The 70,499-nt window shown below is 48.8% G+C and overlaps 3 protein-coding genes across 4 annotated transcripts; all 3 read right to left on the bottom strand.

Annotated features, from left to right (window-relative positions):
• Positions 1-10,506: 10,506 nt before the first annotated feature.
• Positions 10,507-17,207, bottom strand: LGALS4 (galectin 4; the record flags this gene model as incomplete). The annotated part of the gene is made up of 10 exons (XM_080703584.1): positions 10,507-10,653; positions 10,747-10,912; positions 11,031-11,119; positions 11,399-11,428; positions 11,605-11,643; positions 11,767-11,793; positions 13,953-14,087; positions 16,175-16,379; positions 16,809-16,897; positions 17,163-17,207. 10 exons carry the CDS (start codon positions 17,205-17,207, stop codon positions 10,507-10,509), a joined length of 972 nt encoding a protein of 323 aa, XP_080559710.1.
• Positions 17,208-20,462: 3,255 nt separating this feature from the next.
• Positions 20,463-33,213, bottom strand: ECH1 (enoyl-CoA hydratase 1; the record flags this gene model as incomplete). Its single annotated transcript, XM_080702622.1, has 10 exons — positions 20,463-20,567; positions 20,691-20,841; positions 21,092-21,163; positions 21,285-21,355; positions 21,780-21,844; positions 22,009-22,057; positions 22,141-22,265; positions 31,249-31,337; positions 31,483-31,690; positions 33,165-33,213. 10 exons carry the CDS (start codon positions 33,211-33,213, stop codon positions 20,463-20,465), a joined length of 984 nt encoding a protein of 327 aa, XP_080558748.1.
• Positions 33,214-39,476: 6,263 nt separating this feature from the next.
• Positions 39,477-57,498, bottom strand: HNRNPL (heterogeneous nuclear ribonucleoprotein L; the record flags this gene model as incomplete). Of its 2 annotated transcripts, XM_080702201.1 has the most annotated exons (13): positions 39,477-39,535; positions 40,117-40,212; positions 40,303-40,360; positions 43,170-43,371; positions 43,783-43,904; positions 46,168-46,448; positions 46,560-46,631; positions 49,948-50,020; positions 50,103-50,204; positions 53,039-53,119; positions 53,231-53,468; positions 53,955-54,073; positions 57,244-57,498. In XM_080702201.1, the coding sequence occupies 13 exons, from the start codon at positions 57,496-57,498 to the stop codon at positions 39,477-39,479; spliced, it is 1,758 nt and encodes a 585-aa protein (XP_080558327.1). The 2 variants fall into 2 exon arrangements, with proteins under 2 accessions (XP_080558327.1, XP_080558326.1); XM_080702200.1 differs by having other exon boundaries at positions 46,168-46,631.
• Positions 57,499-70,499: the final 13,001 nt, after the last annotated feature.

Raw genomic sequence — 70,499 nt, 5'->3', positions numbered from 1 at the left:
GTGCCTATGTATAGAGCTGAGCAGGTAACAAAGTCTAAAGTAATAAAAGAAGCTGGCGCAGTCTTGCACGCCTGTCATCCCCGTGCTTGGTAGGCGGAGACAGGAGGATCGCAGGATCGAGGCCAGCCTCAGCCATCTTTTGAGACTCTCGGGAAGTTAGTGAGGTCCTGTCCTGTTTCAAAATAAAAAATAAAAGCCACGCACGGTGGTGCACACTTGTAATCCCTGTACTTGGGAGGCGGAGACAGAAGGATCCCAAGTTCAAGAGCAGCCTCAACAACTTAGTGAGACTGTTTCCAAATAAAAAAGGGCTGGGGGTATAGCTCAGAGGTAGAATGCCCCTGGGTCCAATCCTAGCACACATACAAAATAAATTAATTAAATTAAAAAGGGCTGGGGGTGTATCTTGGAGGTAGAATGTCCCTAGGTTTAATCCCCAGCACCACAACAAATGAATAAAGAAATAATGTAAAGTAATAAAGGAGGCAGGTACAAAACAAAGACAGAGATGCCATCTTCATGCTGCCGGGAGTTCCTCACTGGGCCCCTGTCAGCATCTTAACAGAAGCCGCCTCTCTAAGTGCCTGTGAGACGAGGTCCCACTCCGTCTCATTCTCTGGGCGGTGCCAGGGACTAGGACCCCCACGCCCCATCTCACTCCATCTGCACATTCAGTGAGAAGATGGCGCAGGTCTGGGAGGAGGAACAAGGAAGAGACCCGAAGGACAGAGACAGGACAGGCGTGGGTGGCAGACAGTGGTTGACATGGAGACAGAGTGAGGACAGAAGGATCTGGACAGCGATGTCTACTGATGCGGGAGCCAGAGACTCAACATGGTCACACAGCTGGGCGAATCGCTTCCTCCCTTTCTGGGGTGAGCTTGTCTCTCTTCTATAAAATGGGCTGAACCCCGCTCCCCCTCCATGTCTGCGGTGAACGTCCATGACCTCTTGTCCATCCCAGGGACTGTGTGTCCATTGTCTCTGAGCGCTGCCACGTGCGGGGCGCACTCTGGGACCCCGGCACGCAGCGCTGGGTGAGGCCGCAGGATCCTGCCCCCCTGTGACTGTGATTGTCGTGGATATCTAGCGTTTGTCTTCCCGTTGCAGAGCCCCGAGCTGGGGTCTCAGTGGCCGTCCTCAGCCCTGCAGGCCAGGGAGGAGGAGACTGAGGCGGAAGCCCGGGGGCCTCGGGGACCCTGCATGTCTGGTGGCACCCAGGGAGGCAGGAAGGCGGCTTACTGAACGTGGCCAGCCTTCCATGGGCGCATCCATGGGCGCTGCACCGGAAGATCTTGCCTCTTGGCTCCCATGACTGTTATGATGAACTAACCCTATTTTTACAGAGTCAGGTAAGAACCACCGTGGTGACAAAAGTGAAACCCCGGGTGTAGTGGCGCACGCCTGGAATCCCAGCACTAGGGAGGCTGACACAGGAGGATCACAGGTGCATGGCCAGCCTCAGCTACTGAGTAAGGCCCTCTGCAACTTAGGGAGACCCTGTTTCAAAATAAAATAGGGCTGGGAGCCAGGCGTGGTGATGCTCACTTGAAATCCCATCTTTCGGGAGGGTGAGACCCGAGGATCAGCTACTTAGTGAGGCCCTCCGTAACTTAGTGAGACCCTGTTTCAAAACAAAGATTAAAAACTAGGGCTGGGGCCGGGCGTGGTGGCGCACGCTTGTAATCCCTGCGCTTGGGAGGCGGAGACAGGAGGATCGCGCAGGTTTGAAGCCAGCAGCACTGGCTTAGGAAACCCTGTTTCCAAATAAAATAATAATAATAATAAACAGGTCTGGGAGTGTAGCTCGGAGGTAAAAGGGTTTCCAGGAACCCCAGTAACATAAAAAAAAAAAAATAGGGCTGGGGGTATATCTCGGAGTTAGAATGCCCCTGGATTTCATCCCTAGATCCCCCTCATAAAAAAATAATAATAAATAATAAAATAAAATAGTCTGGGGTATTGTTCAGAGGTAGAATGCCTCTGGGTCCAACCCCCAGGACCTCACACACACAACTCCCCAAACCTCAGTCATGACCAGTGAGAAATACCAGCCCCTTGGACTCTCTCACCCCCGCAACTCAAAACAGCTCTCTCCTTCCTTTGCTAAGTCAGCAGCTGGTCCCCTCTAGATCAGCTCTGTCTCCTTCCTCGAAGCCTGCCTAGCTGAGTGTGGTGGCGCATGCCTGTAATCCCAGTTCTTGGGAGGCCGAGACAGGAGGATTGCAGGTTTGAGGACAGACTCAGCAAGGAGTGAGACGCTCATCAATCTAGGAAGAAACCTGTTTCCAAATAAAAATAAAACAGGCCTGGGGTAGCTCAGAGGTCGAATGCCCCTGGGGCTCCATCCCCAGTACCACACATGAAAAAAAAAAAGAGAGCGAGCCTTGCCTGTGTGCTCACAGTGCGTGCTGTATTTGGTGCCTTTCCTTCCTGCACCGGAAGATCTTGCCTCTTGGCTCCCGTGACTACTAGCCTTGCCGGGCCGTGCAGCCCAGCATCCATGAGTACTGGGAGCGGGCCTGTCCCACTCTTGCCAGCCTTGCCCCAGGCCAGGGTGAGAGGCAGGTGCAGGCAGTGGGTGAAGGGGCAGGGCACTAGGTAGAAGGGACTGGGTCTGGCCAGGCCTCCCATTCAGAGGAGAAAGTGGGTATCAGCTGGGAACTGTGGCTTCTGGGCCGATAGGGTCCTTCCTTGTCCGTTTCTCTCCGGTCTCTCTGTCTCCTCTCCTTCCCCTCTGGGATCTGTCTCTTCTGCTCTGTGCCCATCTTGATCCCATCATCCCCCATCCGCACCCCACTGTCTCCCCCTCTGGCTCCCTGGCTCACTGTCCCCTTCATCTCAAACCTTGTAGAATCCCACTACTGGACCCCCGTGGGCACCGTGCTGAAGAGACCTAGATCCCAGCCCCCAGCGGGAAAGAACAGGGTCCCCAGGCCAGCTGGTCCTAGTCCTTGCAGCCCAGAGATCGTGGCCTTGGGAACATCTCAGCCCACCAGAGTCTTGGAGTCCTGGGGCCATCTCATCTTTGTGAAACTTGACACAGCCTCTGTTTCCTCCCTTGTCTGGGTGGATGGGGTCCTCGATTGTCCCTAAGAATCTCGGTTCAAGGGTAACCTCAGGGTGCCTGGAGTTCCTGCACACATGGGGGCCTTGCCAGGCATCTTAGGATTTTCCAGGTTTGGACTTCAAGTCATCTGGAGGTCGGGGTGCCCTGGAAAGAGTGGGGTATCTGGTATTGCAGAGAGTCTGCTGGGACCTGGGGGTTCCCTGGGAACCAGGAGCACTCTGGTCATCAGCATCTGGACTCCTTGGCAGCTCCTGATGCTTAGGAGGTAAACCTGGTCTAGGGGCCCATGTGCTCAGGCCCTCCCTCATCAACCTATGAACTCCTAGGGATCCGTAGTCCCTGGCCATTAGTCCACCCCTCCTTCTCATGTGTGAGGTTTTCAGGCCCCTGTACTTTGGGAGGTGCTCTGGACAAGGGCAGTCGTGTGCATGGGGTGGGGGAGAGGAGGGAGCCCCCTATGGGATCCATGTAACCTGCTGTGCAGCCAGGTGTCCTGTCTGGCTCTTAAGCTCATTGCATTTCAACCTGAGGCTGGACAAGTCCATGGTGAGTTTCATGGAGGGAGGAAGACCACTGGGGCCGAGAGGAGCAGACCCGGGGCCTCCCCTTCCAGTGCTGACAGCCCCTCACCATGCTAACAGCCGCCGAGGACGGCTTCACAGTGTGGCAAGGGCATGGCCCTGGACCCGGGTCCCTGAGCAGAATGTTGGAGCTCTGCTGTTGGGGCATGGTGGTAAGGACCAAGACCACGGCCTGAAGGAGCCATGGCCCGCATGGCAGGTGCATCCACAGATCCTCCCCATGGCCACACCCACCCTGGTCTCAGGTTGGCAGGCCAGGTGAGCAAGAACCTGGGGTTGTCCTAGTAGGTCCCGTGGACACCCGACACTTGGTCATTCCTGACTGAGGTCAGGGCTCTACAGAGGGTTTTGTTTGTTTTATGGACCTGAGGATTGAACCCAGAGGCATTCTACCTCTGCACTACACCCCCAGTTCTATTTTATTTTTTATTTGGAAACTAGTTGCTGAGAGCCTAAGTTGCTAAGGCTGATCTTGAACCTGCAATCCTCCTGTTTCAGCCTCCCAAGTATAGGGATTAAGGTTAATGCCACCACAACTCTGCGTGTGTGTGTGTGTGTGTGTGTGTGTGTGTGTGTGTGTGTGTGTGTGTATTGCTGGCGATGGAACCCAAGGGCATTCTACCACTGAGCTACACCCCCTGCCCTATTTTTTATTCTTTATTTTGAAAGGCTCTCACTGAGCCGGGCGTGGTGGCGCACGCTTGTAATCCTTGCGCTTGGGAGGCTGAGACAGGAGGATCGCGCAGGTTTGAAGCCAGCCTCAGCTACTTAGTGAGGCTCTCAGCAACTTAGTGAGACCCTGTTTCCAAATAAAGTATAAAAAATAGGTCTGGGAGTATAACTGGAGGTAGAAAGCCTCTGGGTTCCACCCCCAGTACCACCAAAAAAAAAAAAAAAAAAAAAAAGGCTCTCACTGAGTTGCAAAGGGCCTCACTACGTACCTGAGGCTGTTCCCGAACCACGATCCTCCTGTCTCATCCTCGCAAATGCTGAGATTACAAGTGTGTCCCACCACACCCAGCTTCCCCCAGCTCTATTTTATTTTTTATTTGGAAACAGGGTCTCACTAAGTTGTGAAGGTGCTTGCTATAAATTGCTGAGTCTGGCGGGAACCTGAGATCCTCTTGTCTCAGCCTTCCAAATACTAGGATTACAGACATTGCCACCACAACTGGAAAAAGGAAACTCCTTTGGTCCTCTGTTAGAATTAACATTTGGCCCATTTTTCTTTCCCAGTGGGGAAACTGAGACTGTGGAGTAAACAATTTCCCAGGGCCAGCATCTACGGAGATACCACTTGACCCTGCAGTGGGCCTCTGGAATCTAATCAGACCCTTGCTCCGCAGGTGGGTGTCCCAGGACTCCAGTGCCGACACTTGCAACCCTGGAAAGGTATACACACAGGCATGCTGTCAGTGAAGATCTGAGAGAGGCCGGGCATGGTGGTGCACACTTGTAATCCCTGCATTCGGGAGACTGAGACTGGAGGATCGCGGTTGGAGCACAGCCTCAGTTACTTAGCTACTTAGTGAACCCCCCCCCCCCGTAACTTATTGAGACCCTGTTTCAAAATAAAGAATAAAAGTCAGGCGTGGTGGCGCACGCTTGTCATCCCAGCATTCGGGAGGCTGAGACTGATGGATCGCAGTTCGAGGACACCCTCAGCTACTTAGTGAGGCCCCCTGCAACTCAGTGAGACCCAGTTTCAAAATAAAGAATAAAAAATAGGGCAGGGGGTGTAGCTTGGAGGTTGAATGCCCCTTGGTTCCATCCCCCGACCCGCAAAATAAATAAATAAATTAATTAATTAAATTAAGAATAAAAAATTGGGTAGGGTGTATAGCTCGTAGGTTGAATATCCCCCCCAAAAAAGATCTGAGGTTCAGAGAGGAGAAGATGGTGACTCTACATCGCGCAGAATCTGTGCCCTAAGCAGCAGGGGCGCCTGGAGAGTCCTGGAAGGGGCTGGGTGTGGAAGGGTGGGGCTGGGGCTGGTCTTGCTGCGCTGGGCAAAGCTCCCCTTCGGTCCTGGTTGGGACCGATCTGTTGGACTTAGGAACTTAGGGACGGGGAGGGGTTCAAGAAAACCCTTGGGATCTAATGGAGGTCACAGCCGGTCCAGGTGCAAAAAGAGGGGCGATGAGTTCCACCTTCCTGACTACTTGGACACCCTCAACCCACGTGGCCCTCGGTGATATCACGGTAGGGCGCGGCTGGAAACCCCAAAGGGCGTCCCGGGCTCGCTGCGCTGCTGTAGGGACAGGTCCCCACCCACGCATCCTCGGGGCAGACGCCAATGGCCTCCGCAGGTGCCCGCCCGGCGGATGGGGGCGCAAGGCCGGCTAGGGTCCCGGTGCTGGAGCGCCCCCGAACGCACGTCCCGCACCCCTAAGCCCACTGCCCGGTCCCGGCCCTCCCCCGAGGGGAGTGGCTTTCGTGTTCTGGGGGGCGCTGGGGCCCCTCCACGGCGGGCTGGGAGGGAGGCTGGGTCTCTGCGGTGGGTGGAGGAGCCCGCCAGGCTGCCCAGGAACTGCAAGTCCCGCGTCCGAAGGCCGCGTTCAGGAACACTAATCCCCATCTACGCCCTCGTGGGATGGGCTTCGGGCTTTGAGCCCAGATTTTCAGTAGCGTGTGGCTGAAACCCTCCCTCCACCCCCAGGCCGCCGGCGCGGGAAGCTTGGGCGGCTCCTGGCTTGGCCTGAATATGAATTGTGGCGTCCTTGGGGACCAGAGGGCCAGATCCCAGCGCTCCCGCCATTTCAGGACCCGCGTTTTCTGCCCTCGCAGGCCGGCCGGGTCGCCTTCTACAGTAGGAGGATGTAAAAGTCTGCGTCCAGCCGGGCATGTTGGCTCACCCCTGTAATCCCAGTGCTTGGGAGGCTGAGACAGGGCAGCCCCGGCAAGCAGTGAGACTCAGCAACCTAGTGAGATCCTGTTTCCAGTTAAAAATAAAATAGGGCTGGGGATGTTGCTCAGAAGCAGAATGTCCCTGAGTTAAATCTCTAGTACCATTAAAAAAAAAAAGTCTCTATTTTTTAAAATTGTTGTTATTATTTTTCTGTGGTACTACAGATTGAATCCAGAGGCATTCTACCTCTGACACACACACACACACACACACACACACACACACACACAACCACACACAACACACGGGCTTTTTGTTTTTTATTTTGAAACAAGATCTCACTAAGTCACGGAGGGCCTCCGGGAGGTTGCTGATGTTGTCCTTGTGTGTGGGGCGGGGGCGGGGGGGGGGGGGGCGAGTCCTCATCTCAGGAACTCAGGATCTGCAGGGTCCTTGGCTAATGTGCGGGAAAAGAATTTCAGCACAGCGCCAGAGACATGGACAGAGGTTTATTTGAGGAAAGGGAAGAAATACATATTCAAGAGAGAATGCTGACCCCTCAAGATGAGGAAGGCATTTTGGGGAGTTCAGGTTCACTTCTTACAGGGGTGGGCTAGAGGAGGTGTGTGAGGATGAGCTCAGTCTAGGGGTCCCCAAGGCAGTGCATGGGAGTCAGGTCAGCTTTAGGGGGGATGATCTCAGTCCAGTAGTCCCCGAGGCACTTCCTGGTGGTCTGGTGGTCTGGCCAATCTTAGGGTCCTCAGGCTGATTGGGGTCCTCATTAGCTGAATGACAGATAAGCTAGAATATCCTAAATTAGAGGCTTCTCAAAATATCCTATCTGTCTTGTTATCAATGCACAGGGCAATTATCGTTTCTTTTAGTTAACTTTAGGATCTACGGGTTTCCCAGGAATTTGAAGAGTCAGGCCTGAACTGGTTTGTGAGCCAGAGGCTGGAGCACTTTAACTCCAGGTCCTTATACTAAAGTTATACTTTACTTTTCCTTCCTGTCCATCACCTTTTTACCTACTTATTTCTTCAATCCTACATCACTTGGACTTGTGATCCTCCCTGTCTCAGCCTCCCAAGTCCTGAGATCGTAGGCCCCTGCCCGGGTCCCTCCCAAGTGGCCTTTTGCATGGAATAACTAACAAGCAATGTCACTTGAGCTGCTGGATGCATGGTGCTGTCCTATCATTCACAGATTCCAAGAATCTAGAGAACAGCATGCCGCTTTTTTATATATATAATTTTCATTCTGATTATAAGATATATGCCTAGCCGGGAGTGGTGGCGCACACTTGTAATCCCCGCACTTGGGAGGCTGAGACAGGAGGATCTCGCAGGTTCGAAGCCAGCCTCAGCTACTTAGGCTCTCAGCAACTTAGTGAGACCCTGTCTCAAAAAAATATATAAAAATAGGTCTCAGAGTATAGCCCAGAGGTAGAAAGCCTCTGGGTTCCACCCCCAGTACCACAAAATAAATAAAATAAATAAATAAATAAGATATATGCCTGCTTTTTGCAGAAGTTTGAAAAAATTAATATCATCCACAGTTTTACAGCTCAGATCACAATCATGGTTAGTACATTAATGTTTCTTTTCTGTGTGTGTATGTGTGTGTGTTACCATGGGCTGAACCCAGAGACATTCAACCTCTGAGCTATTTTTTAATTTTTTTGAAACAGAATCTTGCTAAGTTACTGAGCCTGCCTCCTGTCTCAGCCTCCCAAATATTGGGATTACAGACATGTACCAGCATGCCTGGCTTCTTTCTTGTCTTTTTTCTTTCATACTTTATGTATAGTATACATTGGGGGAAATTTTGGTTTCTAATATATCTCTCCATAACTCACATTTCCTGTGTCCCTTCTGTGTCAGCTTCTTTGAATCTCCAGAAGGATCCTCTGAGGTTGATACTCTTACTGTTCCTTTTTTCCAAATGAGGCACCTGATTCTTTTATTTATTTATTCATTTATTTATGTGGTACTGGGGATGGAACTCAGGGGCATTCTAGCTCCGAGCTACACCCCCCAGCCTCTTTTTTATCCTTTATTTTGAAACAGGGTCTCACTGAGTTGCAAAGAGCCTCACTAAGTAGCTGAGGCTGTCCTCGAGCCGCGATCCTCCGGTCTCAGCCTCCTTAGTGTTGGGATCACAAGCGTGCCCGGCTGAGGCATCTGATTCTTAAGAAGGTCAAGAAGCTTGTTCAAGATCCCACGTCACATAGTGTGGCAGGAACCAGAGCCGCATGAGTGGGATTGCACACGCTGGGTCTAGAGCACCAGGAAACTACATTTTAAAAAAATCAACTTGAAGTCAGGCTCAGTGACGGCATTCCTGTAATCCCAGTTCCTGGAAGGTTGAGACGGGAGGATCAAAGGTTTGAGGACAGCCTCAGCAATTTAGCAAGACCTCAGCAACCTAGTGAGATCCTGTTTCAAAATAAAAAGGCCTGGGGGTATAATTCAGAGGCAGAATGTCCCTAGGTTCGATCCCAGGTGCCAAATTAATAATAAAAATAAACATTATTATTGTTGTTGTTGTTGTCGAAATTATTATTGAAATAATATTACTGAATATTATTATCGAAATTTAACCAACAAAATGGACAGTCTCACCTACAATAGTCTAGGTCGGGGCCAGGTATTGATTGTTTTTTACAAAGATCCCTAGATAGCTGAGCACAGTTGCACATGCCTATATCTTCAATACCTGGGAGGCTGAGACAGGAGAGTAGAAGATTTGAGGCCACTGTATGGTAACTTAGAAAGACCCTGTCTCAAGGATCGAAGGTTCGGGGCCAGCCTCAGCTACCTTGTGAGGCCTTCCCCAATTTAGCGAGACCCTGTTTCAAAATAAATAATAAAATAGGTCTGGCTGGAGTGTAGCTTAGAGGTAGAATGCCCCTGGGTTCAACCCCACCCCCATACTGCAAAATAAATAAATAGGCAAACAAACAAACAAACAAATATAAAAAGGGCTCGAGGCATAGTTCAGAGGCAGAACCTCCTGGGTTCAATCTCCAGGACCACCACCAACAAAATGTTCCCACGGTGGCGCACGCTTGTAATCCCAGCATTCGGGAGGCTGAGACAGGAGGATCACAGTTCACGGACAGCCTCAGCTACTTAGTGAGGCCCTTTGCAACTCTGTGAGACCCTTTTTCAAAATAAAGAATAAAGCCCGGTGTGGTGGCTCACACTTGTAATCCCCGCGCTTGGGAGGCGGAGACAGGAGGATCGTGCAGGTTCGAAGCCAGCCTCACTGGTTTCAAAGACCCTGTTTCCAAATAAAATATAAAATTGGCCTGGGAGTGTAGCCCGGAGGCAGAAGGCCCCTGGGTTCCATCCCCAGTACCACCAAAAAAAAAAAAAAAAAAAGAATAAAGCCGGGCGTGTTGGCACATGCTTGTAATCCTAGTGCTTGGAAGGCTGAGACAGGAGGATCACACAGGTTCGAAGCCAGCCTCAGCTACTGAGTGAGGTTCTCGGCAACTTAGTGAGATCCTGTTTCCAAATAAAATATAAAATAGGTCTGGAAGTATAACCCGGAGGTAGAAAAGCCCCTGGGTTCCACCCCCAGTACCACAAAAAAAAAAAAAAAAAAAAAAAAAGAATAAAAAACAGGGCTGAGGTATAGCTCAGAGGTAGAATGCCCCGAGGTCTGTCTCCAGTACTAAAAAAAAAAAAAAGAAAGAAAGAAAAGAAAAATACAAAATAAATTCCCACATCCTCGGATTTGTGGTGAGGAGAGAACCCAGGAGGTAGCGCACACGGAGCTCCTAGTCAGTGCTGAGTCTTGCTAGATGTGTGGTGATGGAGGAGAGATGGCCAGAGGAGGGGACGGATGGGCGAAGAGCACGTGGGCAACCCCAGGGAGGAAGCACTGACGGGGGTGAATGGAGTCACAGACACAGGAGACGCCCTCAGACGTTTATTAGGGGCTTAGACGGGGGAGTCCTGGGGGGGCTTTCTGTTTTCAGGAGCCGCACCAGGAGCAGATCAGATCTGGACATAGGACAAAGTGACGTCGCCTTGGACTTCCAGTATGTCCACCTTCTGGAAGGCTGAGAGTCGATGGGAGAAGTCAAACAGGTGCTCGCCGTTGGCAAACACCTTGAAGCGATCCTTGCCGCAGCGAATGGACAGCTGCGGGAGAGAGGTGGGCATGAGGCGGGCATGAGGCGGGCGGCGGGCAGCCGCGGCTCTGCCAGGAAGGAGGGAGGGAGGCCCCATACTTACATCGAAGAACTGGCCAGGGTGGAATGGGTTGTGGCAGAGCTTCCTCTCCTCGGAGCCCCACGAGTTGTTCAGATAGCTGTTCCGAACCACTGCGCCCTCGCCCAGGCGGGGGTTAATGTGCAGGGCCAGGTCCCCCGAGGACGACACCTTGAAGTTGATGGTAAAGCTGGGGACAGAGTGGGAGTCAAAAGAGTGACCCTGGGACCCCCGGGGGGAGGAGCTGGAGCCAGGAGGGAGGCCTGAGGGAGGCGGCTGGAGACGCTGCCTCAACCTCCCTCTTTTACCTCGTGCCCGTTGGGGGGATGAAGCCTTTGATTATGATGGTTCTTCGGGCCATAAGCCCCCCTTCTAGTCTCCCCATAAATGGCACCGGCTGTGGGAAAAGAACCAGAATCCAGGTCCGGAGATACATTTTCAGGTCCAGGAACAAACTTTGTTCCTGGGAAATGTCCCTGACCAGGTTCCCTCCCCAGCCCTGACCACCAGCTCAACCCTCTCCCACCTCCCGCCTCAACCCCCTGGACCCACCATATTGCCAACCGGCTCTGGGGATGGGATCCCCATAGATCAGCATCCCTCCCTGCTTCCCACCTATCCCTGGTTCCCCTTGACTAGCCCACCACAGAGCCCTGAGCCCTGCGGGTCGCCGTACCGGGTTGAAGATTGGGGGCCCCGCCATGGTCTGTGAAGTGAGGAAGAAACGATGTCATTCTATTGGATTTGACAAATTTGGCAAACTTGCAGCAGGCAGGGGTTTCCCAGAGCTAGGTTATTATAGCCAGCCTTCCCACCCCTTCTCCCACCCCTCCACCTCCCACCACGCCCCCCCCAAGATGGCCACACAGCCCTCCCACTCACAGGCAGGCTGCTCATGTGTTGATGGTAGAACCCTGGATCCTACACAGATGTACAGAAGGCGGGAATGAGAAGGGGGCCCGGGGCCCTTCAAGCCACCCAAGGGCCTCCTTGGCCACTAACCCACCACCTCAGGGGAGACTCTCACCCCCAGGAGATACTTACAGGGTGAGGTGGGTACCCCATGGGCACCTATGGACAGAGAGAGAGAAGGAGGTGGTGAGCAGGACCCCAAATTTAGGTCTTGAAGTTGTGGAGTATGGAGGGCACCTGTCCTGGGGCAGCCAGCCACCACCATCAGGGGATCTCCAGAGTTCAAGGGTGGCCCCAGATGACTGGTCCAAGGAGAGGGGCCTGCCATACTCACAAATCCCAGCCCAATGAGTATTGCAAAGCTTTCAGGATGATGCCTGAAATGTCTGCTCTCTGTACCCTCCCCGGCTGCTGTCCCTGGGCCCTCACTTGCCCCTCCTGTCTGCTCAGCCCAGAGCCTCACGGAGACATGGGAGCAGCTGGGTGCAGTGACGCACACCTATAATCCAGTACTTGGCAGGCTGAGAAAGAAGGATCGGAGGTTCGAGGACATCCTCTGCAACTTAGCGAGACCCTTAGTAATTTAATGAGGTTCTGTTTCAAAATAAAAAAATAAAACAGGGGAGGCTGAGACAGAAGGATGACAGGTTGGCGGCCAGCCTCAACCACTTAGTGAGACCCTGTCCGCAACTTAGTGAGACCCAGCCTGGCCCTGTGCCTCCTCCTAGACAACACTACCTGAATCAAGGCTTACAGGGAATTTCCTTTCCTCGTGGATTTATGGAGCATCCTCTAAACCCCTGAGAATGGAGTGTGTTGTTGCTGCTGCTGCTGCTGCTTTTTTCTTTGCCTTCTTCTTCTGTGGTGCCAGGGGTTGAGCCCAGGGACATTCTACCTACCAGCTACATGTCCAGCCCTTTTTATTTTTTGTTTTGAAACAGGGTCTCACTAACTTTCTGAGACTGTCCTCAAACCTGTGATCCTCTTGTCTCGGCCTCCCAAGTACTGGGATTCCATGTGCTGCACCACCACGCATGACCACACTTGTGTTTTGACTCCATATTTGGACCACAGCCCCCTGGGGATGTGTGCACCTTTGGATGGTGAATGCGTTGTCTTTATTCATTCACCTGTTGAAGAACACGTGGGTGCTTTTGGCTCTGAGGCTGTGCTTGTTCAGGGTTTTTACTGACGAGCACCCCCATCCCGGCTTGTGTCAGGCTCTGCTGTGGTCATTGCAGGGGGTGTCAGGGCTACTGCGTACGGTGAGCCTGCGGGTGGAGTTTCTAGGCCACTGGGACGCGTGTTTGCCGGGCTTTGGTGCTGTCCAGCCACGCCCCAAGCAGATCTGGCCAGTCTCTACTCCCCAGGGCCTCAGGGAGGGCTGCTAGCCCAGCGCTCTGCCGACAATCGGCACCCGCGCTAGCTGCTGTGCGGATGCGCGGAGCTCGCCGCGGCTCCCGGGGCACTCGCAGGGTTAAGCAAGCCATTGTGGATTTGTTTGCTAGTCACTCTTACTCTTCTTATGGTCACTTCCTGACCTGGTGTAAACTTCCTCCAGGAAGTTATTCCTTCCTGATTCACGAAGGAAGCTCAAGCCTTCCCTTCAGACTCTCAGAACCATCAAAATCACCTGTGTAACCCTTCCTAGACCCTGCCTGTTGTCGCTGTCCTACCCTGACCTGCGCCCCCATCTCACACCAACCCTCTGTTTGCATCGCTCCGGCCATCACGATACTGAGGATTGGACCAAGGGGCATCCTACCTTTGAGCTACACCCCCAAGTCTATTTGTGTGTGTGTGTGCGTGCGTGTGTGTGCGTGTGTGTGTGTGTTGCTGCGGATTACACCCAGAGTCATTCTTCCTCTGAATGACACCCCTAGCCCATTTCATTTATTTATTTTTAATTTGGAAACAGGGTCTCACAAAGCTGCCGAGGCTGACTTCGAACCTGTGATCCTCCTGTCTCAGCCTCCCAGGTACTGGAATTACAAGCATGCGCCAACCATGCCTGCAGGTTCTATTTTATTTTTTGTTTTTGTTTTAAAACAGGGTCTCACTAAGTTGCAGTGAGCCTCGATAAGATGCTGAGGCCGGCCTCAAACCTGCAATCCACCTGTCTCAGCCTCTCATCATGGTCTTGACCTCTCAGGGCCATCACTGCCTGGTAATGAGTCTGTCTTCCTGGCGGACGTAGTCACCATGGGGTCCCCGGCATCACTCAGCTAAGAGACTGACACAGAGCGAGTGCTTGGGCAACAGTGACTGCAAGAATGGAGTAGGGAAGGGAGAAGCAAATGAGAGAGGAGACATCACACCTGGTTGGGGGCGGGCTGGCCTCCTAAGAAGTTGATTGAATGAAGCTCCAGGTCCCCATCCACTTGCAAGTGGGTGACCATCTGTGGGGGGAGCCGGTGTCCAAACTCATAGAAGGGGTCTCCATTCACCACCACCTGGAGGGCAGAGACAGGAGACAAGGGGTCAGCGCCATGACCTCGGGGAGGCAGAATCGGGGGTCTCTTGACTTGGGATCCTAAGTCTTGAGGAGAGGTGAGCTAGGTTAGCCTCAGAGCCAGGAATGTTGAAGTCCAGAGATCAGGCTGGGGTCAAAAGTCGGCTCACAGGTGGGAGAGACTAGAGACTTTCACCTGAAGATGGAGATCAGGAGAGAATCAAGTCTGACTTGTGGTTTTGATACCACATGAGTGGGGTCTGAGGTCTGGCTCTGATGTAGCCTGGCTATGAGACCCTCCACAAACTTTGTTTCCACATTTGTGAAATGGGATTGCTCAGCCGGGCGTGGTGGCGCAGGCTTGCAATCCCAGTATTTGAGAGGCTGAGACAGGACCACAGGTTCATGGACAGCCTCAGCTACTTAGAGTGAGGCCCTCTGCAACTTAATGGGAATTGAACCCAGGAGCATGCTACCTCCGAGCTATACCCTCAGCATGATTTTATTTTAAAAAAAAAGGGTCTCACTAAGCCAGACGTGGTGGCGCACGCTTGTAATCCCCGCACTTGGGAGGCTGAGAAAGGAGGATCGCACAGATTTGAAGCCAGCCTCTCTGGCTTAAGAGACCCTGTTTCCAAATAAACTATAAAATAGGTCTTTCAAAATAAAGAATAAAAAATAGGGCTGGGAGTATAGCTCAGAGGTAGAATGCTCCAAGGTTCAATTCCCAGTACTGCAAGAAAAATAAATAAATAAATAAATAAAATAATAAAAATAAAAAATAATAAAATAAAAATAAATGATAAAAATAAATAAATAAAATAAATAAATAAATAATAAAATAGGGCCGGAGGTGTAGCTCAGAGGTACAATGCCCCTGAGTTAAAACAAACAAAAACAAAAATCTCAGAATAGTAAAAAGTGAGTTAAGATGGGAAGAGGCCGGGCATGGTAGCACACTCCTGTAATCTCAGTACTTGGGAGGCTGAAACAGGAGGATTGACTGCAGGGTCCAGGCCAGCCTTGGCAATTTAGCAAGATCCTTAGCTACTTAGTGAGACCCCCCCCCTTTTTTTTTTTTTTTTTTGGTGGTACTGGGGATGGACCCTTCTACCTCCGGGCTACACTTCCAGGCCTATTTTACAAGACCTATTTTACATTTTATTTTGAAACAGGATCTCTTAAGCCAGAGAGGCTGGCTTTGAACCTGTGTGATCTTCCTGTCTCCGCCTCCCCAGTTCGGGGATCACAGCGTGCAGCACCACGCCTGGCTTAGTGAGGCGCTTTCTTAAAATAAAATCATAGCCGGGCGTGGTGGCGCACGCTTGTAATCCCAGCATTCGGGAGGCTGAAACTGGAAGATCGCGGTTCACGGACAGCCTCAGCTACTTAGTGAGGCCCTCTGCAACTCAGTGAGACCCGGTTTCAAAATAAAGAATAAAAAATAGGGCAGGGGGATGTGGCTTGGAGGTTGAATGCCCCTGGTTTCCACCCCCAGACCCCGCAAAAATAAAATTAAATAAATAAATAAATAAATAAAATCATACTGAGGGTATAGCTTGGAGGTAGCATACTCCTGGGTTCACTTCCCAGTTCCATAAGAGAAAAGAAAAGAAAAAAGGAAGGAAGGAAGGGGAAAGAGGAAGAAAGAAAGAAAGAAAAAAGAAAGAAGGAGCCGGTCATGGTGGTGCACACTTGTAATCCCAGTACTTGGGAGGCTGAGACAGGAGGATCAGATTCATTCGTGGACAGCCTCAGCTACTTAGTGAGGTTCTGCAACTTAGCGAGCCCCTGTTTCAAAATAAAGAATAAAAAGTAGGGCTAGGGGTGTAGTTTGGAGGTAGAATGCCCCTGGGTTCCAACCCCAGTACTGGACAGAAAAAGAAAGAAAGAAAGAAAGAAAGAAAGAAAGAAAGAAAGAAAGAAAGAAAGAAAGAAAGAAAGAAAGAAAGAAAGAAAGAAAGAAAGAAAGAGAGAGAGAGAGAGAGAAAGAAAGAAAGAAAGAAAGAAAGAAAGAAAGGGAGGAGGGAGGGAGGGAGGGAGGGAGAAAGAGGGTGGCGGGCAGGCAGGCAGCTGCCCCACTCAGACCTTGTAGTGCTCTGCCAGGACCATGAACACCAGCTCGAAGTGGGACCCCTTTTTGAAGGGCATGCTCTTCTTCCTCTCCTCGCTGCCCCACCGGCCGCCGTTCTTTGAGTTGAAGACCACTTTGTCCCAGCCATCAAAGCGGGGATTGAAATGGAAGGCGATATCGCCTTCTGGGTCCTGCCCCACCACGAAGTTCACAAAGAACCTGGTGAGACACAAAGGGCTGGTTCCAGGAAGCTCTGTCCTCGCCTGTCCCGGTGTCCCTAAGCGAGGGCTGGGGGGGTCGAGCCCAGCCCTCAGTTCAGAGGCAGATTCCCAGGGCCAGGCCTCCGCATTTGGCTTCTCCTTCTAGACCCCCTGCCCTGTTTCTCACATGCAAATGGCTGATACTCCTGCATTTTTTACCAAGGCTTAGGTGCCCGCCAGGCCCTGCCTTCCACACTTGAAGCCTGTCGGTTGGGGTCCCCTTGCTTCTTCCTGATCCCCCAGGTCATCCCCGCCCGCAGCCAGAAACCTTGTGAACACCCAGCTTAGAGCACAGCCGGCTGCCCTCGCACAGGCCTTTGCACTGGCGTCTCCTCCTCGGGAGATGCCTAGAGCCCTGCGTAGCCTAGCCTGGCAGGGAGGGTCTTACCTCTTCATGTGCTTGTTGGCCTCTCCTTGGATATAAACCGACGAGCCTATGCTGAGGCCGCCTGGGATGGGCCTGTTATAGGGCAGCGTCTGTGGAACGGACCAGCGAGGGGCCTCAGAGGCTACCTGCCTGCCGCAGCCCTTCCCTCCTGCCACAAAGCCCCCATTCCCAAAGTTTCGCAGGGGACACGAAGCTTAGGGTGAAGGAACAGGTTGTGGGGCTGATGCTGGGACCCAGAGCTAGATGTGGCCACAAATAGCCTAAGCATAGGGGTAACAGCAAACTAGGCCTCGGGTCGTAGCGGGCAAAACAGAAGCGCTGGTCAGGAGCCCCCTGAGGTGGGTGGTATCTCACCGGGTGATAGCAGGGTTGGTAGCCCGGTGCAGGGACGTAGGCCATCTTGGGAGGCTGCGCTGGTGGCTTGTCCTAGGAGAGGAGCGGTAGGAGTGGGAAATGGCAGATGGCAGGTGGCGGGTGGCCCTTATACTAGAGGCAAAGGGAGTGGCAGGTAGGGAAGGGCCCATGGGTTCTCTTCTGGGGATCCCCAGGGCACACCCTGGCCTTGCTGATGACCGCCTCCCCAAGGCCCTCCTGAGAACAGGAAGTGCGCGTGGACTTCGGCCTGGCCAGGGCCTTATCAAAGCCCATAAAGCCCTGCCCAGCCTCTGTTAGCAGAGGGAGGGTGAGAACCAGGAGGCTGCGGGCGCGGCCTGGGGCAGGTGGGCAGCGAGGGTGAGAGCAGGGGCTGAGGGCTCCCGAGGCGAAAGTGCTCAGAACAGTCTTGGCATACAGAAGGCACTAAACTAATGCTTGGTCTCTTACACTCATTCCAAACATAAATCCAGAAAGCTGGGATTACATATGGATTACAAAAAAAAAAAAAAAAAAACCAAGGCTTAAATCAGCTGTGGTGGTACAAACCTGTAATCCCAATATTTGGGAGGCTGAGGTAGGAGGATCACAAATTTAAAGCCAGCCTCAGCAATTTAGTGAGACTGTTTCAAAATAAAATTTTTTTTAAAGAGCCAGGGGTTGTAGCTGGGAAGTAGAATGCCTCTGGGTTCATTCCCACTATCCCCTTCAAAAAAAGAAGAGAGGAAGGAAGGAAGGAAGGAAGGAAGGAAGGAAGGAAGGAAGGGAGGGAGGAAGGAAGATAGAAAGATAGAAAGATAGAAAGATGAAAGAAAGAAAGAAAGAAAGAAAGAAAGAAAGAAAGAAAGAAAGAAAGAGAGAGAGAGAGAAAGAAAGAAAGAAAGAAAGAAAGGCCGGGCATGGTGGCACATGCTTGTAATCCCAGTATTCGGGAGGCTGAGATAGGAGGATTGAGGTTTGTGGACAGCCTCCGCTACTTAGTGATGCCCTCCACAACTTAGTGAGACCCTGTTTCAAAATAAAGAATGAAAAATAGGGCAGGGAGTATAGCTTGGAGGTAGAATGCCCCTGAGTTCCATCCCCAGTATTGAAAAAAAAAAGAGAGAGAGAGAGAGAGAGAAAATAGAAAAGAAAAATAAAGTGTGGGGGATGTAATGAGATCCTGTTGGGTTTTTGTGGTACCGGAGATAGAACCCAGGGACCGGCTGCCTCCAGGCTATGTCTCCAGGCCTATTTTATTTATTTATTTATTTATTTATTTATTTATTTATTTATTTATTTATTTTTGAGGTACTGGGGATGGAATCCAGCGGCATTCTACCTCCAAGCTACACCCCCAGCCCTATTTTTTAGTCTTTATTTTTGAAACAGGGTCTCACTGAGTTGCAAAAGACCTCATTAAGTAGCTGAGGCTGTCTGTGAACGTGCAATCCTCCTGTCTCAGCCTCCCAAATGCTGGGATTACAAACTTACGACATGACACCCAGCTTATTATTATTTGTTTAAATTTTGAAACAGTCATGTTAAGTTGCTGAGATCCTCCTTAAGTTGCTGAGGCTGGCTCCTCCTGTCTCAGACAAGCTGGCAATCCTCCTGTCTCAGGCTCCCAAGTACTAGGATAACAGGCATGTGCCACCATGCCTGGCTATGAGACTCTATTTTTTCTCAATGCTTTGATTTTATTTTTTCTATGTTGTCTACTGAGAAACTTAACAAGGGGACTGCTTCACCTTTATACATGAGAGAGTAATTCACAGTAATTGGACTAACTCATTACACAGATAATTGCGTAATTTTAGAACTTATTTGCTCTATAAAATACATGCCTAGAACTAAGTTTCTTGGGAATCATTTAGAAGCAACTTAAGTAGTTTTATATTTAATTTTATTTTTTATTTTTTATTTTTGCGGGTCTGGGGATCAAACCCAGAAGCATTTGACCTCCGAGCTAGACCCCCTGCCCAATTTTTTATTCTTTATTTTGAAACCGGGTTTCACTGAGTTGCAAAGGGCCTAAGTAGCTGAGGCTGTCCGCGAACTATGCTCCTCCTGTTTCAGCCTCCCAAATGCTGGGATTACAGGTGTGTATCATCACGCCCTGCTTATTATTGAGCTTTTACTTTAAAGTTATATCTTTCTTTAAATTTATATCTTAAATTATATCTTAAAATTATATCCTTCTTTAAAATTATATCTTACTTTAAGATAGTATTTGAATTTCAGGAAGGAGTATAATTTTTTTTTTTTTTTTTTTTTTTTTGGTGGTACTGGGGTTCCTGGAAACCCTTCTACCTCCGAGCTACACTCTCAGACCTGTTTTATATTTTTATTTGGAAACAGGGTCTCTTAAGCCAGCACGTTTGGCTTCTAACCTGCGCGATCCTCCTGTCTCCGCCTCTCAAGCACCAGAATTCAAGTGTGCGCCACCACGCCTGGAGGTAGGATTATAATTTTTTAAAGGTTCATTATCATCGTATAGCCCCCACCCCCTTTGCACGTAATTTCACACAGGATTGGTTATACTGATTATTGAAATCGATGTCAGGTTCTCAAGTACCAGGAAAACAGCCTGGTTATAAGACCCTGTTATATATATATATATATATATATATATATATATATATATATATATATATATATATATATGATGTCTGGGAGTGTAGCCCGGAAGTAGAAGGGCTTCCAGGAACCCCAGTACCACCAAAAAAAAATTAATAATAATAATAATAATAATAATAATAATAATAATGGACTAGCAGAGCACCCCTGGGTTTAATCCCCAGTGCTGCCAAAAAGGAAAAGAAAATCCAAAGCTCAAATAAAAGAGGAGCTGGCTCAAGACTGGGTGGCGACAGACTCAGGCAGGGGACCCAGGCAGAGGGGTCCACTGTGCTATGGGGCGAGCCGGCCAGGCAGGGGACACTAGTCCAGAGGCAGCCGCCAGGTGTGGCCAGACCCCAGCTCCTCCTCCCACTCTCCCTCCCTCCCTGTTGGCCCTGGCCTGCCCGCCATCACCCCCAGTGGTCAGATCTCTGTCCCCAACCTTCCCAACTGCCATCTTTGCCCTGCCCCCTCTCCTCTCTCCAATAAGGACACCAGGTTCTTAACAATGTTTTATTGTTCACAGAGTAAAGAGAAGGCCCTGGCTTGACAAATCAGTGTCATAAAGTTACAAACTCAGAGACTATGTGAGAGGCACTAGATGCCAATTGCCAATCCCCTCGGTGAAGGAAGGCGGCCGAGCCGACCCCAGCCCACCCACGCCAGGGCCGGACGGAGGCCTCAGAGCTTGGAGAAGGTGACGTCCTTCAAGTCCTTCTTGTCCATGGTGGCCTGGACAGACTGGACGATGTCCTGCGTCTGCAGCATGCTCATGTTCCAGGCCGCCTGTGTAAAGCGGGCAGTGGGAAAGGCTAAGCAGCGAACCAATCAGAGGTCAAGGCTTGCAGACTTCCCAGCCCGGGTTGGTCGCCCTGGGGTCAGGGGCGGCTCTGATTGGTGGGGCCTTACCATATAGTTGAGGGCCTCGGGCACCGAGTGGTCACGGGAGTAGATCAGGTTGATTTTAGTGCCCTGCACTGCCACCGGGCTCTTGCTGGCAATCTCAGCCGCCAGGGCGAAGGCTGCGTCGAGCATGGCCTCCTTGTCTGGGAACACACGGCTGAGACGGGGAGAACAGGATCGGGAACAGGCTCCCTCCCTCCCTCCCCCGGAGGAGCAAGTCCCCCGCACCTTAGAAGGCAAGAGACCCCAGTAAATGGCCCCAGTCACGGGAGGTGCTGCCCCCAAAGGCAAGGGCCGCTGGGAGCAAGCCGCCACTTGGAATCCTTGAGTGAGGAATCGGGGGCTAGAGAGAGCCTCCAGGCCTGGCTGGCCCTGGCTGCTTGGCCATCGGCAGACTGGACCCCTACCTGACCAGCCCGCTGCTCAGGGCCTCGTCAGCCATCATCTTGCGGGCGGTGAAGGCCAGCTCGTTGACCAGGCTGAGGAGGGAAGGGAGATCGGGAGCCCACCATCATCCCGGCTCTGTCTGGGAGAGGCCCCGCAGTCCCCTCCCCGGGCTCCCCCGGTCCCCAATGACCTTGGGCAGTTCCCTCCACTGACCTCTGGTTCCCAATGACCTTGGGCAGCCGCTGCAAGGTGCCCACATCAGCAGCCAAGCCCACGTCCACTTCCTGGGGGAGAGCAGCCGGTCAGTGTTTGGTTTCTGCACACCACTGTGAGCTTTTGGCCTTTTCTGAAGAGTCGCACCCAAGCACCCGCTCCCGTCCATGCCTGGCTCCCAGTGGGCAGGCCCTTGTCCCCTGCAGAGCCCTTGCCTATTCAACAGCCCTCCGCCATCCTGCTTAGCCCTCCCTGTCCTGCCCTTTTACAGCACCCATGGGCTCACCCTGCCTCCCACTCTCCAGCAGGACCCCCAGCCGGCATATGCCAGCATCATCCCCACCCCCAGCCCTCCTGCCCTCATGACCATCCTCCCTTCCTTCACAGCAGCCTCCTCTTCCAGGAAGCCCTCAGGGCTGGCTCCCTGGGCCCAGCTCTGCCACTCACTGCCCAGCCCACACTGGAGCCCAGAGGCAGGCGCTGGGGGCAACTCACCTTCACCTGGAAGAATGCATCCTGGGCGCAGTACCGGATGTCACAGGCGGTGATGAGGTCCACACCTAGAGGAGGAGGCTGGAGACACTGAACATCGGCAAGAACCAATCCCTCCTCCCCCGACAGGGGTCCCACAGAGCCAGGTCTGCATCACAGCAGAGCTGAGACCGAGGCTGCCAGCCCAGGTGGGAGGGCTCCGGCCCACCAGGGGACTGGGCTTTCGACTCACCAGCGCCAATGCAGATCCCGTGAATGGCGGCGATCACTGGCTTGGGGCACTAGGGAGTGGGAGGGAAGGAGGGGTGTGATCAGGGCTGGCGAGGAAGGGAGGTCAGAGGGCTGCCTACGGCCCCAGAGTCACCTTTTCAATGACACTGAAGGACTCCTGGTATCTGCTGATGAGGTCGCGGAAGAACCAGCTCCTGCGGGCCGTATCATCTCCTTGGGGCTGCAGGAGGTCTGAGGCCGCTTCCATGAGGTCAAGACCTGGCAAGGAGACAGGCGAGGGCTCACCCAGCCTCCCAGCCCACCCATCACCCTGGCCTGGCGTGGGAACCCAGACAGCCACAGTGGAGAAGGCAACTCACAGAGCACTGGGCCGGGAATTGAGTACCGGAGGTGGGATAAACCAAAGCTGACATTTGTGTGTTTGTTTTTGTGGCACTGGGATTGAACCCAGGGGCATTGTACCTCTGAGCTGTATACACCCTTAGTCCTATTTTTTAGTCTTTTATTTTGAAACAGGGTCTCACTGAGTTGCAAAGGGTCTTGCTAAGTAGCTGAGGCTGTGTGTGAACTGTGATCCTCCAGCCTCAGCCTCCCAAATGCTGAGATAACAAGTGTGCACCACCATGCCCAGCTTTTTATTTTATTTATTTATTTATTTATTTATTTATTTATTTATTTATTTAACCATACTGGGGATGGAACCCAGGGGGCATTATACCTCCAAGCTATACCCTCAGCTTTTTATTCTTTATTTTTTATTTTGAAACAGGGTTTCATCGAGTTGCAAGGGGCTTCACTAAGTAGCTGAGGCTGTTCATGAACCACGATCCCCCTTTCAAATGCTGGGATTACAAGCGTGCGTCACCACGCCCGGCTTCCTTTTTATTTTGCTAAATTGCTTAGGTTGGCCCCAAATCTTTGACCCTCCTGTCTCAGCCTCCCAAGATACTGGGATTACAGGTATGCACCACCACACACGTTTTTGTTTTGTTTTTTTCTTCCCTCTCACTCCTCTTTTTTCTTACTTATTTGGTGCTAGGGGTTGAACCCAGAGGCATTCTGTGAACTGTATCCCCACCCCTTTTTTGTTGTTTTGAAACAGGGTCTTGCTGGGTTGCTCAGTCTTGCTATGTGGCTGAAGCTGTCCTTGAACCTGCTGTCTTCCTGTCTCAGCCTCCCTAGTACTGGCATTACAAGGGTGCACCACCACGCGGGGCTCCAGCTATCCTCTATGACTCCTGGTCACCCTGCTCCCTTCATGTTTGACGCTGTTTCCAACACACAGCCAGTGGGAACTTTTTTTGGTTGTTTTTTTTGTTTGTTTGTTTGATTTTTGGTGGTACTGGGGGTGGAACCTAGGGGCTTTCTACCTGCGGGCTACACTCCCAGTGCCGGGGTCCAGCCCTAGCAAGAGTCGGGGTTCGTGTGTTGGTAAGAGAAGAGTCGAGGTCGTGAGAGATGCTGACACACGGAAGACCAGCTGCAGTCTACTCTGTCTTTTCAGAACTTACAACAATTTTTATACTTTCTTTCATGCAGGACAGAAAAAACCATATTCACATAAGCAGGAAAGTTCAAAGAGAAAAAGGTTCTTTAACAGACCTCAGGGCAGGGTGCCAGACTTTTAATGAATCATAGAAAGTAAGCTTTGTCTTATATCAGAAGGTCAGCTTGAACCTAATCTTATATGTTGGCTCAAACTAAGGTCAGTTTGAACTTAATCTTTTGGTCCAGACTTTGTCCTTGGGAAAAAATTCTTTGCTGACTGAGTCTCTCACAAGCCATCACACACCTGTTTATTTAATAATGCTTATACATAAAATTCCAATTACACATATTGATCCAAATAATCTTAAAATAATTTTTTTTTTTTTGGTGGTACTGGGGTGGAACCCAGAGGCTTTCTACCTCCGAGCTATACTCCCAGACCTGTTTTATACTTTATTTGGAAACAGGGTCTCACTAAGTTGCTGAGAGCCTCACTAAGTAGCTGAGGCTGACTTCGAACCTGTGCGATCCTCCTGTCTCAGCCTCCCAAGCACGGGGATTACAAGCGTGCGCCACCACGCCCGGCAAGTAGAAACTTGTTAACCCGAGTCAGGTCAGGGCCTTCCCTTCTTCCCTCCCATCCCACTTAGAATAAAATGAAAACCCCTAGCTGGAGATGTAGCTCAGTGGTAGAGCACTTGCTTAGCATACAGAAGGTCCTGGGTTCCATCCGGGGCTGCAAATAACGGCCCCCAAAGCCAGGCACAGTGGTGCATACCTGCAATCCTAGTACTTGGGAGGCTGGGAGAGGAGGATCACAGGTTCCAGCCCAGTCTCAGCAATTTAGCAAGACTCTGTTTCAAAACAAAAAATAAGCTTGTAATCTCAGCATGTGGGAGGCAGAGACTGAAGGATCTCAGTTTGCGGACAGCCTCAGCTACTTAGTGAGGCTCTTTGCAACTCAGTGAGACCCTGTTTCAAAATAAAGAATAAAGCCAGGCATGGTGGCACACGCTTGTTAATCCCGCGCTTGGGAGGCAGAGACAGGAGGATCACGCAGGTTCGAAGCCAGCCTCAGCTACTTAGTGAGGCTCTCAGCAACTTCATGAGATCCTGTTTCCAAACAAAATGTAAAATAGATCTGGGAGTATAGCCAAAATATAAAATATATCTGGGAGGTAGAAAAGCCCCTGGGTTCCATCCCAGTATCACCAAAAAAGAAAAAAAGAAAAGAAAAAGAAAAAGAAAAAGAAAAAGAAAGGAAAGAAAAGGTAAAGAAAGAAAGACAGACAGACTAAAAAATTGGGCAGGGAAACAGACGTGGTGGTGCATGCTTGTAATCCCAGCATTTGGGAGGCTGACACCAGAGGATTGTGGTTCATGGACAACCTCAGCTACTTAGTGAGGCCCTCTGCAACTTAGTGAGATCCTGTTTCAAAATAAAGAGTAAAAAATAGAGCAGGGGGTGTAGCTCGGAGATAGAATTCCCCTGGGTTTCATCCCCAGACCCACACACACAAAAAAATTGGCCTGCGGGTATAGCTCAGAGATAGAATGCCCCTGGGTTCCAACCCCAGTACCACCAAAACAAAAAACAAACAAAAAAAAACACATCCCCAAAACAAAATGCAAAGTCCTTGCGGTGACCTTCCCAGTTCTGCATGAGCCTCATTTCCATCCTGCTTTGGTGCACTGGTCTCCAACATGCCCTTCCAGGGCCTCCATGCTTCCTGTTCCCTCTGCCAACAACTGTCCCCTCCCTTTGATGGCCCTGGACTGACTGCTCAAAGGTCACCTCCCACAGAAGCCTGCCTCTGCCTGACTCTAAACGCCACACTGCTTGCTGTCACAAGGCCTGTGTCACCTGGTCCAGTATCTGTCTCCCTTTCTAGGATATGAGCTTCATGAGCCCAGGAAGTCTTGTCTTTTTGTCCACCACTGTATCCCTGGGGCCTAGGACAGGACTCCAAAACTAGTGCTCAACTGGTAAAAAAAAATTTAGATGACAACCCAGCTGGGCGTGGTGGCTTACACTTGGAATCCCAGCATTTGAGAGGCTGAGACCAGAGGATCACAGTTCGCAGACAGCCTCAGCTACTTAGTGAGGCCCTCTGCAACTTAGTAAGACCCCGTTTCAAAAATAAAGAATAAAAAATAGGGCAGGGGGTGTAGCTTGGAGGTCGAATGCCCCTGGGTTCCATCCCCAGACCAAGAAAGAAAGAAAGAAAGAAAGAAAGAAAGAAAGAAAGAAAGAAAGAAAGACCCATCCCTACACTTGGCCAACCCATGACTCTGAGGTCTCGCTGCCTGCTTACGGAAGTGAGCCAGGAGTGAGTGTGGGTGAGAGCTGACTTGTGCAAGCTAATTAAGAACCTCCAGCCGGGCCTGGCGGTGCACACTTGTAATCCCAGCTACTCTGGAGGCTGAGGTAAGAGGATTGAAGGTTTGAGGCAAGGCCGGCCTCAGCAAAAAGGAAATAGCCCTGACTCTCAAAAATAAAAGGGCTGGGGGTGTACTTCAATGGCAGAGCACCCCTGGACAAACACACACATGTACGCACGAACATGCACAGCCAGAGCTCCCTGTGCCACCCTGACCAGGTCATTTCATCTCTGAGCCTGGGGTTGCTTTTCTATAATTACTAATAAAAAAACTTTTCAAAAGCAGACCAGACTACCGGGTTGCCTGGAGACACTGAGCAGGCCAGGCTGCAAGTGCTGCGGCATCCCATCTCCATCTCAGTGCTGTCCCTGCGACTCCACTTGGGAGCCACCTGCTGGCAGCTCTGGCCTGCACCCCATGTCTCGGAAGCCCGAGCAGCAGCCAGTGATTCTCAGAACAAGCCTGGTGTCCAGTTTTTCTTTTTCTTTGTAGTAATGGGGACTAAACACCAGTGATACTCTACCACTGAATACATCCTCTAGCCCTTTTTATTTTATTTTGAGGTACTAGGGATGGAATCCAGGGCCATTCTACCTCCGGGCTACACCCCCAACCCTATTTTTTATTCTTTATTTTGAAACAGGGTCTCACTGAGTTGCAGAGGGCCTCACTAAGTAGCTGAGGCTGGCAGCGAACCACGATCCTTCAGTCTCAGCCTCCCGAATGCTGGGATTACAAGCGTGCGCCACCATGCTGGGCCTAGCCCTTTTTATTTTACTTTGAGACAGTGCCTCGCTAAGTTGCCCGGGCTGGCATCCCTCTTGCCTCAGCCTCCAGAGTTGCTGAAACTATAGGTGTGTACCATCAAACTGGGTTTTCTGGCTCACCCGCCCACCCTGGGTCTGGAGAGACTGGCAACTGCTACTCCTTGAAATAAAGGGCCCCAGACTGCACGGTATGGTGATGTATGACTATAATCCCGGTACTTAGGAGGCTTAGACAGGAGGATTGCAGGTGAAGGCCAGCCTCAGAAACTTAACAAGGCCCTGTTTCAAAATAAAATAAGAACCAGGCGTGGTGGTGCACACTTGTAATCCAAGTTCTTGGGAAGCTGAGACAGGAGGATCTGGGGTCACAGCCAGCCTCAGCTTCTTAGTGAGGCCATCTGCAACTTAGTGAGACCCTGTTTCAAAATAAAGAATAAAAAAATCGGGGTGGGTGTATAGCTTGAAGGTAGAATGCCCAAGTTCAATCCCAGCACTGAAAAAAAATTTTTTTTTATTTTTTTGTTGTACTGGGGGTGGGCTATACTCCCAGACCTATTTTATACTTTATTTGGAAACAAGGTCTCACTAAGTTGCTGAGAACCTCTCTAAGTAGCTGGCTTCAAACCTGTATGATCCTCCTGTCTCAGCCTCCCAAACGCTGAGATTACCAGTGTGTGCCACCACACCCGGCTGCAAAAAAAAATTTTTTAATAAAATAAATAAAAGCTGGGCATGGAGCCATATGCTTGTAATCCCAGTACTTGGGAGGCTGAGACAGGAGGATGTTAGGGTCGAGGACAGTCTCAGCAAGTAGTGAGACTCTCATCAACCTAGTGAAACCCTGTTTCAAAATAAAAATATAGTAGGGCTGGGTGTATAGCTCAGAGGTAGAATGCCCCTGGATTCAATCCCCCAGTATAATAAAAAATAAAAAGGGAGAGGGGTGTATATTGGAGGTAAAATGCCTCTAGCTTCAATCCACAGTACCACAAAATAAAAAATAAAATAAAATGGGGATTATAACAGAACCTGCCTTATAGTCTAGTGATCAGAATTAATATGCTTAAAGTGCTTAGAATAGGACCTGATACTCCGTGACTGTAAATTAAATGAACATGGCCTTCTTTTTCTTTTTTTTCTTTCTTTTTTTCTTTTTTGCCGGTCTAGGGATGGAACCCAGGAACATTCTACCTCTGAATTACACCCCCTGCCCAATATTTTATTCTTTATTTTGAAACAGGGTCTCACTAAGTTGCGGAAGGCCTCACTAAGTAGCTGAGGCTGTCCATGAACTGTGATCCTCCAGTCTCAGCCTCCCAAATGCTGGGATTACAAGCGCGCGCCACCACGCCCGGCTGACCTCTTTTTTCTAAATTAGTAGTTTCCCTGGGTTACTGTGACCCTCAGTTTCTTTTTTCTAGCCTTTAGGATTCTGTCTTTTTTTTTTTTTTCTTTTTCTTTCTGGTGCTGAGGATTGAACCCAGGGGTATTCTACCTCTGAGCTATATCACCCGCCCTATTTTTCATTTTTTATTTGGAAATAGGGTCTTACTAAGTTGCTGAGGGTGTTGATAGTTGCTGAGATTGGCTTCAAGCTACATTCCTCCTGCCTCCGTCTCCCCGATTACTAGGATTACAGGTGTGCGCTACCATGTCTACCCATGTCTGCCTATTTCATAGGTTGCGATGGTGACAATTGGCTGGGAGCTGAAAGATGAGGGTCGTGGCCCGGCACTGCCATGAGAGAAGCTTCATCTTTCTCCTCTCAAACACAAGCTCCAGAGCCGGGTGTGGTGGCGCACGCTTGTAATCCCAGCATTTGGGAGGCTGAGACCAGAGGATCGCAGTTCGCGGACAGCCTCAGCTACTTAGTGAGGCCTTTCGCAACTCAGTGAGACCCTGTTTCAAGAATAAAGAATAAAAAAACTGGGCAGGGGATGTAGCTCGGAGGTCGAATGCCTCTGGGTTCCATCCCTAGACCTGCAAAAAAACAAACAAACAAACACAAGCTCCATGAGGGCAGCACGCCAGAGACAGGGCCACCTTCCTTGTCTCCTTGTCCCCGGTGCCCAGGAAGAGATTTGGCACTGGCCTCCCTGAATATTTGTTAAACGAACAAAGGAACAAATTAAAGAGAGAAGAAACAGAGGAGAGAGTAGAAAGGAGCAAGGGGACACGCGAAGACCTTAACAGAGGAAACAGGGATAGACTGTTTACCACCCATCTTCCCCATGAGTACAGAACAGTACCAAACCACCACTGGGTCCTCAGCAAATAGAAAACTACAATGCCCCAAATTAAAAAGCACTGGATGGAGCCAGGCATGGTGGTGCACGCTTGTAATCCCCGCGCTTGGGAGGTGGAGACAGGAGGATCGCGCAGGTTCAAAGCCGCCATGCTGGCTTAAGAGATCCTGTTTAAAAAAAAAAAAAAAAAAAGCCAGGCGTGGTGGCACACGCTTGTAATCCCCACGCTTGGGAAGCAGAGACAGGAGGATTGCGCAGGTTCAAAGCCAGAGCTAAGAGACCCTGTTTCCAAAAATAAAAAAGTATAAAATAGGTCTGGGAGTGTAGCCCGAGGTACAAGGGCTTCCAGGAACCCCAGTACCACCAAAAAAAAAAAAAAAAGTATAAAATAGGTCTAGGTCTGGGAGCGTAGCCCGGAGGTAGAAGGGTTTCCAGGAACCCCAGTACCACCAAAAAAAAAAAAAAAAAAAAAAAAAAAAAAAAAAATATATATATATATATATATATATATAGAGAGAGAGAGAGAGAGAGAGAGAGAGAGAGAGAGAGAGAGAGAATGAGCACTGGATGGGCTTGACAGCAGAATAGGGATCAATAAAATCTGAAGAACAGGGCAGGACAATTGAAAGATCTATTGGACCCAGAACTGCAAACCAACTCATGTGTGCTGAGAAACTGCATAGGAACTTGTTGTGACCATAACTCACTTGGGTAATATACAACAGACATGGAGAGGTTAAGTGCCATGTTCAAGATCAGATCCAGGATGGCAATTTGGACTTCAGGATCTATGATTCTGTCACGCTCTGTTCTATTGGACTCGTTTTTATATTTAGTTTTTTTAAGGCATGTTGGGGATAGAATCCAGGGTCTAACCCATGCTAGACAAGTACTCTGCCACTAAGCTATATCCCCAGCCTCTATCTTTGAACATTTTAAATTAGATCTTTAAAAAAATGAAGATACAACTGGTTGAGGTGGCACACACTTGTAATCCCAGTATTTGGGAGGCTGAGACAGGAGGATCGCAGGTTCGCAGCTAGCCTCAGCTATTGAAGTGAGGCTCTCCTCAACTTAGTGAGACCTGTTTCAAAATAAAGAATAAAGAATAGAGCTGGGGGTGTGGCTTGGAGGTAGAATACCCCTGGGTTCAATCCTTAGAAACACACACACACACATGCCAGGCGTGGTGGCGCACACTTGTAATCCCCGCGCTTGGGAGGCTGAGACAGGAGGATTGCGCAGGTTCGAAGCCAGCCTCAGGTACTTAGTAAGGCTCTCAGCAACTTAAATGAGACCCTGTTTCCAAATAAAGTATAAAGTAGGTCTGGGAGTATAGCCCGGAGGTAGAAAGCCTCTGGGTTCCACCCCCAGTACCACCAAAAAAAGAAACACACACACACACACACACACACACACACACACACACATATGAAGATACTTGGGAGGCTGACAGGAGGCTCACAGATTCAAAGCCAGCCTCCATAACTTAATGAGGCTCTGAGCAACCCAGTGAGACCCCGTTTTCCAAATAAGAAATAAAAATTGGGCTGGGGGGTGTAGCTCAGAGGTAGAATGCCTTAGGTTCAATCCCCAGTATATATAAAAAAAAGCCAGGTGTGGTGGAGCACACCTGTATTCTCAGTACCTGGGAGACTGAGACAGGAGACAGGCAGGTTCAAAACCATTTACTTCAAAGCCAGCAAATAAGCAATGTTCTCACTTCTGGAGACACTGCTTCCAAATAGAAAAATAAATAGGGCTGGGGTGTATCTCAGAGGCAGAATGCTCCTGGGTTTAATCAACAGCACCAGAAAAAAATAAATAAACAAAGCTGGGCGTGGTGGCATACATCTGTAATCCTAATACTTTGGGACCTGAGACATGAGGATCAGAGTTTTGAGGCCAGTCTGAGCAACTTAGCAAGACCCTGATCTAAATAAAAAAGAAAATAAGGTTGTGGGTATATCTCTGAGGTAGAATGCCTCTGGGTTAACTAATTTCCCAGTACCCAAAATTAAAAATTAAAAATAATGAAGCCAGGTGTGATGGCGCACACTTGTAATCCCAGCATTTGGGAGGCTGAGACCGGGAGGATCGCGATTGGTAGACAACCTCAGCTACTTGGTGAGGCCCTCTGCAACTTAGTGAGACCCTGTTTCAAAATAAAGAATAAAAAAAAAAAATAGGGCAGGGGGTATAGCTCGGAGGTAGAATGCCCCTGGGTTCCATCCCCAGACCGGCAAAAAATAAAAATAAAAATAAATTAAAAAATGAAAGTGTAAGCTAGAAGATGCCCGAAACCCTAAATAAGAAGCACTGCTCTACTGTGGGGAGCAGGAGGACTAGGGGCGTTACCTGACGTGAACCCTTTTCCTGCACCAGAGAGCACCACAGCCCGACAGTCAGGATCTCGCGCTATCTTACTGAAGCATTCCACCATCTCTCTGCAGAGGAGCAAGGAGTGAAGAGCTCTGTCTGGAGTGTGAATCCCCTGCCCGAATGGCCATTTGCTCCCCAGGCCCAACCTCACCCAGTTCCTCCGACCCCACCCCTGCCTGCTACTGGAGACACCTCCAGGCCAGGGCAGACCTCCAGAAGGCCTTGTTCATGGCATTCCTCTTGTTAGGCCGGTTTAGCTGCACATGGAGAATGTGCTTCTGGGCAGATGTCACCAGAAGGGACTCATAGCTGTGGTCTGCGGCTTCGTGGGGGGCTTCTCTGGAGGCCTGGCCTTGTGCAGCAGAGCTCAGGGGGTGATGGGTCACACTGAAGGCCCTCTGTGTGGGTACTGTCAATCCTGGGGAGAGAAAGGAAGAGCCTTTGATAATCCCAGAAAGGGGACACGAAACCTTCAAGAGCACAGGACACATCCTTCAGTGACTCTGAATCTGAAAATGCAAGGTCTGCCAGGTGTGGTGGCGCACGCTTGTAATCCCCACACTTGGGAGGCAGAGACAGAAGGATCGCGCAGGTTCGAAGCCAGCCGTGCTGGCTTAAAAGACCCTGTTTCAAAAAAAAAAAAAAAAAAATATATATATATATATATATATACATACATACATATATGATAGGTCTGGGAGTGTAGCCCGGAGTTAGAAGGGCTTCCAGGAACCCCAGTACCACCAGAAAGAAAGAAAGAAAGAAAGAAAGAAAGAAAGAAAGAAAGAAAGAAAGAAAGAAAGAAAATACAAGGTCCTCAGAAACCTGAGTTGAGGGCAATACAGATTTTAAGACAGGGGAGTACTTATCAGTGACTTCAGTCTAAAACTGCTTTATTTTTTATTTATTTAGTGGTACTGGGGGTTGAACCCAGGAGCATTCTGCCTCTAAGCTACATCCCCAGCCCTATTTTATTTTGAAACATGGTGTTAATGAATTGTGGATAATCTCACTACATTCCTGGGGCTGTCCTCAAACCTACTATCCCCGTCTCAGCTTCTTAAATATAAGCCTGGCGTGGTGGCGCAGGCCTGTAATCCCTGCACTTGGGAGGCTGAGACAGAAGGATTGCAGATTAGAGGACAGCTTCAGCAGGGAGTGAGACTAGCATCAATCTAATGAAACCCTGTTTCTAAATAAGAAATAAAACCAAGCTTGCGGTGTACCTTAAAGGTAAAATGCCTCAAAAAATAAAAATTAAAAATAGGGCTAGGTGTGTAGCTCAGAGGTTTGAATGTCCCTAGGTTCAATCTCCAATCATTCATTTACTTATTTTCCAGTGCCGGGGATTGAACCCAGGGTCATTCTACCTACGAGCTACACCCCCAGCCCTATTTTTTATTTTTTATTTTGAAACTGGGTGCACCGGGCATGGTGGTGCACACTTGTAATCCCTGTACTTGGGAGGCTGAGACAGGAGGTTCGTCGCCAGCCTCAGCTACTTAGTGAGGCCCTTTGCAACTCAGTGAGACCCTGTTTCAAAATAAAGAATAGAAAACAGGGATGCAGGTGTACCTTGGAGGTAGAATACCTGATTCCACACCCAGTACCAAAAAAAAAAAAAAAAAAAAAAAGTGTGCACCTTTAAAAAAAGTGTGCTTTACTTTAGACTCTTGAATTTAGGGCTGCCCCAAACTGGGGACACAGATGTCAGCGTCCCCAGATTGCAGGCACAGTCCTGTAGAATTAGCACTTGTTTAGGCAGCACAGGGACCCCTGCGTTTAAAGGGCTGAAACCCTGCAAGATTCCGGATAGATAGGCCTCCCCATCTGACGACTGCCCTGACAGCAGGACAGAGCAATGGACTCCTATAAGTCAAGAAGTGACTCACGTCGCATCAACAAGTCACGCAGTTGTCGAGAAGCCATCGCTGCCGCCATCGTCGCCACCGCTGGGACTGAGCGGCTAGAGTAACCCAACCGGAAGAAACCGAGGGGCGGGCACAAGCTCCCCATGTTGGCTAAGGGCACTGAAGCCGCTGCTAACGGCAATGACGCCTATCCTCCGCCATCTTTACTAAGGGCAACCGGAAATGACAAACTTTGCTGTCATAGAGGCTTAACAAACGAAGCCTTTGCCCCACTAGGAACCTGGCCTAAGTAATTCAAATGACTGCTGCCTATTTCTGTATAAAGTTCAAGGCACTGTTTATAACAGTGGAGTAGATTCAGCTGAAATGTCTAAGGACATAGGGTAACACAGCAACTCAGCCCAGCTAACTTATAATCATGCATGTAGTGCAGACTGAAAAGAAATCAGTTCCATACCCAGGACTATGAGTTTGCCCACACAAAGGAATGAGAATTGACAGGCCCACACAGAGCACTGAATTCCCATACTAGCACGAGGGAGCGCACAATTTCCCCTTGTACTCTGAGGAAAATGGGCCCCAGGAATGTAAGCCACTAGCTCAAGATTTAAAAAAAAAAAAAAAAGGCGGCAGCAATTATGGGACCTCAACATCTCAACATCCACGTTTTTCTTTTTGTGTTTGTGGTACTGCACATTGAACCTGGAGCATTCTACCTTTGAGCTACACCTCCCCAGCCCTTTTTATTTTATGTGTTGCCGAAGCAAGTTTTATACTTTTTAAATTTTGAAACAGGGTCTTGCTGTTGATGAGAGTCTACTTGCTGAGACTGTCCTTGAACAGGCAATACTCCTGTCTCACCTTCCCAAGTACTGGGATGACAGGAGTGCCCCACCCCGCTTCTTTCTAAAGTCAAACCCAGGGTGGTTGCCCACCTCTGTAATCCCAATACTTGGGCAGCTAAGGAGATTCACAGGTTGGAAGTCAGCCTCAGCAATTTAGTGAGATCCTTAGCAACTGAGCTAGACCGTATTTCAAAATAAAATATAAAAAGGCCTAGGGGTGTAGCTCAGAGGTAACATGTCCATAGGTTCAATCCTCAATAAATTATATATATTATTTATTTATTTATTTATTTTTGCTGTACTGAAGATTGAACCCAGGGTATGTTACCTGAGCTACATCCCCAGCCCGATTTTATTCTTTAATTTGAAACAGGGTCTCACTAAGCAGCGGAGGGCCTAAATAGCTGAGGCTGGCCGTGAAACCTGATCCTCCTGTCTCAGCCTCCCAAGTATTGGAATTACAAGTGTGCACCACCATGCCCTGCTCAATAAATAAATTTAAAGTCTAGCTCTGCCAGGCATGGTGGCTATGCTTGTAATACCAGCATTCAGCAGGCTGAGACAGGAGGATCATGGTTCGAGGGCAGCCTCAGCTACTTAGGCCGTTTGCAACTTGGTCCATCTCCAGTACTGCTAAAAAAAAAAAAAAAAAAAAAAAAAATCTAGCCCTGCCAGATGGGGTGGCACATGCCTGTAATCCCAGTACTTGGGAGGTTGGAACAGGGGGTTCAGAGTTTTGAGGACAGTCTTAGCAAGTGGTGAGACTCTCGTCAACTGAGTAAGACCCTGTTTCAAAATAAAGATAAAATAGGGCTAGAGATGTAGCTCAGAGATAGAATGCCCCTAAACATAAAGTCTAGCCTGGCAAGGTGGCAGACTTATAATCCCAGTACTTTGGGGCTAAAACAGAAAGATTACAGGTTTGAGGGTAGCCTTAGCATCTTCAAGAGACCCTGTTTCAAAATAAAAATTAAAAAGGGCTAGAGTGACCCAGGTGTGGTGGCACACACTTATTTTTTTTTATTTTTATTTTTTTTTGGTAGTACTGGGGTTCCTGGAAGCCCTTCTACCTCCGGGCTACACTACCAGACCTATTTTATATTTTTGAAACAGGGTCTCCTACGCCAGCGCAGCTGGCTTCGAACCTGTGCGATCCTCCTGTCTCAGCCTCCCAAGCGCGGGGATTACAACAAGCGTGCGCCACCACGCCCGGCTGCACACACTTATAATACCAGTACTTGGGAGGCTGAGACAGGAGGATCGTAGGTTTGTGGCCAACCTCAGCTACTTAGTGAGGCCCTCTGCAATTTAGCAAGACCTGTTTCAAAATAAAAAATAAATAGGGCTAGAGTTATAGCTTGGTGGTAGAATGCCCCTGAGTTTCATCCCCAGTACTGCAAAAAAAAAAAAAGGGGGGGGGGTCTAGGGTATAGCCTGGCAGAATGTTTCTGGGTTAAATACCTAATACCAAAATAAATGAAGTCTGTATGTCACCGACTTAGTGGGTTCTCATGCTATCAGAAGAATCAGATAAAAGCACATGTGGGAAGGAGACAGGACTATTCTTATGCATAAAGGAGGCAACAACGTGTGGGAGGACAGCGATCCCAGGCTGATTTAAGCCTAGGACAAGGGTAATTTTGTGTGTGGTACTAGGGATTGAACCCAAGGGGCATTCTACCTCCAAGCTACACACTCAGATCTATACCCGAGATCTTCCTGTATCAGCCTCCAAAGTACTGAGATTATAGGCATGTGCCACATCTGGCTGTTGTAGTTTTATGGCATTTACTGGATAGGTAAGTTTGTTTCTTGGTACTGGCAATTGAGTCCAGGGGTGCTTTACCACTGAGCTACCACCCCAGCCCTTATTTTTATTTGGAAATAGTTTTGCTAAATTGTTGAAGCTGGCTTCAAACATGCAATCCTCCCATCTCTGCCTCTCAAGTATTGGGATTACAGGCATGTGCCACCACACCTGGCTCATTTTAGTAACAGATCCTTACTAAATTGCAGAGGCTGGCTTTCAACTTAACCATCTTGTCTCATCCTCTTAAATACTGGGATTACAGGAAAGGGCTGGCTTGTTTTTTTAACTAATTTCCTGGTATGCCAACCCTGTAAGACAAAACCTGCCTCACTGACCCAAGATTTTAGTGTGTGTGTGTGTGTGTGTGTGTGTGTGTGTGTGTGTGTGTGTGTGTGTGTGTTAACAGGGATTGAGCTCTGGGGCATCCTACTTTGAGCCTTGAGCTACACCCTCAGCCCTAGTTTTTATTTTGACAGGGTCCTTTTTTTTTTTTTTTTTTTTTTTTTTTGTAGTACTGGGGATTGAACCCAGAGGCATTCTACAAGCCACAAGCCCTACTTCTTATTCTTTTGAAACAGGGTCTAAGTTGCAGAGGGCCTAAGTAGCTGAGGCTGGCTTTAAAATCTGCTATCCTGTTTCAGCCTCCCAAGTACTGGGATTACAAGTGTGTGCCACCAGGATAGGCTCTAAAACAGGGGCTTGATAGGTAGTCTCACTACTTGTTGAGGCTATCTGTCCTAGAACCTGTGATCCCTGTTTCAAAATAAAATAGGATGGAGGTGTAGCTCAGAGGTAGAGTCCCGAGTTCCATCCCTTAGTACTATTAAAAACAAAAAAATTCAGCTGGGCGTGGTGGCGCAGTTTTGTAATCCCAGTACTTGGGAGTCTGAGACAGGAGGACTGAGTAGGTTCAAAGCCAGCCTCAGCTACTTAGACCCTGTTTCCAAATAAAATAGAAAGTAGGTCTGGGAGTGTAGCCTAGAAGTAAAAAAGCCTCTGGGTTCTATCCCTAGCACCACAAAAAAAAAAAAAAAAAAAAAAGGGGGGAAAAAGTTACCTAAGATCATTAAAACACTGAAGTAGGCTGCTTAGGAGATGTTTGCAAAGGCAGCGAACAGATGCCTGCACCAGTGGGACTGAAGGAATCTTTCCTTCTTAAAGATGTCTATGGGGCTTCACAGAATAACCAGGCTCTTTGAAAAACAATCACATCAACTGATGCCTATTTTAATTATCCATGCAAATAGAATATACTGAAATGCTTATGCAGATACCAATATGTAAGGGAAAAAAGTGTAACATGTTAAGTTAAACACTGTGGCATACCTATAACCCTTGCACTTGGGAAGTTGAGACAGGTTCCAGGTCAGCCTCAGCAACTTAAGAATTAAAAATAAAACAGAGCCAAGCCTGGTGGCTCATGCTTGTAATTCTGGTGCTTGAGAGGTTGAGAGAGGACTGCAGGTTCACAGCCAGCCTCGGCTACTTAGTGAGACCCTGTTTCCAAACAAAAACAAAAAATAGGGCTATGGTATAGCTCGGTGGCAGAATGCCCATGGGTTCAAATCCCTAGTTCTGTGAGAGAGAAAAACAGGCAGGTATTTACTTCAAAGGATTAGGGCCCATTTTTCTGGTCTTATTCTTGCAGTACCGAGCATCAGACTAACGCCTTCTGCCTCTGACCCTAACCCTTTGGGTCTCAGTTTAAGTTTTTCAACACTTTCTTTTTTGGTACTAGGGATGAAATCCAGGGGTATTCTACCTCCCAACTACACCCTAAGTCCTATTTTTTATTATTTTGAAACAGGGCCTGAGTTGCAAAGGGCCTAAGTAGCTGAGGCTGTCTGCAAATCTGATCCTCCTAAACGCTAAGATTACAAGCCACACTTCTCTTTTTTGCAATACTGGCAATGCAATCCAGGAGCATTCTACCTCAGAGCTACATGCTCAGCACTATTTTTTATTATTTTGAAACAAGGTCTCACTGAGTTGCAAAGTTAGAGTAGCTGAGGCTGGCCATGAACAGAGACCTATCTCAGCCTCCCAAGTGTGCACCACCACGCCTGGATCAATTTTTTTTTTTTTTTTTTTTTTTGCAGTACTGAGGATGGAATTCAGGGGCATTCTACCTCTAAGCTACACCCCCAGCCCTCTATTTTATTATTTGGGAACAAGGTCTGAGTTGCAAAGGGCCTTACTAAGCGGTAGCTAAGGATTACACGTTCAAGACCAGCCTAAGCAACTTAGACCTTTCAAAATAAAACAGAAACCAGGCATAGTGGCACATGCTTGTAATCCTAGTACTTGTGAGGCTGAGACAGGAGAATCATAGGCCTATCGCTAGCCTTAGCAATCTATGAGGCCCTCTGTAACTTAGTCATACCATTTTAAAATAAAAAAAATAGAAAGCCAGACATGGTGGTGCATGCTTGTAATCCTAGCATTTGGGAGGTTGAGACAGGAGAATCAAGGTTCGAAGACAGCCTCAGCTACTTAGTGAGGCCCTTTGCAACTCAGTGAGACCTTTTCAAAATAAAAAAAAAATAGGGCTGGAGGTGTAGCTCAGAGGTAAGACTGTCCCTGGGTTCCATCCCCAGTACAACAGAAAATTGGGCTGGGAGTGGAGCTCAGAGGTAGAATGTCCCTGGGTTCTACCCCCAGTAAAACACACACACACACACACACACACACACACACACACACACACACACACACACACCCCAGCATGGAGCTAAGTGTGGTCACACCTGCTTGTAATCCCAGAGGTAGAATGTCCCTGGGTTCTACCCCCAACACACACACACACACACACACACACACACACACACACACACACACACACACAGAGCATGGAGCTAGGTGTGGTCACGCCTGCTTGTAATCCCAGTACTTGGGAGGCTGAGACAGGATTGAAGGTTTGCAGCCAGTCTCAGAAACTTGAGACCCTCTGCACCTGAGACCCTGTTTCAAAATAAAGAATAGAAAATAGGACTGGCTATGGGTGTAGTTTGGGGGTAGACTGTCCCCAATTTCCATTCCTAGTACTGCAAAAATAAAATGAAATAAAATAAGGTTGGGGGTATAACTAAGCGGTAAAATGCCCCTGAGCTCAATCCTCAGTACCACTAAATAAAAAACTCTCTCCAACTAGAATAAGCTTGCTTGGGCAGGTCTCTCTGAGAATGTTGTCAAACTTGCTGGAATTTCCTCAGAACTCCTAATTCCCAGCATCTTTCCATCTCTGGCCCACCCAGCTTCTCTCAGGACAGGGCCTGCATTTCCTGAGGGCCTGGAACTGTGCCCTGGCCTGCCTACAACTTGACATAAAAGGAGAAAGGGACTCCAACACACCCTAGAATCCCAGTAAATGTTATATTTATTTTCCAAACAATTTTATTGAAATGTGCCAAGAGTACATGGGCAGCACAAATGAACAGGGAAAAAAAATCACATGTACAATAATTTTTAAAAAGTGAAGGTTAATTTTGGGAGATTATCAGTTCCCCTCTCCCTCCCCCTCCAAACTTCCTGCATTTTCATTATGGGTAAGCCTCTACTAACCTATCATTTAAAAAAAGGAATACAAGAATTTTTGCAAAAAAGGAAAAAAACCAAACAGCATAAAGGAAAGAGAAATGTTTTCCTGCTTGGGTGGGACTCTTCCTGGGCCCTTAAAAATTAGGAGGCATGCTGAGCAGTGGAGAAGCACAACTTCAGAGTATAAGGGTACGGGCCATCTGCAAAGGAGAAGAGAAGTAAGTGTGGTTGGGCCTTTCTCTGGAGGATCCCCCTCCCAGTTCCCCTCATTTTTGCACCCACTTCCCACTTTCTACAGTTCAACTACAGGGTGTCTATTCGAGACTTAAAAATTCAATTGAGACTTAAAAGATCAAGCTAAATAACACAAGGTATCTCCCCTCTATTCCCTCACACCCATGCAGGGGCAGATTTCTTATCCCCTTAGCTGGCTCAAGCAATAGGCCTGGCCCAGTAACAGAAGGCAACTTTTCTTTGCTGCCTAGGAGAGGCCCTTTTCTGGGTGTGGCTTATGCCAGCCTCTTACTAGAGACAGACAGCTCCCTGGAGGGAGAGCCCGGGCAACTCCCAAGCTGGGGGAGTGATGGCAGCAAGAGTCAGATGGGCCTTCCCAAGAGAAGCACCATCAGGCTGCTCCCCTGGTGACCAGTCCCCCTGCCTGTGTCACAGGAAGGAAATCTCTTGGGCCCTATTCTCAATGGCAAGAAGGATGCCACTGGCCCGAAGCCAGACAACCCATCAAGCTGCCAGGGGAATAACTGCAGGACACACAGACACTCACTTGGGTTTTTCATCTGGTAATGGTTCAGGAAGCCCAAGGTCTCCAGGGCATCACTCTTGGATTCCCATTCCAGCAGCCCAGAGGAGCTGCGCTCACCTGAGGGGAAAGCAAAGGTTTTAGGCGGATCCAACAAACTAGGCAGGTGCCCACCAACAACCAAGGAATCGGGAAGACAGGCACACTTACTTTTGCCTGAGAATACTTTCACAGAAGTTGGCCGCTTCACTCCCAGTTCGTCGCAAATCTGCAAGATACGGTAAGAAATTCAATCCAACCATACCAACTCCTAGGTATCTTTCCAAAGGGACGGAAACCAGAGAATTACAATAACATATGCACACCCTTATTCACAGTTCAATTCACAATAGTCTAATTATGGAACTAACCTAGGTTTCCATCAACAAATGAATGGATTACAAAATTGTGGGATATACATGATATGGAATTCTCAGTAATAAAAAACAAAATTTGCCAGGCGTGGTGGCGCACGCTTGTAATCCCTGCACGAGACAGGAGGATCGCACAGGTTCGAAGCCTGCCTCAGCTACTTAGTGAGGCTCTCAGCAACTTAGTGAGACCCTGTTTCCAAATAAAATATAAAAAAGGTCTGGGAGCATAGCCTGGAGGTAGAGAGCACCTGGGGTTCCAGCCCCAGTACCACCAAAAAAAAAAAAAAAAAAAAAAAAAAAAAAATTATGTCATTTGCAGGAAAAAGCATGCACTTGGGAGAACATTATGTTAAGTGAGGCTACCTAGTCACAGAAAGTGAAGAAGGGCCACAAGTTTCCTCTAATATGTGGAAGCCAGGGAGGAACTGAGATAGCAGAGGGGCTTCAGATAATGAAAATTATCAGTGGAACCAGGGAGGTGGTCTAGGGGAAGGGGGGAGGGATCAATGAAGGAGTTACTCCCACTGACATTATGTACATGTGTGAGAATACTAATTATTCTCAGTACCCTGTATGGGGAAGAGGGATAGTGGGGAGGGAGCCAAGAGAAAGCTTGTCAAGTGCTGTGTGCATTTATGTCACTATCACTGATTTACATTTTGATGCGAAACTATAATACACCTATAAAGTGTATGAAAACATGTTAAAAACTTAATCAACAGCTGGGCGTGGTGGCGCCTGCTTGTAATCCCCGCGGCTTGGGAGGCTGAGAAAGGAGGATCATGCAGGTTTGAAGCCAGCCTTAGCTGGCTTAAGAGACTCGTTTCCAAATAAAATATAAAAATAGGTCTGGGAGTGTAGCCCGGAGGTAGACCTCTGGGTTTCAATCTCTAGTACCACCAAAAAAACTTAATACTCTTTTTTTTTTGGGGGGTGGTACTGGGGGTGGAATCCAGGGGCTTTTCTACCTCCGGGCTATACTACCAAGACCTATTTTGTGCTTTATTTGGAAACAGGGTCTAAGTTGCCGGAACCTCACTAAGTACCTGAGGCTAGCTTCGAGCCTAAGCAATCCTTTCTCAGCCTCCCAAGCGCTGGAATTACAAGGTACACTAGTACACCTGGCTTAATAAATACTCTTTTTTTTTTTTTTGGTGGTACTGGGGTTCCTGGAAGCCCTTCTACCTCCGGGCTACACCCCCAGACCCATTTTTACATTTTTTTATTTGGAAACAGGGTCTCCCAAGCCAGCACGCGCGGCTGGCTTTGAACCTGCGCGATCCTCCTGTCTCTGCCTCCCAAGCGCGGGGATTACAAGCGTGCACCACCACGCCCGGCTAATAAATACTCTTAAATAAAAAAAGAAATTCAGGAACACAAAGACCACACAAGGGGGAATTTTTTTGTGTGTGTGGTACTGGGGATGGAACCTAGAGGCATTCTACCTCCGAACTATACCTCCAGCCCCGTTTTCTTTCTTTCTTTCTTTTTTTTTTTTTTGTGGTAATGGGGTTCCTGGAAGCCCTTCTACCTCCGGGCTAAACTACTAGACCTATGTTTACATTTTTATTTGGAAACAGGGTCTCCTAAGCCAGCGCACGCGGCTGGCTTCGAACCTGCACGATCCTCCTGTCTCTGCCTCCCAAGCGTGGGGATTACAAGCATGCGCCACCACGCCCGGCTCCAACCCCATTTTCAAGAATTATTTTGAAACAGGGTGTCACTGAGTCGCAAAGGGCCTAAGTAGGAGCTGAGGCTGTCTTCGAACCGCGACCCTCCTATCTCAGCTTCCCAAATGGTGGAATTACAAGTGTGCGCCAAAACACCCCACTACAAGGGGGAATTTGAGAAAACTAAGATTAATTTTTTTGGAGAAATGGATACTCCTTAAGAAGTCATCGTGACATAAAAGACTATGTTGCCAAGAACCGGTAAACTGCTTTTCAGCAGTTTCAGTCGCTATGTGGGTATGCAGACACTATTATCGAGTGGCAGAGCAACATGAGGCCAGAATAAGGTCCAAAGCACAACTCTGGCCAGGGGCAGTGGTACACACTTGTAATCCCAGTACTTAGAAAGCTGGCACAGGAGCATCGTAGGTTCAAGGACAGCCTCAGCAAGCAGTAAGAATCTCAGCAACCTAGGTACACCCTATTTCAAACCCAAAAATAAAAAGGGCTGGGGTATGTACTGTAGCTCAGAAGTAGAATGCCCCTAGATTCAATCCCTAGAACAAAACAAACAAACAAAAAGCCAACATCAAAGTATAAATCTTCCTTCTTCCTCCCAGGCCAGCTGCTCTATTCTCTGCTGGGGCTTTCCAGGGCCCTACCTCCTGATATTATCTACACACCCTAAGGTCCTAGCAATGTGGATGACATAAGACTGTATTCTGATCACTGTATATGTGAAAGCTTTCCCAACAAACGAGCAGCTGGTTCCTGCTTGCCAAAAACACAGAGGAGCATGGGAACTCAAATTGTTCCTCAAAGTATAGTGTCATCCTTACCTTGTCTTAGACTGTGATCATGGATTCCCATTTGTCCCGGTCTCTGCTGTATCCCCAACACCCAATTCAGAGTACAGCAAGTACAGAGCAGAAATAACTGATCATATTTGAACAAACAGTGGGTGGTCTACTCAGACAGCTGTCCATGGCCTCACCTCGAAGAAGTTCTCCTCAGTCACCTCCAGTGGAGCATTGAAGAAGTGCAGCACATTGCTGGGGTGCTGGATGCGGTTCTTAGCTGCCTGTTCTGGGGTTGAGAACCGATTGTTCCTTGATTCACTGAAGTCTTTGTAACTGCAGGACCCATCTTCTAGCCCGTATGACTGGCCGGGCATAATGGCTGGTTGCTTAGAGACACTGATGAAGAAAGGGGATGTTAGTCTCTAAATTATCGCCTAAGTCATAGATCCTAAAGTGGGAGCCCACCCAGAAGGCACTGGAATGAAAAATGTGTACATAAAATGAAGCAATTTGTCATTATCTATATGCTTAATGTTTGGTTTCTAGTGGAGCGCTGAGTTTTTTTTCTGAAAATGGGGTGGTAAGCCAAATAAATCTGGGAAGCTCTACCCAAAGCCCTCCACTATGGCCTCCCTTGCAGAGGTTCAGCCAGTCCCACCCGATGCCCCATGCCTCAGGGATCACTGCTCCACAGCTGCCACACCCCATTCTAGCCTGAAGGAGTACCTCAGTCTCCTGTACTTCTCTGGGTCCAACACCTCTCCTGTCCCTCTCCAACCCTCCTTTGCCTGAGATGACAGCACCTACCAGACATTCATCTTCTGCCCAAACATGAAGTTGTTGTTGAGGTGAGTAATGGCTCGGTCAACAGCGTAGCCATCAGCCATTTCCACCATGGCGGCCCCCGGCTTGCTTTTCATGAACTTCACCTTGGGGAGAACAGCCTCAGTAAAACCATCAAGCCACTAGGGCTTTCTCCTACCCTTTTCAAGTTAGTAAAGCCGGGCTTGGTGGCGCACGCTTGTAATCCCAGCATTCAGGAGGCTGAGACCAGAGGATTGCGGTTCGTGGACAGCCTTAGCTACTTAGTGAGACCCTCTGCAACTTAGTGAGACCCTGTTTCAAAATAAAGAATAAAAATAGGGCAGGAGGTATAGCTCGGAGGTCGAATGCCCCTGGGTTCTGTCCCCAAACCCCCCCACACACAAAAAGTTAGTAGCAATCAGACCTGCTCTGGTTCTGGAATGCCATTTCCTTACTTATGAACAGAAATCAGAACCACCTAAAAACAACCCTGGTCACTGTTGAGTGCTCAACCCGAGGTGGGCAGCAGAGATTAGGCAGCATTTTATTGACTGCAGGGCACAACACATTTGATAAGCTCAACACAAGACTGTGCAAAATGAGAAAGCAAGTCATTTTTATCAGTTGTTACATGGGCCTGTCTCTTCACTGTCATAATGTGAAGGATGTTTCTGTTGTTCTTGTGTGGCACTGTGGTAATAGGGATTAAACCCAGGGGCATCCTACTTTCAAACTACATCCTCAGACTTATTTATTTTGAAACATAGTCTTGCTAAGTAGATAAGTTGCTGATACTTTCCTTCAACCTACAATCTTCCTGTCGCAGGCTCCCAAGTACTGGGATTACAGGCATGCACCACCATGGATGCTTTCTACAGTGCTGGGGATCAAGCCCACAGTCTTGCTGAGGCTGGCAAGAACCCTACCACTGAGCTATTCCCAAGCACGGGGGGGATGTCTTTATGTGGATAATGTGTAGAGAAGAGAGTAGCATAGACTAAACAAGTCTACCTAGCTCCAGATCCTGCTTCCACAGAAAAATTGTGTGTTGGGGAAATGGAGGATTAAACTCTTCTTACTCTCCCAATTTATTAGATTGTGAAAACACAAATTATAATACATAAAGCACCTTTAGCAGAGCTCAATACATAAAGATAAAAATGTATGTGTATGCCGGGCGTGGTGGCGCACGCTTGTAATCCCCGCGCTTGGGAGGCGGAGACAGGAGGATCGCGCTGGTTCGGAGCCAGCCGTGCTGGCTTAAGAGACCCTGTTTCCAAATAAAAAGTATAAAATAGGTCTGGGAGTGTAGCCCGTGGGAGTGTATCCCGGAGGTAGAAGGGCTTCCAGGAACCCCAGTACCACAAAAAAAAAAAAAAAAAAAAAAAAAAAATTTATGTGTATTAACTGCTATTTGTGATGGCCAAGCCAGGGCTAAGACACTCAAAAACCCACCTGTCGCAGGTAGGCAGGCAGGCAGCCACCATCCAGCCCCGGCCAACTGTCCCACAGGTATGCAGGAAGGCCCAATACTGCCAGATCTCAGGTTTTCCAGAGAAAATCTTTACAGATGGTCTTTATATTGTGTAACTTCTTATAAGTTTTATATTTATATTCATGTTTTAAGCTGGGCATGGTGGCACATGCTTATAATCTCAGTACTTGGGAGGCTAAAACGGGAGGATTGCAGGTTCACAGTCAGCCTCAGCTACTTAGTGAAGCCATCTGCAACTTGGTGAGATCCTACTTCAAAATAAAGAATAAAAAATAGGGCTGGGGGTGTAGCTTGGAGATGAATGCCAGAGTTCAATCCCCAGTACCACACACATATTAAAAATTAGTGAGTTCCTAATGCTTTTTTTTGGTGGTACTAGGGATGGAACCCTTCTACCTCTGGGCTACACTCCCAGACCTATTTTTATATTTTATTTGGAAACAGGGTCTCTTAAGCCAGGGAGCCTGGCTTCGAATCTGCGAGATCCTCCTGTCTCCGCCTCCCAAATGCAAGGATTACAAGCGTGCACCACCATGCCCGGCTTTATTCTTTATTTTCAAACAGGGTCCCACTGAGTTGCAAAGGGCCTCACTAAGCTGAGGCTGTCTTGAACCCGGGTCCTCCAGTCTCGGCCTTCCAAATGCTGAGATTACAAAGTATGTGCCATCACAACCGGTTTAAGTCCTAATGCTTTTAAGCAACAATATTCTAGACTCTACCACTGGTGATGTGAAAGGAAAACAAATAACACAAGACTCCCAGTGAGTGTGACTGCCTGTGGCAGGTTCCTGCACTACCAAATCACCCACTATGGGCAGGCCTGCTTCCCATTGCTTCCCAGCAAGCTGAGCCTCCAGGTCTACAGAAAACCAGCCAACCCAGCAGACGCTCACCTTCTCCACATTGCCATACAAGCAGAAGACGTTGAAGACTCGATCACAGTTCATCTTAGATTGATCCAAGCCATAGACCATGAGCACGGGGCTGTCGGCGTGGGGGCCGTACTCAGGTGGTGGGGGAGGGGGTGGGGGGTGCCCATACTGGGGACCGTAGCGGCTTGGGCCCCTACGGTGACCCCCCACTGGTGGGCCCATCCGTCTCCCTTCGTAGTGAGGTGGGGGGGGGCCGTAGCCCTCATCATGGTAATGGCTGTGGTACCCACCGTGGGGCCCTCCTGGGGGATGGGAAGGAAAGAGAGGGAGGACGGGTGAGAATTTGCGCGGCGGACGGCGGGCAGGGGCACAGGAGCCACGGGAGTCCACGGAGGGGAACCCCCTGCCCTCACCATATTCTGCGGGGTGATCTCCCAGGAGAGGGGGCTGCCTCTGGCGTTTGTTGGGGTTACTGCCAGGGTCACCTGTAGACAGAGAAAACAGTCAGGAACTGAACTCAAGAAAGGGGCATCTCTCCCTTCTGACTATGGAAAGAGACTAATCTCAAAGATGCTCTGCTCCTTTGAGTTTCACCGCAAACCCTTTCCTTACAAGGGCTGCAGAAGTCTCCTTCCTATGTATGACCTGAACCGCTGTGGGCATGAAGCCCAGGACTAAAAACTAGAAAACTTTCCCTCCTGCCCACACCAAAGGAGCTGGTTCCTTTTTCCGTGAAGGATGAGGCCAGGTCCTGTGCCTGCTGGCTCTTTAATCTGCCCTGGCACCAGCAAGAAGGCCCAGCAGTAAGGCCCTCTGGGAATACTATTAGCAACTATAGGGCTGATATACTACAAGGCCAAGAGTAGCTTTATAAAAGATTCCCAATAAAGGAGAAAGGCTAAGAGCACAAAAATACCCCCCCAAAAAATAAAACAAACAAAAAAACAGGATAAAACATGGCCCCCAAAGCTAAGTCTAGGGCCCTCTATCTCCCATCACTTCAATCCCAGACCCAATCACCCTTCTCCCCACCCGAACCACATTCAGCCCGAGTAGACAGACTGTAGGAGCTGACGAGCAGGGGAACGGTAGAATCATTCAAGTGAGCAGTCATTTACAAGGCATCAACGTTCTCAGACCCAACAGTGGCGCAGTCACCCCCCAGCCCAGCTGCAGTACACCACCACGGCCATCAATTTAGCGCTTAAGTGGCAGACACTGGACTAAGCGCTTTACAGACGTCACAGCTTCTTGAATTCCTCACAACAACCCTATGAGGTAGGTAGGTACTAATGTTTTAACCCCATTTTACAGATAAGAAAACTTTTAACTCAGCAGTTAAGACACGTTGGCCCAAGGTCACAGAGCAAGTTAGTGGCAGGGCCAGGATTTGAACCCTGGACTGGCTGACTCCAAAACCCAGGGCTCGAAACCAATGCCTTTTCCTGCCACCTGACCTGGGTTTATTTTCTTTCCAACAATCAAGTCATTACAAAGATGGAAAAGGGTTACTTACAGCAGAAGTACAGAGTACAATGTCCATTTGTCACAAAAAAAAATCTGTATTTTCTCTTACCATTGGACGCTTCAACAGTGAGTTAGCACAGTTCTGAAAGATGGCGTCCCATCAAACATACACTGCGACCCTGCATCACATGGTTTTACAGTCATAAATACAAGTTACGGTATACATCCGCTACATTTTTAAAATCGATTTAAAAGTTCAATGTTTTGATTAAATCACAAATGGCTCACAGATGTTCTGTCCTCAGAAGATATCAGAAAAGTGGAAATAAAGGTGTATGAAGTGGGTAGTGTCCCTCCGTGTTGTCACCTCCTCACATTGTGTGCTGCAGTGCGGTGGTGCGGTGCTTCTGGCTGTGTAGCGCTCCATGTGCGTGTCTCCTGGTATGAAGTGTGCCAGTGGCCCCACTATGCCCGCGCTTTTGGCCTTGGTAGCACGCCCGATTACCCACCAGCAGGTAACTGTGTGCCTCTGAGCTGTTTGGTTGTCTGGTTTTAGGTCTGTTTTGGTTTTTTGATTTTTTTTTTTTGTAGTTGTGGATTAAGCTTTTTTTTTTTTTGGTTTGTTTCTGATCTCCAGTTGGTGCAGATAATGTTGGCAGCCGGTGACTGCAGAAAAAATAAAAATATCAAAACATAAAAAATAAAAAAAGGCCCTCCCCAAACCAAAGGACTTAAAAAGCAAAACCCATTATGGCGAGGAATGGAGAGAGGATCCTATTGTCTTGGAGGCCCATGGAATCTACTTCAGTCTACGAAACGTTCTCCGAAAAGAGCACCGCTGGCTGGCTGAGAGTTCTGTTCTCTGTGTTTCCTAGTTCTGTGTACATTCTTGGGTTCAAGTTTGCTTGGATTTTGACTTTAAAAAAAAATGTTTAGTAAAAAAGCAGTGTCTGCTGCCATGTTGCGTCTCTTTCTCTCTTTGTCTCTGTCTGTCTCTGTCTCTGTGCTTGTAGCTGTTCCTTGGAGCGCGGTGTGGTGTTCTTGATGTAGTGAGCTCAAGTCTGCGGCTGTTTGGCTGTTTCTGGGGACGTGGTGGAGGCTGCATGTTCTGTTCTCTCCAGGAAGAGCTAGTGGTTTTCTACCCTGTGTGTTGGTGAGCAATGTGCAGAGGCAGAGCCGCTGAAGTATGGTTCCTGAGGGGGTGGCGAAGCACCGCCCTCACTCCAGGTTGCCTCATCAGCCCTCGATTTTGGGGCCCCAGCCTTGGGGCGGCCAGAGCTGAGAGGCATCAAAACCAATGCACAGCCAGCCCCTGCCACTAGCCCCTGCCGGTCTGCACATCTTCTAAATGTTCCTTGGAGAAGAAATGGTTGGTTGCCATGTTTCTGTTAGCAGTCATGTAATGCCATTGCCCGCTCTGGTACATTCACTTGGTCACCAATTTGCCTCTGATTTTTGGAGGGAGCAGCCAGGCCCACAGAGCCCATTGTGAGGGTCCTGGGGAGAGTCTAGCCCACCCAGCCCACTGCTTTCTCAGCTGCAAGGGCAAGCGAGACAGGCCTGCCTAGGAGCCTCTGCGATGTCAGCAATCAGCCTCTGCCCTCAGCCCATGGCCCAGTCCGACGGATCAGACCAAGAGATGGATGGTCTTGCTGATTTTCAGAGGGAGTGCCGCTGTTTTTCAAAAGCAATCCTCCACCTTTCCTGCCTACCATTCTTGGTAGACACTAGGAAATGGGTTGTCCATTTGGGCCCCCTGAAGAGTTGTTGCGTCCCCTCTACAAATGAGGTGAGGGATGTCCGCCCTGGTCCAATCCAGAGTGGCTGACCTCCACAAGGTCAGCTTGCTCAAAGGCTCTGCTGTGAAAGCCCAGCAGCCTTCATCACCTCCTCCTCCATCTGCCAACCCACAATCAAACCCTCTCAACAGCAGAGAACATGAGGACCATTCCTGACCCAAAGGGAATGAATGGAGAGTCAATGACTGACGAGGCTCTAGAAGTAAGCAACAAAACCCAGCTAGGAGCGGCTACTGGTTTCTAAGCCCCTTCCCATGCCTCATGCTTGGTGAGGCTCTGCTCCCCACCCTGTCCAAGTCTCAGCCTGGACTCTGAACCCTCAGCAGCACCAGAGAGTCCCAAGCACAGGACCTGTATAAGCCCCGCATTCGCCATCTACCACTGGGTTGTCTTTTCCAGGAGCTGACTCCATGGCCCTCCCATGTCCACAGGGAGCCCAATGGCATTACATAACCTTGAGCCCGGGTCTATGAAGTGCACTAGTCGAGTGAAGGCGAGGCAGGTGTGTGTAGAACAAAGTGGCCATCAGGATTACCTTGTCCACTGAGGTTGGGGTTTGTGTAATCCCAAGTATCTTGATCATTCTTGAACACATTCAAGCGTGTAGGCTGTAAGGACAAGACACAGCTTGATATTAGCCAAGCCCCATCTCACCTAGAAGCTGATGGGGGAGTTACTTCCCAAACCTACCTTTGCATATTCGATCTTCAGAGTGCAACAGCCAGAATAGATGTCAGCCCCATTGAGTGAGGCCTTAGCCCGTTGGGCACTTTGCACAGAGTCAAATGTGAATTAAGTTAAGGAAGAACCCATTATGGGAATTCTTTAGGAAAGGCTTCCGGTTGTCCTAAAAAGTAATGAATTCAAAGCAGCCCCCAAAGACTGATATATGTGTGTTCTGGGGCAGCTCATCACCCAATGCCTCAGGTAGAAAGCAAGTGCTATGGAGATAAACAGCAGTGCGGTTGGGGGTGGGGAGGAATGGGAGGCACTACCCACAGCACTCTAGTGATCTGTACCCTCACCCCAGCACCAGAATTGGCAGCAACCTCCTCAGCCACCTTTAAGCCTCACCTTCATTCCAGTTCTCACTTCTGCTGCTGTCTCTTAAAAATGGCAACTACCTCTGTGCAAAGTTAATTCGATTATCCCCTTGGCCTAAAGTACTTCAATGGTTCCTCACAATATTACTCTCCAGAATGCTCCAATAACTTCTCCCAATCTTTAACAAAACCCTTTCCCCCTTGTCAACATTATGTCGTTGGCACCCCCTCCATACCTCATCACTTTGGCAGAGACCACTTCCTCCCTCCACCTAGAGTATCAGGCTCTAAATAGGACAGTATGTCCTTGGGGACCTGCCCAGATTTCCTTTCGTACTCTTCTTGCAGCTGATTGTGGTGGCACATGCCTGTAATCCCCAGTACTTGGAAGACTGGACAGGATGAGGGCAGGTTTGAGGCCAGCATCAGCAACTGATACATTTCCCCCCCATATTATCTCATGACCCATTATTTCTCTTAAGACTTCATTGTCCACGGTGGTGTGCAAACCTGTAATCCCAATACTGTTTCCTTTGTAGCAACAGGATTGAACCTAGGAGCATTCCAATTCCAAGATATACCCCCAGCCCTATTTCTCTTATTTATTTATTTATTTTTTTTGCGGGTCTGGGGATGGAACCCAGGGGCATTCGACCTCCGAGCTACACCCCCTGCCCTATTTTTTATTATTTATTTTGAAACCGGGTCTCACTGAGTTGCAGAGGGCCTCACTAAGTAGCTGAGGCTGTCCCCGAACCGCGATCCTCCAGGTCTCAGCCTCCCGAATGCTGTGATTGCAAGCGTGTGCCACCATGCCCGGCTTATTTCTCTTATTTTGAAATAAAGTCTAAGTAGCTGAGGCTGTTCTCTAACTGTTCTCTACTGTCTCAGCCTCCGAAGTACTGAGGATTACAAGTGTATGCCACTATGTCCAGCTTAATTCACTACTTGAGAGGCTAAGACAGAAAGACTGCCAGTTAGAGGCCAGCTTAGAAACTTTTTGAGATCCTGTTTTGAAATAAAAAATAAAATAGGGCGGGGGGGGGGTGTGCCTTCAAGGTATAATGCTTAAGTTCAATCCCCAGTACCACACAAAAATGAACAAAAAAGGGCTGGGAGGTTAGCTTAGCATTCCATCCAACAACAACAAAAAACTTACAGTGTCAGCCAGGCATGGTGGTACATGTGTGTAATTCCAGTACTTGGGAGACAGGAGGAGAAAAGGTTTTGAGGCCAGTCTCAGCAACTTAGTGAGACTCTGTTCCCAAATAAAAAATAAAACAAAGCCAGGAGTGGTGGCACATACTTGTAATTCCAGCATTTGGGAAGATGAGAAAGGAGGATCTAGGTTCATGGCCATCCTCAGCTACTCAGTGAGGCCCTTTGCAATTCAGTGAGACCCTGTTTCAAAATAAAAGAAAAAATTGGGCTCGGGATATAGCTTGGAGGTAGAATGCCCCTGGGTTCCATCTCAGTACTGGGGGGGAGAGGGGCGCACATGCTAAGGTGTGGCTTGGAGACAGAATGCCCTAGGTTCAATCATCAGCAGTTGCCCCTCTTTAAAAAAAAAAAAAAAAAAAAACACCCAAAGCCCAAATTATACCTTGTCGGCTGTGGTGGTTGCACATTTGTAATCCAAGTATTTAGGAAGGCAGGATCACAGGTTCAAAGCCAGCCTCAGCAACTTTGTGAGGCTCTCAGCAACTTATCAAGACCCTATTTCCAAAGACCCACCTGGAAGGCTTTCCCTCCCACAATCCTTGTGCCCTTCCCTTTCCAACTTGGGCCTGGCAGAATGGCTCCTGTAAAGAAGGGTGGCACAAAGAAGGGCTGTTCTGTCTGCCATCAACGAGGTGGAGACACAGGAGTACACTATAAATATTCACAAGCGTATCTATGTACTGGGTCTCAAGAAGCATGCCCCTCGGGCACTCAAGAGATCTGCAAATTTGCCATGAAGGAGATCGGGACTCCAGTTGTGCGTGTTTATACCAGGCTCAACAAAGCTGTCTGGGCCGAAGGAATAAAGAATGTTTCTTATTGTATTCGTATGTGATTATCCAGAAAGTGTAATAAGAATGAAAATTCACCAAACTATATACTTTGGTCACCTATGTCCCTGCTACCACGTTCAAAAATTTGCAGACAGTCAACATGGACGAGAACTAACTGTTGACAGCCAAATAAAAGCTAAAAAAACTAAAGGAAAAAAAAGACCCTATTTCCAAATAAAATAGAGGTCTGAAGTTGTCAGCCCAGAGGTAGAAGGCCCCTAGGTTTCACCCTCAGTACCACATACACACATACAAAAAAGTATATGTAACACATATAAAAAATAAAATAGGACTGGAGGTTTAGCTCTGAGGTAGAACACGCTGGATTCAATCCCCATTACCAAAAAAGAAAATACTTGTTCTGTCACACCTTGTCTGACTCCTCATTGCTTCCCATCAAATAGTGAGCTCTATAAAGGCATTTGGTACATGGTAGGCATTTAGATGTATGCTGGCTCAAAGAATGTTCCCAAGACAAACCTTGTGAGAACCCCAAAGGAACACCCGTTTCCAATAAAGGATATTCCACCATGGCCTGGACTCCATTCTTTCGAAAAATGACAATTCTCTGGACAGGGCCACAAGGATTACAGATAGTGTAGAGAACATCCTGTAAAAGGAAACACAGGAAAGATGAAGGGGTCCTGGTGAAGTGACAGGAAGCAGCGAGGAGGAAGGAAACCCTGCAGAGGAGCCTACAGGAATGTCTGCTCACACACACCGTAGTTATGGAATAGATGGGATTCAGGATGGTAAAGAGAAGCACACTGTTAACACTCCGAGAATCATCCGAGTCCCCAGGGCGGGAGATCTTCTGGCTGGTAGAGTAATTGACAAAAGCTGGGTGGCCAGCAATGTAGATTTGGTTGTCGGCTGCGTAGTTCACTGCATTGCAAGCCCCCAACACATCTTCAAATTCCACGAGTGCTTGTCTTTTCTTAGGCATCACCACCACATAGCTGGGAGAGAGAATAATGAATTCCTCTGAAACCCTGTCAGTCATGGTTTCCTGATCACAACACCCATGCCATAGGTATAATTAAGTCATCACCACTCCTGACCAGCTCCTAACCCCTTCTCACTGGAGTCAGATGTCTCCCACAAACCCCAAGTCAGGTGTTTATCAAACAGAATGGGTAACATTCTGGGTTGGAATCCAGAACAGCTTTATTCATTCTTGTACTCCCAATACCTAGTATGCACCGAACATTCAGCAAATATTTGCAGAATGACAAACTGTTGACTACAAACTACAAGGCAGAAAAGAAAAGGACACGGAATGTGCTGTAAAATGTCTCAAAGTTCAATGACCAACACCAAGAGTCCTAAGAACCCTAAGGACCTAGCCTAGAATGACAAAATTGCTACTTCCAAACTAAAATCAAGTGATGCAAGGAACTGAATAACTCTTTGGAGACCCAACTCTTGATCTTTGTGCTCAGTACCTGATGGGTCCAAACTCTTGCAAGGCCTCCACAAGGTCAGCTTCTACCACACCATCAATCAGGCCCCTGATGTGGACAACTGGGGAGGCCGGGGTTTTGTGGGGGTCATCGTAGTTCTCCTGAAAAAGGAAATAAAAATGAGACCTCATTTCCTGCTATACAAATAGCAGCCCTCTGGTTCCTATGCCATTGGAGACCCAATCTGGTGTCAACCAAGAAGGATGTACAGGGCAGAAGAGGAACACAATTGAAGCCAGTCACATCAAAAGGCTTTTTGGTCCAGCAGAGCAACAGCCCCGAGTATTCAGCCCCTTGCTCATAGGCCGAATATTGAGGGCGGGGCGGGGGGGGGATGGGGAACTGGGGATCACCCAGGGCATTCTAACTCTGAGCTATATCCCCAAATCCTACCTTTTGTTTTGTTTTCAAACAGTCTCACTAGGTTGATGAAAGGCTCGCTACTTGCTGAGACTGTCCTTGAACCTGTAATCCTGTCTCAGGCTCTCAATTACTGAGATTACAAGTATATGCCACCAAGCCCAGCTGGCTGTAGCTTTTTTTTTTTTTTTTTTGGCGGTACTAGAGATTGAACCTTGGGCACTCTACCTCCAAGCTACACCCCAACCCCATTTTTTGTTCTTTATTTTAAAATAAAGTTGTAGAGGGTCTAAGTAGCTGAGGCTGGCCACAAACCGGTGATCCTCCTGTTTCAGCCTCCCAAGTACTAGGATTATAAGCAAGTGTCACCATGCCCAGCTTGGCTATAACTTGTTTTCTTCCCAGTACTGGGAATGGAACCCAGGAACATTCTATCTCTGAGCTACACCCTCAGCCCTATTTTTTAATTCTTTATTTTGAAACTGGGTCTCACTGAGCTACAAAGGGCCTAAGTAGCTGAGGCTGTCCTTGAAACTTGATCCTCTGGTCTCAGCCTCCCAAATGCTGGAATTACAAGCATGCACCACCACGCCCGGCCTATTTTTTTCCCCTTCATTTTGAAACAGGACCTAAGTAGTAGCTGAAACTGTGTGTGAACTATGATCCTCCTGTCTCAGCACCCCAAATACCTGGCTGATAAATACCCCAAATACTGTAGCTTTTAAGGAAGGCAAAATGAAGAAATCTTCTCTTACATTCCTCCCTAAACCCACCTCTCTTCTCTTCCTACTCAATCAACAGTGGCTTGGAGCCTGGTACAGTGGCACACATAACTTGGGAGGCTCAGACAGGAGGATCGCAGGTTCACTGCCAGCCTCAGCTACTTAGTGAGGCCCTCTGCAACTTAGTGAGACCCTGTTTCAAAATAAAGAATAAAAAATAGGGCTAACAGAATAGATCAGAGATAGAATGCCCCTGGGTTCCATCCCTAGTACCGCAAAAAAAAAAAAAAAAAAAAAAAAAGCTTGGAAAGGGGACAGCTGGCAGTAAAGGCTTGTAGCAGAGTGAACAATGATATGTACTTTGCAAGTGCCTCAGCTTCTCTGCCCTTTCTTTGCGCCTCAATGCATAGCCAAGCATAACTCTACCCTACCAGTTTCCCTCAAGTCCAGAGAGGGCAAATCAGTATGTGCCCCAAAACATGTAGCAGCCACCATAATCTTTTTTTTTTTTTTTTTTTTCGGGGTCTGAGAATAGAATCCAGGGGCATTCGACCTCCAAGCTACACACCCTGCCCTATTTTTTATCCTTTATTTGAAGCAGGGTCTCACTGCCTTGCAAGGGCCTAAGTAGCTGAGACTGTCCATGAACCACGATCCTCTGGTCTCAGCCTCCTGAACACTAAGATTACAAGTGTGTGCCACCATGCCCGGCTCACCATAATCTTAATGTCCGCAAACCTTTAATCTCTCTTCTACCAAAATATGCTTTGAGAAATGTTGCTAAACTAAGAAAAAAGCAGGTAGAGAAAACTCTAGTCCATACCACTAAGAACCAAGGTAGCTTCTTCTGGGGAAAGTTCTTTCCACTCACAGAGAAGCCTCTGGGACTCAGGAACAAAGTCACTTTCTCTTCCTTTTCTCTTGGGCTCTGGGCCCAACCTCTTGTCTCAGAATCACTGGACAGAAGCCATCCATGGAACAGGGTAGAATCAGATTCTATTTCAGGAATGAACCACAGAAACCCAAGAGGCACACCCTTCTAGTCTTTACCAGTCCTGAGCTCTAATTCTGTTCCTCATTGCTGTGTGGCCTAAGGTAATCACCCAAAATCTATTTGCCTGTTTCCTCCTCTGTAAATTGGTAATTCTGATACCTACCCCAACCTCAAACAGAGTTGGAGACTCAACAATGATGTCTTTTAAATATGTGGAACAAATCTCAGGAAGGCCATCGGCATTTAGTAACACCCTGTCTCCAAATTAAAAATAAAAATAGGATTGGGGATGAGGGTGTAGATCAGAGACAGTATGCCCTTGGGTTCAATTCCCAGTACCCCCCCACAACACAAAAAAGACTGAATCCCTCCTAACATGGCCACATGACCAGGGAATATTGCAGTTTGTCAACTCCCTGGATATTTTAAACAAATCTGTGATAGCTCTAACACGTGGCTTAAGATAAACGGCCAAGATGGCTTTTCATAAGTCTATCTTCCCAATTTCAATGGCCACAAAAATAGAAGTATTATTTTCCTGGGATTATATTGTCTCTCCGTTTTTCCCCCCTTTTCCTCTGTGGTACTGGGGATTGAGCCCAGGGGTATTCTACATCTGGGCTACACCCCCAGACCTATTTTATTTCCCTATTTGGAAACAAGGTCTCACAAAATTGCTAAGGCTGGCCTCGCGAACCTGTCGCTCTCCGGCCTCAGCCCCCATTTACAGGGATCACGGGCGCGCGCCATTCTCCACAAGCCAGTTTCTGTGGAGACTCGGCGCGACCGAGCTCAAACTGCGCCCGGGTGGGATTCCCCGCCCGGCGAGGCCGCCCACGCGCTCCCGCCCACGCGGCCGAGAGGGGCCAGCGCGCCTGCGCGGGGCCGGAGAAGCGCGATAAAGGAGGAAAGACGCCCGGCCGCGTGCCCGGCCCCCGCACGCCGGCCCGCGGCGCCTGCGCACTGCGCCGCCGCCGCGCCAGCCGCCTCCGCCCCCTCCGCCCCCAGCCGACGGCGCGCACGCGCACGCGCCTGTCCTCGCGCAAACCCCGCCGTTTGCCCAACGCCCGCCCCTCCCCCACCTCGTCCGCCGCGCGAGGGCCAGGGCGCGTGCGCAGAGGATTCCCCCAAAAATAAACCCCCTCAAAGTACGAAATTTCCCCTCCTTTCCCAGCGCCTAAAGCCCTGGCCTCACCCCGCCGCCGCCGCCCGCTGCCCCGGCTCCTCCGCCGCCGCCGCCGTGCTGGTCGCCGGCGTTGTCAGTCTTCAGCCGCTTCGGGGCCCGGCCGCCCTCACTGCCGCCGCCGTAGTAGCGGCCACCGCCGCCTCCGCCGCCCGCCGCCGCCATCTTCACCATCGCTCCCGACCGCCTCAGCTGCTCGTCCGGCTGCTGCCTCTGCTCCAGCCGCCGACGCCGCTTCTCCGCCCGGGGCAGCAGCCTCCGCGACATGGCGGCGCAGAACCCGCCTCCCCCCGCCTCTCATTGGGGGAGGGACACGCCCGTCACCCACCGCCCCCACCCGATAGGGGGAGCCACTGGCCCCGCCGCGGGGGGAGGGGAAGCCGCCGCACGCCTTGTGCGCCTATTGGACGCTGTTCACGCCGTTCTGCAGGAGGGCCCGCCCTTGTTTGTCTGAAACACTTCTTATAGGCGTGTGTTTTGTGCCAGTCATTTCTCCAGCCCCGCCGCCTTAAAATAAACTCCAATTTGATAGGCCAGATTTCCGGCATTCCGAGCCTCCCTCAGAGAGCCTGATAGGAGCAGCGCTCCAAACCGCCTGAGTAGGTCCGCCTCCTTCTCACTTTCATTGGTTTACTCGCTAGTCCGCAAAATGAACGTCTTTAGTCCTCCAGTCACAACGACTACCTTCCCGGACCACTCCCAAGGAGACAAGGAGGGCCTTCCCTTTTGTCTCTGCAGTGGTTGTTGCAGATGTCCATCTTCTGTGTCACCACTGGATTGGGCAATGAAGGGTGGAAAGCGTACCCTCTCTCCAGATGGTGGGACTGCAGATGGTCTCTGATTGGGTGAAAAAGGGGATCCCTGAGGCGCTCTTTGGCGCGGTCCAGGCAAGGATCGGAGCGAAGACGATGTTTTTAAGGTCCTCGGGGAGGGGGCGACCCACCCTTTCAGGAAGCAGTCGCCCTACTACCCGAAGTATATTTTGAATGCCTTCTTTCTGTTTGAGGCGATGGAAAGTTAGACCAATATTGAGGGTACTGCCCGGGAGCTATGTCCCAGCCACTATACCCAGTTTCTCTCCATCTCTAACCTACTCAGTGCCTGAGGATACCCTCTCCCCAAATTTGACCTGTTCTCTCTGTATAAAACCACTTGCTGCTGGCTACTGCCTTCGGACTCTGCCAGTCTCCAGCGTCATTTCAACACTCCGCCTCTAAATTCAGCCACAACCCTTTTAAGGTGTACGGAAGAGGAAGGATCTTTCCTTCTTGCCTGTGCAGACACTCCTGGATTTACTTCTTCCACTCCCCTTAATGGAACTAGGCTAATTCCTCTCCTGTCCTACAGGTCTCAGTTCACAGGCCCCCACCAGCCTAAATTCCTGGGTTTACCCCCTGATAATTCAGGCCAGCAGTTTTAGTTTGGGTAATGGGGATTAAACCCAGGGGGATTCTACCTCCAAGCTGCACCTCCAACTCTTTTCATTTTTGAAACAGGGTCACTGTACTTGGGAGGCTGGGCCAAAAAGGTTCAAATGCTCCAAACTAGCCTCAGCAATTTAGCGAGACCTTGTTTAAAAATAAAATAAATTGGGCTTGCGGTGTAGCTCAGTGGTATAATGCCCTTCATTTAAATCGCCAGTAACTCTCTCCCACCTCGGCGCTTGCGCGTGCAAAAAATACAATCTGTTCAAACTGCTGAGGCTGCCCCAAGTACTGGGATTACAGGCTTGCTCCACCACGCCTGGCTTGGCCCAGCAGTTCTCCCACTACAATCCTGACCACGCTGGGTCTTCAGGAAGCAGTGGAGGGCCCTATCATCTAGGGGGAGGAGAGGCTCAAAGGCTCCATCCTGCAAAACCAAAACTTGAAATTACCCAGTTCCTGCAGTGGAAAGTTCAGGAGGGAGACTGACCCAGAATCTCTTCTAAAGCTTTGTGCCTTTACGGGGCTGCTTTCTGAAGGGCACTGTACTTAAGAGAGTAAAGTTGAAGGTACTGGGGGTGTAGCTCTGCAGTAAATGCTTAAAAGTCCTGAGACCCCGGTTTCCATTCCCCAGCACCAAAGAGGGAAATGAGAGTCTAGAGTCTTGAGAAAGGCGGAGGACACCCCCAACGGTGCTATGGAGCCTTGGGAAAGGCGGAGGGCACCCCAAAAGAAGCCTTTCCACTCAGGTGAAAGGGAGTTCCCAAAGTTGGGGTCCTTGTGGAAACTAAGTTTGAAACGGAGCCAAGTGACGCAAGCCTGTAATCCCAGTACTTGGGATGCTGAGACAGAAGGATCGCACGTCCGTGGCCAGCCTGAGCAATTTAGCGAGGGCCTCAGCAACCTAGCAAGACCCTTTTCAAACAACCAAAAAGCGCTAGGGCTGTGGCTCAGAGGTAGAATGCCCCACTTGGTTTAATCTCCAGGACCTCAAAAAGGGCTGCAGGGAAAAAATGGGCCAGCGCGAGTATGGGGAAATAAAAGTTTTGAGGGAGCGTCCACTCAGCTCCCAGTCACAGCGAAAGACCCCCAAAGCCCATAGACCGCGGCCCGGCGGCTTCCGGGACGGCGAGGGGTGGGGGGAAGGAGAGGCGACGTCACGGCGCCGGGGAGGGGCCTATGGCCACGCCCCGTTCTCCGGCCACGCCCCCGACCACGCCCCGGCCCCGGCCCGGCCTGCGCGGAGCGGGCGGACCGCGGAGAAGCCGGCGGCGCCCACGCCCAGGCCGCTGGCCCCGGGCCGCGCCCGCACAGCCGCCCCGCGCCGCCGGCCGCCCGCCCCGCCCCGCCCCGCCCCCCGGCGCCGCCCGCCGGAGCCCCGCGCCCCTCCCCGGCCCGCGCCCGGCCGGCCCCGGCCCCCTACCAGCTCGGCGGCGAGCCTGGCCGGCCGTCCGGGATCACACGCGGCAGACGCTGGGAAGTTTTGGGGGAGGGAGGGGCGGGCCTTAAAGGGACCACGACCTCTTTTCAGCCCGGGAAAAAAAAAAAGTGTGTGGGGGTGGGAAGGAAAGAGCCCGAGGAGGACACGAGGTCAGGAAGAAATGGAAGCGCTCCGAGTTCACGATCCCAAGACCTAATTCCCACCCCCAGCAAACAGAAAGTCTTGCAACTGTGAGATTCACGCGGCCTTCCTCCGGGCCAGCCAAGTGTTGTGTCGGTGCAGGTAATGCGCGGTGGACGGTGCACAGAAGAGGATGCCAGTGGCCAGCCCAAGATGCCGCAAGTCGTAAGCGGCGCGGCAGGGTTTGTCTGACGTCAAAGCAGATGCTGAAGCAGCGCGCTGCGGCGCCCGGCGATGGGGGCGGCGCAGGATGGAGGAAGACACGAGCGCCGGCCCTGGGACCACCCGGGCTCGGCGTGGAGGCTCCAGTTTAGTAGCTGTCTGGCATTGCAAAGTAATTTAGCCACGCAGGGCCTGAGGGACCCATTAGGGGGCTGGTGGTAGCACCTTCTCCGGGGTGGTCCTCAGGAGTGCGTGGAAAAGGTACCCCAGCAGTCTACCCCCATTTCACAGATGACCGACAACAGGCTTACAGAGTGGGAAGAACAGGTGGAAAGTCCAAAGTCCCGCGACCTCTTAAAGAGCAGCTTTCTAGTTTAACAGTCCACCGGGCGTGATCAGACCTTCACAGGTTTTTCTACACACAATTACCATATTCTACTTCTCCGGAGGTCACAAGCACTGCCTTCCGTTTAGCACATGTCCACAGCTCCCTACTGCCTCGGGACTTTTGCACCAGCGGATCCCTCCCCCTGGACAGCTTCGGGGTCTTGTTCCTTTCATTCTGACAGCCTTGGTCTCACCTGACCAACAGCACCGCCTTGTTAAACGTTCGTAAGGATATGTGTGTACATACACACACATACACACATACGTACTGGGGATTGAAGGGAGGGCATTCCAATTCCAAGCTACACCCTATTTTTAATCTTGAAACAGGGTCTCATTAAGTTGCTGAGGCTGGCCTCAAACCTGCACAATCTTCCTATCTCAGCCTCTCAGCCTCCCAAGTACTGGGATTACAGGCACGCACCACCATGCCCAGCTTCCATACAGAATTTTAATCACGGTGCCCTATTTATCCACTTTTTTTTTTTTTTTTTTTGGTGGTGGTACTGGGGGTGGAATCCAGAGCCTTTCTACTTCCGGGCTATACTCCCAGACCTTTCAGACCTTTTTCATATTTTATTTGGAAACAGGGTCTCACTAAGTTGCTGAGAGCCTCACAAAGTAGCTGAGGCTGGCTTCGAACCCGTGTGATCCTCCTGTCTCAGCCTCCCAAGCGCAGGGATTACAAGCGTGCGCCACCACGCCCGGCTTATTTATCCACTTCTTTACTTCTTTATTGTCTAGTGAAACTCCCATGTAATGAGGTATTTCTGTGTGTGTGATACTGAGATTGAACCCCAGGGATATTTTACCTCTTATCTACACCCCCAGCCAGTTATTTTATTTTATCTGTGGTACTGGGGATCGGACCCAGGGGCATTCTACCTCCCAGCTACATCCCCAGCCCTATTTTTTTTTTTTCTTTATTTTGAAACAGGGTCTCACTTACTTGCAAAGTACCTCACTAAGTAGCTGTTTTTATTTTTTATGTTGAAAGACAGTCTCACTAGATTGCCAAAGCTAATCTCAAACGTAGGATCCTCCTGTCTCAGCCCCTCAAATACTGGGATTCATGTGTGTGTGACCATGCCCGACTGTGAGTTTTGTTTTGTTTTCTTTTCTTTTGGTTTCCTGGGAGGTGATCCCAAGGCCTCATATATGTTAGGCAAGCACTCTACCACTATTCCCCAGGCCTTTTTATTTTATTGATTGATTGATTGATTTTTTTTGTGTGTGTGGTACTGGGATTGAACACAAGGGCATTCTACCTCTGAGCTACATTACCAACCTTTCTTTCTTTTTTTCCCTTTCTTTATTTATTTTAGTGGTACTAGGAATGGAACCTAAGGGCATTCCACCTCTGAGCTACACCTCCATCCCTGTTTTAATTAATTAATTTATTTATTTATTAATTTATTTATTTATTTATTTTTGTGGGTGTGAGGATGAAACCCAGAGGTATTCGAACTCTGGACTACACCCCTGCCCTGTTTTTTACTCTTTATTTTGAAACAGGGTCTCACTAAGTTGCAGAGGTCCTCACGAAGTAGCTGAGGCTATGCTGGGATTACAAGCATGTGCCACCACACCTGGCCCCTGTTTTATTTTTTATTATTATTTTTTAAAAAAACAAGTCTAGGAGTGTAGTCAGGGGCATTCTACCTCTCAGCTATACCCCCAACCCTATTTTTTATTCTTTTTTTTTTTTTTTTTTTTTTTTTTGGTGGTACTGGAGGTGGAACCCAGAGGCTTTCTACCTCCGGGCTATACTCCCAGACCTATTTTATATTTTATTTAGAAACAGGGTCTCACTAAGTTGCTGAGAGCCTCACTAAGTAGCAGAGGCTGGCTTTGAACCTGTGTGATCCTCCTGTCTCAGCCCCCCAAGTGTGGGGATTACAAGCGTGTGCCACCATGCCCAGCCTATTTTTATTCTTTATTTTATTTATTTTATTTTATTTTGTGATATATATATATATATTTATATATATATAATTTTTTTTTTAAATTTGGAAACAGGGTCTCTTAAACCAGCAAGCCTGGCTTCTAACCAGTGCAATTATCCTGTCTCTGCCTCCCAAGCGCGGGGATTACAAGCGTGTGCCACCACACAGGGCTCCTGTTTTATTTTTTATTTGGAAACAAAGTCTAAGTTGCAGGCCTCACTGAATTGCTGAGGCAGGCCTTCAAACCTGCAATCCTCCTGTCTTAGCCTCCCAGGTACTGGAATTAAAGGTGTGTAGCACCATGCCCAGCTACTACCCCTTTTTATTTATTTGTTTTAATTATTATTATTTTGAAACAGTGTTGTTAAGTTCCTGAGGCCAACCTCAAACCTCAGACCTGATCTTCCTGTCTCAGACCCTCCATATAGCCACCATATCCAGTGTGTGTATATGTTTGTGTGTGTATGTACCGGGGATTGAATCCAGGGGTGTTCTACCTCTGAGCTATACCTCTTTTATTTTTTATTTTGAAAAGGAATCTCTTAGCCAGGCATGGTGGTGCATGCTTATAATCCCAATACTTTGGAGGCTGAGACAGGAGGATCACAGGTTCGAGGACAGCCTCAGCAAGTAGTGAGACTCAGCAACCTAGTGAGACCCTGTTTCTAAGTAAAAATAAAATAGGTCTGGGAGCCAGGCATGGTGTAATCCCAGCATTTGGGAGGCTGAGGCAGGAGGATGCTGGTTAGTGGACAGCCTCAGCTACTTAGTGAAGCCTTCTGAATTTAGTGAAACCCTGTTTAAAAAAAAAAAAAAAAAAAAAAAGAGCCGGGCATGGTGGTGCACGCTTGTAATCCCAGCATTTGGGAGGCTGAGACCCGAGAATTGTGGTTCGTGTGCCGCCTCAGCTACTTAGTAAGGCCCTCTGCAACTCAGTGAGACCCTGTTTCAAAATAAAGACTAAAAAATAGGACAGGGGGTGTAGCTCAGAGGTAGAATACCCCTGGGTTTTATCCCCAGACCCCCAAAATAAATAAATTAATTAATTAATTAATTTAGCCAGGTGTGGTGGTGCACGCTCGTAATCCCAGCATTCAGGAGGCGGAGACCAGAGGATTGCAGCTTGTGGACAACCTTAGCTACTTAGTGAGTCCCTTTGCAACTCAGAAAGACCCTGAAAATAAAAATACTAAGCCAGGCATCCTAGCGCACACTTGTAATCCCCCCACCCCCACCTTGGGAGGCTGAGACAGGATTGCACAGGTTTGAAGACAGCTTTAAGTACTTAGTGAGGCTCTCAGCAACTTAGTGAGGCCCTGTTTCCATATAAAATAAGGCTGGGAGTATAGCCCGGAGGTAGAAAGCCTCTGGGTTCCAACCCCAGTACCATAAATAAATAAGTAAATAAATAAATAATAAATAATAAATTAAAAAAAATAGGCCAGGCGTGGTGGCACAGGCTTGTAATCCCAGCGCTTATGAGGCTGAGACAGAAGGATCACACAGGTTTGAAGCCAGCCTCAGCTACTTAGTGAGGTTCTCAGCAACTTAGTGAGACCCTGTTGCCAAATAAAGTATAAAATAGGTCTGGGAGTATAGCTCAGAGGTAGAAAAGCCCCTGGGTTCCACCCCCAGTACCACAAAAAATAAAGAAATATAATAAAATAAAATAAATTTTAAAAAATAGGGCTGAGAGTGTATCTTGGAGGTAAAATGCCCCTGGGTTCCATTCCCAGTACTGCAAAAAAAAAAAAGTCTGGGCTTGTAGCTCAGAGGTAGAATGCCCCTGAGTTCAAACCCCAGGATCCCTTCACCCACACACATAGAAATAAAATTCACATACCATAATACCATAAAACTCACTCCTTCTAAGTGTGCAACTTAGAAACAAAACACAAAAGTAGATGGTCTTGTTTTGTTTGTGACACTGGGGATTGAATCCATGGGCATTCTACCTCTAAGTTACATTCACAGCCCTACCTACTTATTTATTTATTTATTTATTTATTTATTTATTTATTGAGGTACTGGGGAGGGAACCCAGGGACATTCTACCTCTATAAAGAATAAAAAATAGGGCTCCACCCCAGCCCTATTTTTTATTCTTTATTTTGAAACAGGGTCTCACTGAGTTGCAAAGAGCCTCACTATGTGGCTGAGGCTGGCTGTGAACTGCAATCCTCCTCTCTCAGCCACTTGAATGCTGGGATTACAAGCGTGCACCACCACGCCTTTATTTTGAACCAGAGTCTCACTAAATTGAGAGGGCCTCACTAAGTAGCTGAGGCTGGCTTCCTACCTGCAATCCTCCTGTCTCAGCCTCCCAAATACTGGGATTATAAGCGTGCTCCATTACGCCTGGATGTATTTATTTAATTATTTACTTACTTATTTTGGATAAAACCCAGGGGCATTCTATTTCCAAGCTACATCTCCAACCCTATTTAAATCTTTTTTTTTTTTTTTTTTTTTTTTTTTTTGCCAGGCGTGGTGGCGCACGCTTGTAATCCCCGCGCTTGGGAGGCAGAGACAGGAGGATCGTGCAGGTTCGAAGCCAGCTGTGCTGGCTTAAGAGACCCTCTTTCCAAATAAAAAAATAATATAAAAATAGGTCTGGGAGTGTAGCCCTAAGTTAGAAGGGCTTCCAGGAACTCCAGAACCACCACTATTATAATATATATATATATATTTTTTTTTTGGGGGGGGGCAGGTCTGGGATGGAACCCAGGGGCATTCGACCTCCAAGCTACACCCCCTGCCCTATTTTTTATTCTTTATTTTGAAACCGGGTCTCACTGAGTTGCAGAGGGCCTCACTAAGTAGCTGAGGCTGTCCACGAACCGCAATCCTCCAGGCCTGGGATGCTTTTTTATGCTACAAGGAAAGAGGGTTTGGTGGCCAACTTATTTGGTGGCCAAGTCATTGTTTGGCTTATTCAAAGCAGAATGGAGTTACTGCGTCCAGGGACCATGCAAACTGTGAAATAGGCCAAGTTCTCCCTAAAAAACAAAAGATTCACACTACCCCATTCCAGAGAGGCTCAGATTACTAGAGGCTAGCTGCATTAAGTCCAAGAAAACTTTGAAATCATTGCAGGGGAAAAGAAAAACCACTTAGGCCAGGTGCAGTGGTACATGCTGGTAATCCTGGTAAGCAGGGAGGCAGAGGCAGGAGGATAGCAACTTGGAGGCCAGCCTTAGCATTTTAGTGATACCATCTCAAAAGTAAAGAAGCTGGGGGAGCAGCTCAGTGGCTGGGCACTGGCCTAGCATACATGAAGCTAAATTTGCCACCAGCACTGCCAAGGAAGAAGTCAACATCCACGTGAAGGCTGCTGTTTTCAAAGGTGCCACCAGCCCTTTTTATTTTATTTTTTTATTTTGAAATAGGGTCTCCCTAGCTGGACGTGGTGGCTCACACTTGTAATCCCAGCGCTTGGGAGGCTGAGAGGAGGATTGCACAGGTTCGAAGCCAGCCTCAGCTACTTAGTGAGGCTCTCAGCAACTTGGTGAGACTTTGTTTCCAAATAAAGTATAAAATAGGTCTGGAAATATAGCCCCGAGGTAGAAAGCCCCTGGGTTCCACCCCCAGTACCACCAAAAAAAAAAAAAAAAAAAAGAAAGAAAGAAAGAAAGAAAGAAATAGGATCTCCCTAAGTTGCTGTAGCCTGTGATACTCCTGTCTCAGCCTCCCCTAAACTAGGGTATGCACCATGATGCCCGGCTATTAGATTGCTGGCCCCTCCTGCAGGAACCCTGTCTTCTCAAATGCTCCCTCCACAGTCACACCTCCAAGTGTCTCATCAGCTCAGCTTTGCAGCCTCTCAGCTGCGTGCCTTCTGATCCCTGCCCATTCCCATTCATCCCTGCCCATGCCCATTTCCAGTTCATTCCCTTCAGATGCTCAATTCCAATAGCACACCGGCCCCTGCACCTCTCTGCCCCACAGCAGCCACCTGGGCTCCACCTTTCCCACCATGCTCACCTGGCAAAAATTCAGTGTTTGCCGAACCTATGGCTCCACCTACTGCGTGCCTGCATGTGTGCAGCGAATGCAAGGGTAGAGAAGATTCTGCCCCGTGATTCCCAGCTCACTTCCAGGGGGCCCATGACACTGCCCAAATGCTTCTTTACCCTGTGTCGCTGCTCACTCCTCGATTGTTGTCTTTGTGTTGTTGTTACTGAGGATTGAACCCAAGAACATTCTACCTTAGAGCCTTTTTTTTTTTTTTTTTTGGCGCAGTACTGAGGATTTTTTTTTTTTTGGGGGGGGGGTCTGAGGATGAAACCCAGAGGCATTTGACTTCCGAGCTAAACCTCCTGCCCTGTTTTTGTTTTGTTTGTTTGTTTTTTGGGTCTGAGGATGGAACCCAGAGACATTTGACCTCGGAGCTACATCCCCTGCCCTGTTTTTTATTCTTTATTTTGAATCAGGGTCTCACTAAGTTGCAGAGTGCCTCACTAAGTAGCTGAGGCTGTCTGTGAACGGCGATCCTCCCGTCTCAGCCTCCCGAATGCTGGGATTACTCATGTGCCCCACTACGCCCAGCTAGTACTGGGGATTAAATCAAGTGGTGTTCTATCTCTGAGCTATACCCCCAGCTCTATTTATTTATATTTATTTATTGTGGTAGTGGGGATTGAACCCAGAGCCATTGTAGGCTACACCCCCAGCCCTACTTTATTTTATTTTTGTTTTGAAACATGGTCTGGCCAGGTTGATGAGAGTCTCACTACTTGCTGAAGTTGTCCTTAAACCTGTGATCCACCAGTCTCAGCCTCCCAAGTACTAGGATTACAGGTGTGTGCCACCATGTCCGGCTTCCCTCCCTTCCTCCCTTCCTTCCTTCCTTCTTTCCTCATACTAGGGATTGAACCCAGAGGCAGTCTACCTCTGAGTTACACCCCCAGCCCTATGCCCTATTTTTTTTTTTTTTTTTTTTTTTTTTTTTGCGGGTCTGGGAATGGGATCCAGGGGCATTCAACCTCCAAGCTACATTCCCTGCCTATCTTTTACTCTTTATTTTGAAACAGGGTCTCACTAAGTTGCAGGGGGCCTCACTAAGTAGCCGAGGCTGTCCGCAAACTGTGATCCTCCAGTCTCAGTCTCCTAAATGCTGGGATTACAAGAGTGCCCCACCATGCCAGGCCCATCCCTATTTTTTTTTTTTTTATCCTTTATTTTGAAACAGAGTCTCACTAAGTTGCAGGGGCATCACTAAGTAGCTGAGACTGGCTGCAAAGCTGCAATCCTCCTTTCTCAGCCTCCCAAAGAGTAAGCTTATAAGCATGCACCACCATCCCAGCTCTTTTATTTGTTTGTTTGTTTCGTGGTATTGGGGATGGAACCCAGGGGCATTCTACCTCTGAGTTACACCTCCAGCCCTATTTTTAATTAATTATTTATTTATTTTGGTGATACTGAGGGTGGAACCCAGAGGATTTCTACCTCCAGGCTATACTCCCAGACCTATTTTTTTATATTTTATTTGGAAACAGGGTTTCACTAAGTTGCTGAGAGCCTCACTAAGTAGCTGAGGCTGGCTTTGTATTTTGTTTTTTTGTTTTTGTTTTTGTTTTTGTTTTCTTTGGGGGGATGGAACCCAGGGGCATTCGACCTCTGAGGTATACCCCCTGCCCTATTTTTTATTCTTTATTTTGAAACCAGGTCTAACTGAGTTGCAGAGGGCCTCACTAAGTAGCTGAGGCTGTCCGCGAACCTTGATCCTCTGGTCTCAGCCTCCCGAATGCTGGGATTACAAGCGTGTGCCACCACGCCCGGCTCATGGCTTTGAACCTGTGCAATCCTCCTGTCTCAGCCCTCCAAGTATTGGGATTACAAGGGTGCGCCACCATGCCCGGCTTATTCTTTATTTTGAAACAGGGTCTCACTGAATTACAAAGGGCTTCACTAAGTAGTAGCTGAGGCTGTCTGTGAACTGAGATCCTTCTTGTCTCAGCCTCCTGAATGCTGGGATTATGCATGCTCTACAATGCCCGGCTTCTTTTATTTTTTACTTTTGAAACAGGGCCTCACTAAATTGCTGAGGCAGACTGTGAACCTGCAATTCTCTTGTTTTAACCTCCCAAGTGCTAGGATTACAGGTATGCACCATCATGTCCGGCTCAGCTTTTTTTTTTTTTTCCCCCAGTACTGGGGATCGAACCCAGGGGCATTCTACCTCTAGGCTATACCCCCAGCCCTATTTTTTATTCTTTATTTTTGAAACAGGGTCTCACTAGGTTGGAAAGGGCCTCACTAAGCTGAGGTAGAATGCTCCGGTTCAACCCCAAGTACCTCTAAATAAATAAATAAATAATCAATCAATCAATCTGAGTGTGGTAGCACAGGTTTGTAATACCAGTACTTGGGAGGCTGAGACAAGAGGATTGCAGGTTCTGAGCCAGCCTCAGCAAATTTTTTTTTTTTTTTTTTCAGTACTGGGGATGGAACTCAGGGGCATTCTACCTTCGAGCTACACCCCCAGCCCTATTTTTTCTTTTCTTTTCTTTTCTTTTTTTTTTTTTTTGCAGGTCTGGGGGTGGAACCCAGGGGCATTCAACCTCCAAGCTACACCCCCTGCCCTATTTTTTATTCTTTATTTTGAAACAGGGTCTCACTGAGTTACGGAGGGCTTCACTAAGTAGCTGAGGCTGTCTGCGAACCGCAATCCTCTGATCTCAGCCTCCCGAATGCTGGGATTAAAATCATGTGCCACCACACCCGGTTGATTTTTTATTTTGAAAAAGAGTCTAAACCAAGCGCAGTGGTACATGTTTGTAATCCCAGTACTTAGGAGGCTGAGACAGGAGGATCACAGGTTCACATACAGCCTCAGCTACTTAGTGAGGCCCTCCGTAATTTAGTAAGACTGTTTCAAAAAAAAAAAAAAGAATAAAAAATAGGGCTGGAGGTATAGCTCAGAGGTAGAATGCCTCTGGATTCAATCTGAAGGAAGGACAGACGGACGGATGGGAAGGAGAGAAAGAAAGAAAAGTAAAGAAAAGGAATCTAGCCAGGCATGGTGGCATAGGTTTGTAATCCCATACTTGGGAGGTTTGAGACAAGAGGATTGCAGGTTCATGGCTGGCCTAAGCAATTTAGTGAGGCCTTCCACAACTTAGACTGTTTCATAATAAGCCAGGTGAGTGGTGCACACTTGTAATCCCAGTGCTTGGGAGGCTGAGATAGGAGGATCACTGGTTCTTGGACATCCTCAGAAACTTGCGAGGCCCTCCGCAACTTAGCGAGAGCCTGTTTCCAAATAAAGATTCAAATAGGGCTAGGGGGTACGGCTCAGAGGTAGGCTGCCCCTGGGTTCTATCCCCAATACAAAAAAAGGGGGGCTCAATGCCAGGCGTGGTGGCGCACGCTTGTAATCCCCGCGCTTGGGAGGCAGAGACAGGAGGATCTCGCAGGTTTGAAGCCAGCCGCGCTGGCTTAAGAGACCCTGTTTCCAAATAAAAATATAAAAATAGGTCTGGGAGTGTAGCCCAGAGGTAGAAGGGTTTCCAGGAACCCCAGTACCACCAAAAAAAAAAAAAAAAGGGTGGGGGCTTGGAGTGAATATTAAGATAGATGTGAGTTCAATCCCCAGTAACACACACACACACACACACACACACACACACACACACACACACGACAGAAAGAACTGAGAAAAAGAAAGCAAAAGGTCTTACTAAGTTACTAAGGGTCTCTCCCTAAATTGCTGAATCTGTCCTCAAA

The sequence above is a fragment of the Muscardinus avellanarius genome (genome assembly GCF_963383645.1).
Source record: "Muscardinus avellanarius genome assembly, chromosome: 10".
In the NCBI taxonomy this organism is placed as follows: Eukaryota; Metazoa; Chordata; class Mammalia; order Rodentia; family Gliridae; genus Muscardinus; species Muscardinus avellanarius.
Note: the sequence above shows the minus strand (reverse complement) of the source record. Positions and strands in the feature narration are given on the sequence as shown.